General features: G+C 38.4%; 10 protein-coding genes and 1 non-coding gene across 14 annotated transcripts; 3 read left to right on the top strand and 8 right to left on the bottom strand.

The window, feature by feature from the left end:
• On the bottom strand, nt 690-2,589 carry LOC18767506 (scopoletin glucosyltransferase). The gene has a single exon (XM_007200927.2). It carries the CDS (start codon nt 2,356-2,358, stop codon nt 907-909), a length of 1,452 nt encoding a protein of 483 aa, XP_007200989.1. The 5' UTR covers nt 2,359-2,589; the 3' UTR covers nt 690-906.
• Nucleotides 2,631-4,737, bottom strand: LOC18766834 (abscisate beta-glucosyltransferase). Its single transcript, XM_020553752.1, has one exon. It carries the CDS (start codon nt 4,085-4,087, stop codon nt 2,642-2,644), a length of 1,446 nt encoding a protein of 481 aa, XP_020409341.1. The 5' UTR covers nt 4,088-4,737; the 3' UTR covers nt 2,631-2,641.
• LOC18767270 (abscisate beta-glucosyltransferase) lies at nt 7,007-8,767 on the bottom strand. Its single transcript, XM_007201711.2, has one exon. The coding sequence runs from the start codon at nt 8,655-8,657 to the stop codon at nt 7,161-7,163; it is 1,497 nt and encodes a 498-aa protein (XP_007201773.1). The 5' UTR covers nt 8,658-8,767; the 3' UTR covers nt 7,007-7,160.
• Nucleotides 13,574-17,534, bottom strand: LOC18767709 (CBS domain-containing protein CBSX1, chloroplastic). Its single transcript, XM_007201206.2, has 7 exons — nt 16,867-17,534; nt 16,713-16,777; nt 16,376-16,436; nt 15,302-15,351; nt 14,492-14,607; nt 14,090-14,147; nt 13,574-13,977 (listed from the first exon to the last, which is right to left on the bottom strand). The coding sequence occupies exons 1-7, from the start codon at nt 17,150-17,152 to the stop codon at nt 13,909-13,911; spliced, it is 705 nt and encodes a 234-aa protein (XP_007201268.1). The 5' UTR covers nt 17,153-17,534; the 3' UTR covers nt 13,574-13,908.
• LOC18768344 (polyadenylate-binding protein 8) lies at nt 19,620-24,935 on the top strand. The gene is made up of 9 exons (XM_007201135.2): nt 19,620-20,322; nt 21,778-21,896; nt 21,993-22,649; nt 22,751-22,828; nt 23,156-23,245; nt 23,475-23,612; nt 23,854-24,027; nt 24,107-24,310; nt 24,505-24,935. The coding sequence occupies exons 1-9, from the start codon at nt 20,067-20,069 to the stop codon at nt 24,748-24,750; spliced, it is 1,962 nt and encodes a 653-aa protein (XP_007201197.1). The 5' UTR covers nt 19,620-20,066; the 3' UTR covers nt 24,751-24,935.
• Nucleotides 25,441-31,849, bottom strand: LOC18768023 (probable E3 ubiquitin ligase SUD1). The gene is made up of 9 exons (XM_007200263.2): nt 31,314-31,849; nt 29,115-29,807; nt 27,958-28,725; nt 27,654-27,865; nt 27,181-27,543; nt 26,852-27,012; nt 26,605-26,768; nt 26,370-26,516; nt 25,441-26,252 (listed from the first exon to the last, which is right to left on the bottom strand). The coding sequence occupies exons 1-9, from the start codon at nt 31,626-31,628 to the stop codon at nt 25,746-25,748; spliced, it is 3,330 nt and encodes a 1,109-aa protein (XP_007200325.1). The 5' UTR covers nt 31,629-31,849; the 3' UTR covers nt 25,441-25,745.
• TRNAM-CAU lies at nt 32,090-32,174 on the top strand. Its single transcript is given in 2 exon segments — nt 32,090-32,127; nt 32,139-32,174. It is a non-coding gene; the product is annotated as a tRNA-Met (tRNA).
• On the top strand, nt 33,424-38,510 carry LOC18767201 (filament-like plant protein 7). 3 transcript variants are annotated; one of them, XM_020569999.1, is made up of 6 exons: nt 33,424-33,535; nt 34,402-34,504; nt 34,592-34,736; nt 34,886-37,220; nt 37,312-37,372; nt 37,671-38,510. In XM_020569999.1, exons 2-6 carry the CDS (start codon nt 34,412-34,414, stop codon nt 38,169-38,171), a joined length of 3,135 nt encoding a protein of 1,044 aa, XP_020425588.1. In that variant the 5' UTR covers nt 33,424-33,535; nt 34,402-34,411; the 3' UTR covers nt 38,172-38,510. The 3 variants fall into 3 exon arrangements, with proteins under 3 accessions (XP_020425588.1, XP_020425587.1, XP_020425589.1); XM_020569998.1 differs by having other exon boundaries at nt 33,424-33,702; XM_020570000.1 differs by lacking the exon at nt 33,424-33,535 and adding an exon at nt 33,771-34,216.
• On the bottom strand, nt 38,364-40,807 carry LOC18767482 (O-acyltransferase WSD1). The gene is made up of 6 exons (XM_020570001.1): nt 39,832-40,807; nt 39,597-39,669; nt 39,431-39,498; nt 39,074-39,289; nt 38,833-38,970; nt 38,364-38,722 (listed from the first exon to the last, which is right to left on the bottom strand). Exons 1-6 carry the CDS (start codon nt 40,582-40,584, stop codon nt 38,567-38,569), a joined length of 1,404 nt encoding a protein of 467 aa, XP_020425590.1. The 5' UTR covers nt 40,585-40,807; the 3' UTR covers nt 38,364-38,566.
• LOC18766531 (O-acyltransferase WSD1) lies at nt 52,224-55,021 on the bottom strand. Of its 2 annotated transcripts, none has more exons than XM_020569572.1 (6): nt 53,998-55,021; nt 53,258-53,330; nt 53,080-53,147; nt 52,764-52,979; nt 52,589-52,687; nt 52,224-52,470 (listed from the first exon to the last, which is right to left on the bottom strand). In XM_020569572.1, exons 1-6 carry the CDS (start codon nt 54,883-54,885, stop codon nt 52,330-52,332), a joined length of 1,485 nt encoding a protein of 494 aa, XP_020425161.1. In that variant the 5' UTR covers nt 54,886-55,021; the 3' UTR covers nt 52,224-52,329. The 2 variants fall into 2 exon arrangements, with proteins under 2 accessions (XP_020425161.1, XP_020425160.1); XM_020569571.1 differs by having other exon boundaries at nt 52,225-52,470; nt 52,550-52,687; nt 53,998-55,020.
• Nucleotides 55,135-58,786, bottom strand: LOC18767087 (O-acyltransferase WSD1). Its single transcript, XM_020569573.1, has 6 exons — nt 57,930-58,786; nt 57,728-57,800; nt 56,102-56,169; nt 55,756-55,977; nt 55,525-55,662; nt 55,135-55,447 (listed from the first exon to the last, which is right to left on the bottom strand). The coding sequence occupies exons 1-6, from the start codon at nt 58,698-58,700 to the stop codon at nt 55,286-55,288; spliced, it is 1,434 nt and encodes a 477-aa protein (XP_020425162.1). The 5' UTR covers nt 58,701-58,786; the 3' UTR covers nt 55,135-55,285.

Here is a 60,948-nt window from a genome sequence, read left to right as displayed (position 1 = left end):
TTTGATATCTGAAACTTTTGAAATCTGAAAATTCTAAAAATAAAAAAAAATAGTTGGAATGGAATCTCAAGATTCCAAAATTTTCAAATTCTGAAATATATTGGGGTTTCAAGCTTAGACTATATACAATTACTAATTTCATGTTGAACTAAATATAATTTAATGACCAAATAGACATAGAATAATTATTCCATACAGAATAACAACATGAAAGTACTGGAATATAATAATTTTTCATTCAAATGGTTGGATATGTTTAAAACTTTTGTACTAGGTTCTGAAATTTTCCAAAAAAAATCCAAATTTTTTTGAAAATTATGAATGTTTCGAGTTTTTCGAATTAGAATGGATATTGAAAATTCAAATTTTTTTTGGAAAGGAAATGGAATAGAACTTTTATGTAGGGAAAAATATGGGCAAATTCTTACTATACAAAATCGAAAGCCTCTGATCATATTAAAATATTATATATCAATATACCAATATATTATTAGACTAATATATATGTATCAGAAAAGTAGATAAAAGTCCTTCCGAAGGATATCACGATGCCCCTATACATGCTGTAATTGCTTAGCATGATGAATAGTATAATAATATGATAAATGAACAAGATAAAAGAAAGGCAGAGGGTTTATCCCTTGCAACGATGGTGGTGATATCAGAACAAGAGATAATCTCGAGCACACTTGGTTGGCTAGTTGCTTCATCCAGCATCACTGACTCATCACATCTCTGATGATAGCTATAATGATAGGAATTACAATGTAGTTACGGTGGACATTCATAACCTTTTGAGTTTACAATAAAAATATAAAATAATATAAGATAAATAACCCAACACCCCATCTTCCCTGCAACCCCTTCCCACCAAGTGAAATCTCATTTTGTATGTGACTTCCAACTTTACCTATGGGAACTCAACTCTTCAATTAAAGCATTCAAATCAAAATGGGATGATCCTCCTTTCTCAATAACCCCTCTTGCCTGCTCTGCTAGTCCCTTGGATCTGCTTCTCATTTCCTCTGCTTCCTCACCCACCATAATCTGAGTCACAGCTTTCTCAATAGCTTCCCTCTTGACGCTGTCACCCTCAACTCTTACCCACTTCTGATCACCAACACCAACCCCAATTTTCAACACTTGGGTCACCAACTTGTCATTGTAAAATTGCTCTGCAGACAATGGCCATGTCACCATAGGTAACCCAGCAGCAATTCCTTCCAATGTGGAATTCCACCCACAATGAGTCACAAATCCCCCAACAGCCCCGTGATCAAGAATCAGGACTTGTGGAGCCCACCCTCTTATGATTAGCCCTTTTCCTTCCATCCTCTCTTCAAACCCTTCAGGCAACCAATCCTCTTTGCCCACATCATCATCATTTTTGCCTCTCCTCACAACCCAAATGAACTCCAGCCTAGTAGCCTCAAGCCCAGCTGCAATCTCCTTCAGCTGAGAATTACTGAATCTGGCCATACTCCCAAAGCACACATAAACCACTGAATTGGGTTTCTTTGAATTAAGCCACTTCAAACATTCATGCTCATCAATAGAGACTTCCTTTCCTCTATATGATTTTTCCTCATTGTCCCTGTTGCACAGAGAAAGAGGACCAATATGCCATGCCTTCCTCCCCAAGAGCTTTCTGTAATAATCTGCATAAACGGGTTCAAGTTCATAGAAACTATTGACAACAGTACCATAGCTCCCCACCTCAGAGTCATGAGCTTGTTTCATTAACTGGGTAAAGTCATTTTCAATATTCTCCTTCAGAAAATCAGGCACTTGGGCTCTTGTCATCTTGATCTCCCCTGGAAGATTGGGAATCACAAAGGGTTCTGAATCAGATGACATGTTCTTGAAAGGCTGATATCGCCTCACACAATCTGATGCAGCCAAAGTGAAGAAACTAGTCCCATGAAAAAGGAGCCTTGGAATGCCAAATTTTGCAGCAGCGTCAGTTGCCCAAGGAAAAAACATGTCAGCTACAAGGCAAGACGGTTGGTCTTCAAGTAGCAGCCGTTCGAGTGGTTCTTGGAGCAAGCCCAATGCTTTAGAGAAATTATTGGCGAATTCTGGTGTGGGGAGTGAGTCCAGATTCTCACACCCTTCTGGCAGCCCAGCCTCTTGAGAAGGGAACTTGATGGTTTTGATTTGGACTTCGATGCGGCCGGAGTTGGTTTTGCTTGATCGGGTGGCTTTAGAGAATGTTGGGGCGTTGAGAGGGGTTGTGATTATGGTTGTCTTCACTCCTTGTGCTGCAAATAGCTTTGCCATGTCTGAGACTGGTATCATGTGCCCATAAGCCATGAAAGGCAACAAGAATATGTGGAACTCTCGGTTTTCACTACTCATGCTTGGGACTAGAAATGAAGATGAAGAAGTGTAGGGTTTTAGAAAAATTCGGGTGGTGGTGCTTTTTGGGTTTGTGTTTGTGTTTGTGATACTGGTATGGACATGAAGGTCACATATAGAGGATGTACATCACTTACATACTGTTCTGGCTACCTATCCTAACTCAAGCCAGTCCACCCGTCCGCTGATATAAAGTGCATTATTGCTACAACGTTTCTACAAATGCGACATGTGATTATACAGCATGTTGGCCCCATTTATGGAAAATCAATAACTTTGCTGACTAATTCTTTCTCAATGATTTGAGCTCTGAAATCAAAGCATCCACCCCTTCATACGAGGAACCACCTTCTTCGACGGCTCTCCTAGCCTTCTCCGCAAGCGCTCTCGCTTGCTTCCTCATCTCCTCCGCCTCCTCACCGCCACCCATCACCCTACTCACCACCGCCTCCACCTTTTCTCTCCCCACCAACTCCTCCCTCTCCGCATTCCACGACAGCCACTCTTTGCTCCCAACCTGGACTCCAATCCCCAACACATCAGTTATCAGCTTCTCATTGTAGAATTGCTCCGCCGACAGCGGCCACGTCATCATGGGGACCCCAGCAGTCACACTCTCCAACGTCGAGTTCCAGCCACAGTGACTCATAAACCCCCCAACAGCGCCATGCTCCAGCATCAATATCTGCGGGGCCCATCCCCTTATCAAAATCCCTCTCTTCATCTCCATCATTCTCTCTTCAAATCCCTGAGGAACCCAATTCTCATCGTCCCCAACACGACCTTCTTGTGCGCGTCTGAAAATCTTCCCAACAACCCAAATGAAATTGTGGGCCGAGGCCTCGAGCCCATGAGCGATCTCAACGAGCTGGGCGGGCGGCAACCGAGCCAAGCTGCCGAAACTTATGTAAACGACCGAGTTGGGTTCTTTAGAATCCAACCAGCTCAAACAATTTCGGAGGCTCTGTCCATCAACAGAGGCTGCTTGGCCTCTCTCAGTCTTATCGGCATTGTTTCTGTTGCACAGAGAAACTGGGCCAACAGGCCATGCCTTTTTCCCCAACACAGTCTTGAAATACTCCACATATTTTGGCTCCAATTCATAGAAACTATTCACCACAACCCCAAAAGCCTTCTCCTCTGCTTTTCCAACTTTATCAGGAAGCCCTGGTTTGTTTCTTGCAAAAGGGGGCAGCTGAGACCGCGTCAATTCGATCCTATCAGGAATTTGAGGCACCAGAAATGGCTCAGAATCAGAACCCAGTTGCTCATGCGGCGCGTATCGGCCAATACACTCGCTGACGCAGCGAGAGAAGAATCCGTTTCCATTGAACACCACCCGTTTGATGTTAAGCCCGTCGATGACATCAGCCGCCCAGCGGTGGAAGACGTCGATGACGATGCAGTCGGGTGGGTTTTGGGTGAGGAATAGCTTGAGGGGTTCTCGGAGGACGGAGGTGTCTGTGGAGGGGGTTGCGGACATGGGGGAGTCGGGCGAGACGGCGTCGTTTGGGAGGTTGAGGACACGGATGGTGATCGGTAGGTTGAGGCTTTGGTCTCGGCGGATGGAGCTTCGGAAGCGCAGGGCGTTGGCGGGTGTGGTGGTTAGGATTGTGGCTTTGGCTCCTTGGGAGGAGAAGACTCTTGCTATATCTATCATTGGGATTTGGTGGCCTCCTCCTATAAATGGGAAGAAGTACATGACAACTGGAGTTTCTGATGAATCCATGGATGCAGAGAGAGAGAGAGTGAGATTGAGAAATGGTTTTGGAGGTTAGGGTTTTAGGATGGAGACAAAATAGGAGGGAGAGGTTGACTGTTTGATGGGTTGTCAACGTGAGCTTCTTTGCTAGGGCCACTGTATTTAGTTGCATTCGTGTATTTTCTTTTTCAAATTTACATTTTTAATCCTTGTTATTTTCATTTTCACAATTCAGTCTGTACATTTTGTTTGTTGCAATTACGTCCAAATCTTAAACTCCTTTAAATTAATAGATGGAATTAGTTGTGGTGTTATACAACCATCGCATGTGACGTTATTTTTTGTCATTTCAAAACGTTTGCAATCAGTCCAAATTGTAAGATTTTTTTTTGTTTTTCTTAACAACATTTTGATATAATCGATATTAGGGGAGGAGAAAATCGAACTTAAGACCTTAAGTTCATGAATAAATACTCTTAATTACTTAAATTACAAGTTACGAGTGCTTGTAACAAGTCTTTTTTCTTAACAATATTAAATTTGTATGACATGATTGCTTACTAGATAAAATTGTTGGTCTAAAATTGTCAAAATTGAAATACATTTCTCAATAAAAGAAAAACTTTTAGGTTGTTTCTAGTATGATTACAATTTTGCACAAATGCTTATATATTAGAAAATATAGCACCGATATAATATTATAAGGTAAGCACCACATTAGTGTTGTGCAACGAATCATTATGAGCCCACTACAATTTTATCATATTGGTCTTGCTAGGCTAAAGGGCCGTCTATTTAAGCCCGCAGGCTTGGTGGATTTGTTTGTTTTGGGGCTTCATGCCCCCTTTGTTACCAAACAAAAATATTAAGAATATCATCCGTATTTGCAAAAATAAATTTAGTTTACCAACCATAACTCTTAACTTGTGGATGAACCAACTGGTATCATGATCAATATCGAGCTCGTATTTATCTTTGGACGAAGCTTGCCCAAAATCCCACACATACCAACGAGAAGGATTGTTAGCATTCGTCGCACATGTTAGGGCGTGTGAGAATATGAATGTAAAAAGTCTTATATTAAAAAATTAAATAATTTTTAAAATTTTTATAACTAGTTGGGCAACTCCCCATGTAACTTTAACTTTCTTCAGAAAGCCGAATGCCACTATTGCCATTTGTCAACCCACCAAAAGTAAAAGTTGTCCCTATACGTGCATGTTCAAAGTTCAACTTCCTTTTCTATTGTTTTTCTTTTTCTTTTCTTTTTGCATAAAATATATCAATGATCACATGAAACTTGATTGCTTTTGTCATGACATGACATATCATAATCTAAGGGGGAGAGAGAACCAATGGTTTGTGCGTGTGGTAATGCCTTTGACAACATTACTCCCTTCACTTTCATGCTACTTATAGTTAGCCAATCATACTTCTTTTTACAGCAAGGAAAAGTGATCGTTTAGGTATACTCTATTCAAGCGCCACTTCGGCCTCTTTTACTTAACATGCATCAATCTTAAGTCCAAAATTGCAATGGGGCCTCATTGGAATAGATAAAAGGTTTGTCCTCGAGGGTTCATTAGAAATTTTGCCACTTTTTGGGTTACATGTAAAGGAGGTCAAATGTAGAGAAGCGATTTGAACTCTAAACTTGCGCGTGGTAGAAATACTCACTATCATTGGAGCTACAAGTTTCTTTTTATAAGTTTTTCATACAAATAATAATAGTGCCTAATAACACTCAAATAACATAGTTAAAAGGAATAAAACTACCTTAATAATATTGACACACATAAAAACTCAATGTTAGCGTATAAATCCAAAGTAGGATATATATATATATATATTCATTTATCTCCCAAATTAATATCAGTGTGCGAAAATAATTTATTGTATGTATTTGATACACCACGTAGCCTGCCGATATAGTATATTCAATTCACGCAATAATTTTTAGAGGGGATTAAGAGCATCACCATTCTAAAGAAAAACATGTGGGGAATGAGTGTTGCTAATCATTCATGTGAGCCAATATTATAACTACGCGTGCACAAATGTTGTGCACCACGTGTGGAATATACTTATCTCTTTCGTTGAAGTAAAAGGTTGAGGGTTTGACTCTTATTAAATAATATTGAAGAATTTATTTTAAAAATGAATATTTTGCTACATATTCATATTTATATGAATGACTTACATCGTTTGTTGTAAAATATATAAACAAATATAGGATCTTGTACGCACAAAGATTGGCCATCTCACCTATAGCTGTTGGTGAATTGTGAATTACATGTTTATAGAATATGCGATCAACTATGTGATTAGAAAATATATGTGAGATGTAATACAACAAAATAAGCACCACATCAATGTTGTGCAACGAATCATTATGAGCCCATTATTAAACTTGATTCAACTCATTAGATTAAACATGAATTGAATCAGGTTAACTGAACTCATTTAGGTATGGGGTTTTATCTCGAAAGACATTAATGTTATATTAGTAGTGAATCATCTATTTTTATATTGTACATTGTTGTGATACGTTTTTTTTTTTAATGTGAGGTTATGTTTGTCCACGTCTATAGCTTGTAATATGACAAAATCCAAGCCAAGATAATTGTCCATTACAACCCCTACACTTTCAAGTAAGTGTGACATGGTCCATCTATTGTGTTTCCCCATGTTTGTGTCGTGCATGTTCATGTCATGAGAAATTATCCTAAACCAGAGATTCAATTCAATTTGTTATGCATCACAATATGAGAGAAAAAGAAGATAAAAAGATATTCGCATGACTTCAAACTTGTATGATATAATCACAAGGTGAGCTTTATTTCTACTTTTGAGAAAGTGTACCACACCATATAAATGTAGGATGCTTAATTGCCCCAACGTCAATCACAAGAACACATAGATGTCTAGATGTGCTTCATGTAAGCATTTCACTCTAATAATAGCCCTACATTTCTTTATTTGAATAATGGAGGAAGTACAATAAAATAAAGGAGTTGGTGAAGTTAATGAAAACTTACAAATTTACAATCCAGTCCAAATTAATCATTTATTGATGACAATGAAACAACGTCGTACCAAATTACACATGACCATTTTGATTTTTCCGGCGAGACTTGAGCTCAGCTATGAAAGCATCAACATTTGCATAGGAAGAGCCGCCTTCTTCAAAAGCTCTCATGGCTTTGTTTCTATACTCAGCTGCTCTCTTTCTCATGCCCAGAACTTCAGCTTCTTCACTGCCCATTAGTCTGTTCACAACTTTGGCTACTTTCTCACTCTTGATGGTCACTCTAGGCAGCTCCGTCAATGGAACCCAGTGCTCATTTCCCATTGAAATCCCAACCCTTATTACATTGAGAATGAATCTCTCATTGTAAAATTGCTCAGAGGAGAAAGGCCATGTGATCATAGGCACACCAGCTGTGACACCTTCAATGATTGAGTTCCATCCACAATGGTTCATATAAGCCCCAACTGCTGGATGTTCTAGAATCAGAAGCTGAGGAGCCCAGCCTCTGATTATGAGCCCTCCTTTTGATTTTGTAACTCTTTCTTCAAACCCAACAGGAAGCAGAACACTTTCTACTTGTTGCTTCTCTCTGGATGAATAATCTAAAATTCTCCCAATCACCCAAATGAAAGGGTGGTTGGAGGCTTCAAGCCCATGAGCAATCTCCAAGAGCTGAGCTGAAGTGATCCTTGGCATGCTTCCAAAGCTGATGTAAAGAACAGAGTTGGGTTCTCTAGAATCAAGCCAATTCAAACAACTGTGCTCATCAATGGAGGTTTTAATACCTCTTTCAACTTTGTCAATGTTGCTTCTGTTGTGCAATGAGACTGGCCCTATGTGCCATGTTTTTCTCTTCATCTCCTTTTGAAAATAATCAGCATAAGCTTGTTCCAACTCATAGAAGCTGTTGACCACAATCCCATAGCTTTTAATCTCACCCTCCAGAGCCTCATTGAGGAACAGAGTGAAGCCATTTTCAGCTTTGACATAATCTGGCAGCATTGACCTCTTCAGCTCAATCTTGTTGGGCAGGCCAGGCACAACAAAAGCCTCTGTTTCAGATAAAACTCTCTCATGCGGTGCGTAGCGTCTGAGGCTCTCTTCCACGCAATGAGAGAAGCAACCACTCCCATCGAACACAATCCGCGGAATGCCAAGGCCATCAGTGACATCTGCTGTCCAAGGATAAAGCCTGTCGGAGACGAGACAGTCTGGTCTGATCTCACAAAGGAGCTTCCCAAGAGGGTCTTGAAGTTTCATAGCAGCCATGAAGAGCTTGATGAACATGTCACCATTAGTGGTTGTGAGCTCATTTTCACAACCATTTGGTAGGCCAAACTCTTCTGATCGGAAATTCAGAGTGTGGAAGCCAATATCATAGCCTAATTTTTGGTCTCTGAGGATGGGGCTTTGAAAGAGGAGGACATTGTGAGGGGTTGTGACAATGGTGGCCTTCACTCCATGAGATGCAAAGAGTCTGGCTAAATCTATCATGGGGATCAAGTGACCACCAAGAATGTATGGGAAAAAGAAAATTTCAAGTTTGGGTTCAGCTTGTGAATCCATTTTTTAGTGTATAACAATTGCACCTAGCTAGCTCTAGTCTCCTCGGCTGAATTAATTTATAGTTCTTGCTACCTCCTGGCTTGGCTTGTAATGCATGATGAAATTATTTATACCGCACTTACTGATAAGGTTATTGATCTATTTAGGACCTATCTATACAAATGAATTCCAAGTTGTTACAATTATTTTATGCAGCATTATCGTATATGATAAAATCATTCGTACCATATTCATCGATTACATTGCTAATTTTATTTTTTCATAGAACTGATAATTACGTAAAATCAATCTTACATCAATGAGTAATGTTGTTAGGTGATCAGACACACTTATGTACAATGAGTTATCATATATGTGAGAGTAAGACTCATCAATATATAAACAATGCATATCGTTTATGTAACGTTTGTTATTAATAATGTAATTCGTGAATGTCGAAAATGATTTTGTACATAATTGGAAAATAAAAATTAAAAAGAAATTAATATACAATGACAAAGATTTATGCATGTGTATATGTTTTTTTTCAACTTTTTGTTTATTTGCAGTCGGTTGTGCATGTGACATTGGTTGCAAAATGCAGTGGTATAATAAAGTCCTTGATTTTTTTTTTGGCCGAAAGGTGGGAAATAATAAAGTCCTTGATTCATTTGGTTCTGTTTCTCTGCTTCCTACTTTGGGAAAAGATCGTATCCACAAATTTCATCTGCATTATGAGACTTATTAGTTATAAAAATTGGACCCAAAATGGCCACCAATTTAAATTGCTGATTAAATACTGAATACTCGTTTTCAATCACACCACACATAGAAAATGAAACATCACAACAAGACTTCTGGTTTGGGAAGTTCATATATTAATGGCTCTTAGAGCTGAAGTTATCTAGCATAAGACAAGATAAGGAGCTGGTTTTGCCTCGCTGTTAGCCCGAATAAAAATGAGCCCCACAGCCACAGTCAGTTTTTGAATAAAATAAATAAATAAAATAAAAAGGGACGCCGCATTTGCTGACTTTTCCAGCCTTTTTTGTTTTGTTTTGTTTTTTTCCAATTCCCAACTAGCTGACTTTTTTTTTTCTTTTATTCATCACCTTCTCACCTAAAAAATCTCTCAATTACTCTAAACATTTCTATGTTTTTCTTCTTCTTTTTTCATTTTGCCCAAAATTGTTATTCCAAAGTATGGCTCAATAATAAATTTTTATGTTGCTTTGATTTTTATCACAAATAAAATAATAATAAACTAAAATAAAAAGTTTCAGAGTTTCAACCCTAACTCCTCACCACCGTTTAGAACCACAAAAAATTTGAGAAGTTAGATTTTATGCACAGTACCATTTTAATGGGCTAAAACAGGACCTAGCCAGCCCCTTGCATTAGACATGCTCTCATCATCAACTCTCTCTACCATCTCATCTGTTGGATCACCAAAGAACATTCAAACCCCCTCCTCCTCTTCCTGTCCTCACTTATTGTACTTACTCTAATCATTTTGACTTAACATACACGTGAAATTGTAGGGAGTATAAAATTATTAAACAAAACTACGCGATCAATAAATAAATTTTTAACATAATTTTTTATTCAGAAAAACTATGGAGTTCCCTTAAGAGAAAGAAACAGATAATAAACTATTAGCCCCCTTTTTCCTTTTTCGTTTTGATAAGGTCTATAGCCCATTTTGCCAGGAGGACTTTGTTTATATTTTGGAGATTGGAATAAATATATTTTCTAATAGAAAAGAAAATGCAAGAATTGATATTTGAAGGGTTGTATTTAAGACGAAATTGTCATCAATATAGCTATATTTGAGACATCATAAAAAATAATTTAACACTTGCTAATTAGTGTTTTAACTGGACAAACTAATGGGATATTACAATTTGTAAGCCTCTGAATTTAGGCTAATTCATCAAATTAGATGAGTTAACTATCAAGAGTCCACACAGAACATATATAAAATTCATGGATTTAGGGTTTTGGTTCCATCTATGAACCAATAGACTGCAAGTTAGATCACATTTTATACTATCAAATAATTATATATATATATATATATGATATAAATTATTCACGCAATCAGCGCGGGTGATTGTCATTAGTATTTCTCTAATTTAGGAAGTTAAGTTTTAATTACGTGAGATGTCAAATCATATTAATTTATAGAGGTTGGAAATGGTATTGCCAGCTATATCAAAGCAACTAGAAGAGGCTCAAAATCAACAGGAAGATGCTTAAAGGGGTCTTCGATCTTGATCATAAAGATTTCAATCATTTGGATACCTTGAAAAAAGTGAGAGCTATATATGTTTTTGGTGCAATGCAGATACATGTGGAAGAATGAGAGGTACTCGTTGTGCTGAAAGTCCTATGTTGATGGAAGCTTATTTATGAGGTGCCTTAAACATGGGATATTCTAAAACGCTCCTTTAAAAGCTTTACCAGCTGTAAAGGCTATGGTTTATGGAGGCCTGTGTCTTGTCAAAAAATATGCGGAATCCGGAGGGATCATGTCAAATAATTTAACAGTATTCTCTGTGATAATAAACCCCATGTTCGAGAGTTTTGGAGGCCATGGCTTGGAAATTTTTTTTTTAAAAGGTGACTTTGCTCTCTACCAGGGAAAAAGCTTTACAGTCTGTCAGTCTGATTTCCATGGTCAAGCTCGTCTGGTAAGATATGATGATATGGAGAGAAAATCTATCTTTGGGAGGGCTGATACGTACAAGATACACAAAAGATCTGCTGATTTTTTATGTCAGGGGGTTGCTTCCTGAAGTAGAAGTATAGATGCATCCCCAAAACAGAAATGTCTTTGTATTTAGGTAGAAGGTTTTCTAGGGGTCTGTTTGTTCATTGGCTGGTTTTGAGCCCTAATTAACCTACGTTAGTTTTATCTGCTTGGTTAATTCTTAATTGTATGTAAGCATAACTTCTGTGTAAGACGTCATGTCTTTTTCAAAGACATGATGTCAAGCATAGAGCCGGAATGAATGAATTTTAAGTGTCACTCCTGTAAAAAAAACAAAATAATATAATATAATAGATCTCATACGTCGGTGATACATAATTGTATCACCAACTCGTTATTTTCACCAATGAATGGTCCTACTTTATTCATCATATCATCATCACTTTCATAAATTCAAACAAAATAAAATAATTTGATCTTATAATTCGGTGATACATAATTCATTGTATCACCAACTCATTACTTTCACCAATGAATTGGTGATACTTTATTCATTGTATCATCACTTTCATAAATTCATTGTATGAATTGGTAATACTTAATTCAACCATGAAAAGGAAGTTCTTTTGGTTGAAATTAAGTTATTTGAAAAGTGATGAATGGCCGATGATTCAATCCAACAGTTATGGCCTTAAACTGGATTTGTAGGCCAAAAACATTTTGCCAACGGGATGTCTAGTGGACAATGACATTGATCTGTAGACCAATAGTATTAAATTCGACACATTGGTAGTGTGTGTAAGAAACTTCAATTTCCCTCATAATTTAGATTATCGTTTATATTAAAATAAAATAATAACACTTTCAAACAACCAAAAGCATTTTATAGCATTTTACAAAAATAAAAAAGTGTTTCTAGATTATATAAACACTTTATGATACTTTTTACATGAAGCACTTGAATTTTAATAAAAACTTCAACGTCCTCCTAGTAAAAGTGCTTCCAACAATATAAACAGATAATTATTATTACTCTATTTTTTTTAATCCTTTTAATTCGAATCATTACATTATTATGAGGTGCATGCACAAATTCAAATATTTATCAAATGTCCAAAACCAGTGTAGTTGCATGTAATATAATCAACTAGTGAAGAAATGCGAGTGTTGAGTCAAATTGTTAATTCTCAGGTGCAAATTCCACTTCATAATAAAAGAGGCCACGGCACGGGTGATGAGACTCCACTCAATGCCAATAAACCTCAGATGGACCCGAAAGGCTTTTCTTTTTTCTTTTTTTCCCGGTTCGAAAGGTTGGTCAAGCTAAAACACACGGGAAAAGCTAAAGAAAAAGTTCAAACAATTAGCTTTAAAGATGAAAGACTGAAGTTGGTAGCTAGTTGTTGTGGCAATGGCGGGGTTGGTGCTAGTGTCGGACCTATTTAGGCTCAAGTGCACCTTTCTTGCCGGAAAAATTATTATAAGTGCTACATATTGCAACTCTGCTTAACCTGAGAGGTGCACTTTAGGTGTCCGACAAAAAGCCTAAACAAATTTAGTCTGTTGTGTGCTACACTGCGTTGCCAGCGCAATTGTTTTTTTGTTTTTGTTTTTTTTGTTTTTAATTTTATAAACCCTTGCCAAAATTGCACCTCTACTATAAAATTTATAAATCCACCAGTGATTGGTGCTAGGAGTAATGTGGTGACTCGATGGGGGTAATGATGGTAAGAGCAATGGTGACCATGATCGGCGGTGGTAGTGACGGTGATCATGGAGGCAGTGGTGACCATGGTTATATTTTTTCAAAACTCTTCCTTCAAATTTAAGAAATAACACATTTTAAGTGGAACTTAAACTTGTGATTTGTTCCTCCCACAATCCATATGTTAGTGTTCATATAATTTATAAATCCCGTTATTTTAGAAATTAGTACACGCCATTTTAGAAATTCTGAGGTTTGTCCAAACAATCCATACATAATTTTCCTCGAACTTTAAGAACTATATTGGACCAAGCTAGGCTTTGAACATCACTCTTCTCAACTAGAATTTGGTGATGCCAAAACAAAATCCTAGTCTGTAAATCATTCTGATAAGCAATGTACAGGGTCCACCGGCCCGCCCTACCAACCCCCCCCCCCCCAAAAAAAACCCCAAATGAAATTATTCAATTTTGTTTCAACCACCCATTTATATGGCTGGTTGATGGAAGCATGGAGAGATATGGGGCAAAGCTCCTCATAAACTATAAACGAAATAATCATTGGTTTTGAGGTTATAATGGTCTTTATAATACAAAAATTTGCCATAGGACAACTGCAAGTCACAGATCTGACCCTAGAAAATGTTGATAATTTTACAAGCCTAAATACAAGTGCAACCATATTATAAGGCAATCTATACCATTAAGGACAGCAATGATGAAGTTTAAGTGGCCTCTTAATACCTGCAATGACAAGCAGTGTAGCCTATGCCTTGCAGAAATAATTATGATATCAATGAGACTTAGCTCATTATGCATGCCTATGAGCTCCGCCAATGTTCCCCTGAACTAAACTCATTTTTCACCAGCACGTTTTATCTGTAGGGCAGCTTTAACAACGTTTCCCCTCGTAATGATCCCAACCTTTTGCAATGGAAGAAGAAACCAATCAGAAAAAACTTGCAACAATATAGCATCCAACAAATAAGATACCTTTTTTTCTAAGAAGGAAAAAGGAAAAGAAAAGAATCATTACCAGCTTCCCCTCACTATCTACAACTGGCAGTCGGCGATATTTTGTTGCAAGCAACAACCTAACAAAATACAAATGATGGTTTTAGCTGACTGTACTTTGAACTGCATCGAACTGTACATTTCAGATCATTCTTGTCTTACTGTGCATGCATAGCTAACTTGCTACCACATTTTAGCATGAAAAGACACAATCATCACTTCCACAAGTCAGAGAAATTCTATGAGAAATTTAAGTTCCATTCCAACTAAAGCTCCACAATAGTCATAAGAAAAATCGTAGCAGCCTGCCACCCATACTTTCATTCTCAAATAAAACAATGTAACACAAATGAAACATTTCTACTACAAGAAATTTTCACTGAGTAACAAAACAGATATTAGGGAAATTAGTTAAATCCATTACCTAGCAGCATCTTCTAGGTTGGTGGTTTCACGAACAACAAGTGGAGCAGGTGTCATCACGTCACCAACAACTTTGCCGTTGGTCTTGCTAAGCAGTTTCTGTATCTCGTGGAATGTCTGCCATACTCATCCAGATTTAGAAAGCAATCAATGAAGCAACTAACAGCACATCTGATCTAAGCATTATTTTAAATAATTTGTAACAGGACAGCTTCAATTCTAGGTGACAACATGTCTCTCACTTTAGTTTTAGTGGACATTCTTGCTGATATATAGACTTACACTACTCACTCAGTCACACAAGTGGATAGTACAAGTGAAAAAGAATTAACAAGAACATCACATAAATTCTAAAGCTCTATCCAAATAATGAATCCAAATAGTACAAAGATATCTAATTCCCTTCCCCAATGAAGACACCTCTTCTTCTCAATCATCAAAATTCTTCTATTTCTTTCTCGCCATACCACCCACAAAGAGGCCACCACAGCACGGTTCCACAGAGTAGCCCTTTTTTAACTATAGCAGCCATATCTCCGAAGAATTCCCAACTCCAACTGTCTTGCAAAGACAGCCAGAAAATGTGCCTAGTGTGGCTGTGGCTACACGATCAACATGTGGTGTGTACATATGCACAATTGGCATGTTATAATATTTATATGAAAATTATCAGGAGTAACAAATCAATCTTATGATCCAACGTAAACGAAAAAGATAAATCCATCATAGTGTAGTAACAAAACAGGCATTGCAATAGAGATTCCTTGTAAATACAAATACAAAAATGTGTGGCAAAGAAAACTTTACGTACTTTCCAAGAACTATCAACATCTGGAAACAAGTTTGTGTCACTTTGACCACCTGGTAGCATAAAAAAATTCAAATAAGTTTCCATTCATTTCACCCTAAAAAACAGAAAAACAAACAATAAGAACAAAATTATAGACAGCAAAGCACCGCCTAAGGCAGGCCTTGAGGACAGCCAGGTGAGGCATTCGCCTCAGGTCCCCAATCTTTTAGCTTACAAAAAGGCGCTCAACCCAAGTCCAACCCCTATGTTAACCTTTAGGCCCAAGAACTTGCATTAATTAGTCATTTTGCAGCTGAAAATGTGGAGAATTCAATGTTTTAAGTGATACTTTGCTGCAAATGGTTCATCGCTTTACGGTATTATAGCTTTGAATTTATTTGGTTTTTGTTTTCTCTTGTGAATTTTACCAAGCTCTGGAGCAAAAAGACCATATTTATCTTTCTATGGCTTGGTAAAAATTACGATTGAGTCATGACCTTACTCTAATTAAGAAACTTTTAGTAGTAAATTAGAGTAATTACACATACGCAAATTTTGTGCGAGTACTTGTATCTTTTATATTTGTCCCCACTTACCAATTTTAATTTCTTTCATGTGAATATATGTATGGAGGCTCATTTTAGGAGTTTACCACATGCCCCAAAAGGCAAAACCACACTTATAGCTTGAAATCCAGAATGCATAGACCCTGCTACACATGGATTAGTTATTTTAAAGAAAAGTCCAATCATTTAGTGAGTTAATACAACATACTGCAAAGCAAGACTTAACCAAAGATTCAAGTAATACAGATGATAAGCTGATTACTTGATCACTCTGTTCATTTTTCACTATGTGCACAACCTAATGTTTTAGATATAAATTCTTGAACATTTCCTTAGAATTCAATAACCAACTTTAAGATTCTTCCTAACAGCAGACCAAACTCAATAGATACATTAACCTGTTAAGATTGTCTATTATGATATGACAAACCAGAATTTCTTGTCGTAAAAAGAAACCCAAAACCAGGAAGCAAGAACAAATAAAATTTTTTTTTAAGTTTAAATCTTCGGATCATGAAACACAACATACCTTTTATGTTTCCAGATATGGAGTCTAACGCTAACAAGTCATAATCTGAAACAACACCAACCTGCAGCAGTAGTAAACAATCCCTCAAATCAAGGTGTATGGGAGCAACACAAACCCATAAACACAAAAAGCTAAAGCAATTAAAATAAAATACCAACACAAGATAAGCCTTGTTAACAGAAGGAGATAGCGATTTGCAGCAAAAACTCTTACTCTTTCCTTATAAACCTCTACTTTAATATCATTTATATGTATAGATATAGACTTCAATTACACGATTTATATATGAAAACACAAAAAAGGAAAGTAAAAAGAAAGAAAGATAAGATTTACTTACGAGTTTCCAGTCATCGTCAATCACAGGAAAGCCGGTAATTCTCTTCTCCACAAGAGCATCCAATGCTGTAAACAGAGAAAAAAGAAGCAATCATCAATCAGAAAGCATAGACTCGAGCTTGAGCTCGAAGGTTTGAGCTTGCGGCATACTATACCTTGGTCGACGGTCGTGGAGGGCTTGACGACGTGCAAATACTCCTTAGTGGTCATGAAATCGCCGACGGTGAAGGTCCCATTTCTGGGGAGGGAATTGGAGGCGACTCCGGCGGCTGAGGAGGCGAGAACCAGAGGCCGGAACTGGAGGCTACGGCGTCGTTTGGAGAGAGCGAGGAGAGGGAATCGACGAAGCGGAAGAAGGGAAGAGCTGGGAGTTGCAGAAGAAGAAAGAGGAGAGTAATTGGGGAAAGTTATGGGGACAAGGATTGAGATTGAGCCCATCATGGCAGAGCAGCGCAGCTTTTGATTTGATGGAGCTCAGCTCACCTAAGCAGACACCAAAGCAAAGAGCTAATTTTTTAAAATTTATTTACTCTTTTTAAATAAATAATTATGATTTTGTTGTATTTTTAATTCTGGAGAGAGAGAGAGAGGGGAGGCTCTGCTGCTGCTGCTGGTGGGATTTTCAGATTTCTTATTGAGAGAGAGAGCATGTAGTAGTTTATTATATTTCTTTTTCTTTTTTTGCTTTTTGGGTTTCCGTGTCAAGAGGAAATGTTGGAGAAATGGAGGGAGAGTAGGACCACGCCCGTTTGGTCGCTTATGACTGCTTTCCACTAATCACGCGCCGCGCCGTTTTCAAACTTTTCCTTCCTTCCTTCTCCAGAGTTGCGGCTCGGAATGTTTGAGTGTTGGACAAGTTGGCATGTTGCAAGGTAAATCCAAACCCAATCCGTCCCATCTAATTATAAACCCTAACACTTCAAAAAGAATGATATCATACTAACAAAAATTACGATTACGCTAATACGAAGATGATAAAATCGTTTACAATTAAATTTTAATTTTAGCCCCCAATCAAAAAAATTCTAATTCTGCTACTAAATTACGGATTGATATTTCCCACTTTATATTACATTGTAATTATATTGTAGTACTGAAATACGAAAAATTACATGATAATTAAATCGAAATACAATTCGGTTGTTCTTCGCCATTATTATTTCTTTCCAAATATCATAATAATATTAGAATCGTGGACATGCAATGTTAGATGATGTTGATTTTTCCTGCCAATTCGGTACATGCAACAATCTATATGTTGTCAAATGATGGGTATAGCTTAGATTTCGCAAATAAACACATTTTTTTTATATGTTTCACAAGCTAGATGGTTCTGTCACTTCCACATACACACCATTGAAAATGTCTGCATACATTTCGCATTTCAATCCATGTGTCACTCTCCATGTTCAAACCTCTTGACAATCCACATTCCATTTTTCCACTTATCTACTTTCTCATCGAATCTTGTTTTAATATCCTTTCTTTGTTGAAATTTCTTCGGCCTAACCCTTCTTCCCTAAGCTAAAAAAAGTGTGATGCTCGATTTATGGGCGAAACAACGCTTATATTAGGGTGGGCTCTAGTTCAATGTAAATATTTACAAACATAGAAATTTGGTATTAATCTTTAGGAAATTCACTTCAATTGGTGAAAATTATCTCATTTCATCTTAGCAAAAATTGGTCTACTCTATCACCACAACTCCTTATACAAAGTCAGTCAACCATCCACATATTATAAACAGAAAAAGAGAAGTCCACCGTTGACTCAAAGTAACCAACTTAGTGTCAATTTATAACCTCCTAATGCTCAATGCATGAATTTGATACAATTCTTGTGGGATACCTAAAAGGCTAGAATTTGCACGTGCAAAAGCTCTTTTTTCTTGCCCATTTTTATGGGTTCAGAGTCTACTGCTCCACCACTTGTGTATTTGATGTACGTATCGAATTGATTTTAGTTTAAGGCTGAAGTGAAGTCGTGAAGCATCACACAACCTTTGACCAGATACATAGAAATTGAATATGTAATCATTCCTTATAAAAAATTATAAAAATAAATAAATTCATTCTTCCAGTTATTGTGAGAACAAGAAAAGTCCCTTTACTCCTTAAATAAATTGAAGAAAATTGAATATTTTTTTTTACGCTTTTGTACAATCTGTCGGTGTTCTCCCGGAAACGTTCTTGGATCTTCTCCTTCACTCTCGGAACATTCTGGGTTTTTTCTCATTCACAAAATATTCTTGCGTATATATGTTGAGTATACGTGTATATGTACATTAACCAATGTCATATTTGGTGTTCAAAAATGAATGTGAATAAGATAAAAAAGTGAGATACATTTTTCTCATTCACAAAACATTCTTGAGAGCCGGGACACGAAACCAGAACTCTAGTGCTAATGAAGAATACTTATTATTTTCAATTCAATTAAGTGCAAGCCAATAATGCCTCCTAATTCAATCGTACATCATAATCTAATCCAATTATAGTTAAGTCACCATGCATGGACTAAATATGTAACAGTCATAAAGAATAATTTTGTAAGCCACGAATGCAAAGTAAAAATAGTTTTTTCCGATGTGTTGTGTGTGGACTCACCAGTAAATCAGCATATCACGCGCTTACATGACTCGTGGCATCTGCCCGAGAGCCCGACGGCCCCCACACCAAACCCCACAAGACAAGACCTATCTTAGCATGACTCTATCTAGAAAATCTAACGTTACCAGTAGTTGTACCTCACAACTCACATTCTACACATCTCAGCCGTTGATCTTACACATACGACCTCGTCATTATGGGCCCACTACATCCAAATCAACGGTCCAGATCGCCTCCTTCAGATCATCGTAGGGCTCACCCAAGCCCACCCAACTATATCAACACTCACAGCTGCAAGTCCCACCCTTTTAGTGCAGTTCTTCCAGCTGCCCGCAGCAGGAAAAAAACAATCTTCCCTATTTTCTTTCCTTCCCTTTCTCTCTCTACATTTCTCTCTCATCACCCACAGACTTATCTCACGCGCCGCCACCCACCGGCGGCCTCTGCCACCCTCCGTCGGATCTCCGACTATTTATCCCTCCACTCCCTTCCCTCTCCTCCCTACCAAATAAACGAAAAAAGCAACCAAAAAAAAAAAAAAAAGACTGAGTTTTTCCTTTTCCTCAGCGGTTTTTTATCGAGCAGTTGGAGAGCGTTTAGTAGTTAGTGTCTTTGTTGGCTTATTTTATCTTCCTCGGATTTTCTGGTGCTGAAATAACAAAGAGGAGAGGGAAGATTATCGGAAAACTAAAGAAAAAATTCAAAAATTTTGAAAAGAAAAAAAAATTTAGGCTTTTCTGTTGAAGATGGCGCAAGTTCAGGTCCAGGCTCAGAATGCGAACGCAGCGGCGGCGGCTGCGGCTGCGGCGAACGGTGGTGCGGCCAACCAGTTCGTGACGACGTCGCTTTATGTTGGGGATCTTGACCAGAACGTTACAGATTCGCAGCTCTACGACCTGTTTAACCAGCTGGGTCAGGTGGTTTCGGTTAGGGTTTGCAGGGACTTGTCCACCCGGAGGTCGCTTGGCTATGGCTATGTCAATTATAGCAACCCACAAGATGGTAAGTGGTTTTGATTCACTTTATTAGGGATTTTGAAGCTCATTTGTATGTTTTTTTTTTTTTTTGGGTTGCTTACTGTTTCATACATGATTTAGATCATGGATGTTTTCTTTCTATTGTAAGCTGAATAAGATGGTTGTGCATGCCATATAGGTGGCTAAGGAGGCTAAGTAAACGTAGCCCAATGTTTTAATTTTTGTATGCAAGTTACATCTTTTAGGTGTGGTGACTGGATCCATTTGTATTTAACAGTGTTTGTGCAATTTATTGTAGAAAGAAAAGGCAATTAAGTGATAGGTACGCGGTAGTGTTGATTGTATAAGATGTAGTTTTTGCAAACAGGGATTTCTGTGAGGTGGGGGAAGTGAATTCGAACATGTGTAGTTTATTGATGTAGTTGTGACTTCCTGCAAGCATATGCTTCAGATTTCGTCAAAAAGACTCGTGGGAGAATAATAGGAAATTTGTGGTTGTCAATATATTATGGGGGGCAGGCATTGAGCAGAATTACTATACGAGTAAATTAAGGGGTTAGGCTGAAAATTATAGGTGCATTTGGATTTAGCATTCATTGTTTTGTAATTACAAGATATATTTTCCTCAGATATGAAACATGGTGCTTTACTTTGTATGTGCTCAATTTTCTCGTTCAAGTTTTCCTTCCTGGTGATGCATTTTAACAATAATGAGTCTGTGCCTGTTGGTGGGGTTTGTAATGCTGAGATTCTGGCTATTATGTTGGACTCTTGTACGATTTTTCTTGTCTTCTTGTCACGCCTTAGGCCTTCTGTTGGGGTGTTCAGTAAAGGCTCCCATTTTGGCTAATACAAGAAGGAGCATAATACGCCCTGAAATTGAATTAGGCTACTGTCATATTATGGTTCCTTCCAGCAAAGGACCTTTCCTTCACCAACCAAGCTCACTATTAACCAGGAATAAGGTTGCTTAGGTTTATAATTTTAAGAGTGTATACATGTTTTCCATTTTCTTACTACTCAATGCACTAATTTGGTAGGTGTTATGTGGAAACATATTTGGAAGAAACATAGTGACCTTGGGTTAGAAACCCATTTAATCCTTTACCCATCCTTTCTGAGATATTAAATTTGCAATATTTTTGGTTTCACTGTTTATAGTCTTGTTCCCTACAATGATCAGTTTAGGACTTTTCAAGGCCTCTCTTAAAATCTTAAATTGAAAATTTTAGTCACCTAGAGCCCAGAGGCTGTCGTGACTGCACCTGTTAGTAACCAAAGAGGAGGATAACATAGGTTGGTTCCTGTAAACAGTGTCATGCAGAGAAACAATTAAGTTGAATATTGTGTTTTGTTATTGAAACAGAGATTAGAGATGTCTAATATTCTTTCCCTTCGTTTCTTTTGCATCTTGTGAGATTTGTCAATGCTCCTTTTCCTTTTGATTTTTACTTACATTTTTAGTTGGAATTGGTGGCAGCTGCTAGGGCATTGGATGTTTTGAACTTCAGTCCTGTGAATGGAAGGCCCATTAGGATTATGTATTCTCATCGTGATCCTAGTATCCGCAAAAGCGGGGCTGGAAACATATTTATTAAGGTATTCATGTTTTTAATGTTTTAGGAAGCACCATTATATGTTTATATGTCACAGTTATCTCCTTGCTGACACTTTCACTTGTATTACTTTTGTCAGAATTTGGACAAAGCTATTGATCACAAAGCCTTGCATGATACCTTTTCTGCATTTGGAAACATCCTTTCTTGCAAGGTGGCTACAGACCCCTCTGGCCAGTCAAAAGGCTATGGCTTTGTACAATTCGACAATGATGAAGCTGCCCAAAAAGCTATAGAGAAGTTAAATGGTATGCTTTTAAATGATAAGCAAGTTTATGTAGGGCCTTTCCTCCGCAAGCAGGAAAGGGACGGTGTTTCTGACAAGTCAAGATTCAACAATGTTTTTGTGAAGAATCTATCAGAATCAACTACTGAGGAAGACTTGGACAAAATTTTTGCTAAATTTGGAAAAATCACTAGCGTAGTGGTGATGCGGGATGCAGATGGAAAATCGAAGTGCTTTGGGTTTGTCAATTTTGAAAACACTGATGATGCTGCTAGAGCTGTTGAGGATCTAAATGGAAAGAAATTTGATGACAAGGAGTGGTATGTTGGGAAGGCCCAGAAGAAATCTGAAAGGGAAAATGAATTGAAACAACGATTTGAACAGAGCATGAAAGAGGCAGCAGACAAGTATCAAGGGGCAAACTTGTATGTTAAAAATTTAGATGATACCATAGGTGATGAGAAACTTAAGGAACTGTTCGCTCCATTTGGTACTATTACCTCATGCAAGGTGTGGTCCTTGTTTTAGATTGCAAAGCACCTGTGTCATAATCATCATTCATTTTGCATTGGTATGGCCTAACAAAACTCTTTTTATTCACATGTGAGCAGGTCATGCGAGACCCTAGTGGAATAAGTAGGGGATCAGGTTTTGTTGCATTCTCAACTCCTGAAGAGGCAAATAGAGCTGTAAGTTTATTTTTTATATGGATTAATGGAGTGCTTGTCCTATTCAGAAAAAGGGAAAATATTTAGTAAAACAATTTTGTTGTTTTTTGCTGCCATGACCAACTGTGGAAGTGACATTCATGGCTGCCCTCATCTATGCCCAGAAAAAGAAAGTTGGGGTTAGGAGTTATGGATATTTTTAGAATTGCGGGTGTTATGAGTAATGTGTGGGATGGGGATAGAAACACTCTTAATAAATTTCTTTTATTGTTTTTTTTTTTTTGGGTCAGACAAATTTCTTTATTGTTGGAGAAGTAAAGATATATGTTTTTTTTTCCTGTTCGATAGCTCTTGGAAATGAACGGCAAAATGATTGTAAGTAAACCTCTCTATGTTGCACTTGCACAACGAAAAGAAGATAGAAGAGCAAGGTTGCAGGTATGTCTTCTGCTGATCCTCGAACAAAACAAACTTTAAGTTTGGCCCAACATCAATTAATATATAGCTCCTCTTTATGCAATGAGTTACTTTCCTACAAGATCGTCAATGTGGGTTGTAGACAAAAAGCATCTAAGCGATACTTATCCGTACTCTGGTCACGTTCTCTTTTGTTTCGATATTGACACATTAGTATTGTCACGTGTTATTGCGTTTACTGCTTGCACAGGCCCAGTTTTCTCAAATGCGGCCAGTTGCAATGGCACCTTCAGTTGCTCCTCGTATGCCAATGTACCCTCCTGGTGGTCCAGGTCTTGGACAACAAATATTCTATGGTCAAGGTCCACCTGCTATCATTCCTTCCCAGGTGACCAGAAATTTCATATTTTTCCCATTTAACAGTCATTTTTATTTATGGGGTAGACATTAAACATTCTTAGTTAAACTATTAACATTTTTGGGTATTTCGTACATTTTTGCTGTTTTCAGCTGTAGATTAGTTTGGATTATGTACTTGCATGATTTGGTTGCAGATTAAGAATTCAGTAATGTTGCCTCATTACCTTTGAATTTTTTTTTTTAATGATATTATTTTGTTTCCTTTGTAGCCTGGATTTGGGTATCAGCAGCAGCTTGTTCCTGGTATGAGGCCTGGTGGGGCTCCCATGCCAAATTTCTTCGTGCCAATGGTTCAGCAGGGGCAGCAAGGGCAGCGCCCTGGTGGCAGACGTGGAGGCTCTGTTCAGCAAAACCAGCAACCAGTTCCGATAATGCAACAGCAGGTTAGATGCATGTTGTCTCTAATGTAGTCTTTAGTATTTTGGTTTGTTAACATAATTTCTGATGGATTTTTAATGACAGATGCTTCCAAGGGGGCGTGTCTACCGTTACCCATCTGGTCGCGGTTTACCTGATGTTCCCATGCCTGGTGTTGCTGGAGGCATGTTTTCTGTTCCATATGACATGGGTGGCATGCCAATGCGTGATGCAGCACTGTCTCAACCAATTCCAATAGGGGCTTTGGCTACTGCTCTTGCAAATGCTACACCGGAGCAGCAAAGAACGGTATGCTTTTGCGTTTCTTTGTCCTTTTATTAGTCTATGCTAGACATTTTGGACTTTGTAGTGCTTACCAGATTGTGTTCATTGTTTTGATTACGATACAAAATAAGTATGGTTGTTAGATTTTTTTTGGCAAGTAATTTTGTCCTGGTTATTATGCTATTAATGAGTTTTGTCCGTTTGGTGGAAATTTGTAGATGCTGGGTGAGAATCTTTACCCACTCGTGGAACAGCTGGAACCTGAGAATGCAGCCAAGGTTACAGGCATGCTTCTGGAGATGGATCAGACAGAGGTTCTGCATTTGCTGGAGTCACCTGAAGCTCTGAAAGCAAAGGTAGCTGAGGCTATGGAAGTTCTGAGGAATGTTGCTCAGCAGCAGCAAGCTGGCAATGCAGCTGATCAACTTGCCTCATTGTCACTCAATGAAAACCTGGTGTCTTGAGAGTTTTTTCTTTCGCATGATGGATTGAGACTCAAGTAGGTGTGTGGTTTTGATAGTGTTTGAGAGGAGTTTCTTGCGTAGGTACTAGAAACTGGTTTTTGTCTGTTCCATGAGCTTTTGGAGTTTATGTTGAGATTGTGACGTTTATGCATAAATATTTCTATGCACATCTGTTGCTTTCCTTATTTTTTCTGTGCCAAAGGTGGTGGATGGTGATTAGCAATGTCATTTCCATGGAAAAAATTGTTGACATGAGCAAATGAAAAGCTAGAAAAAATGCCAAGCTATTGAGAAATGTATAAGCAAACCAGCAGCAAGAACTTTCGCATCAGACTTAAACAAACCGCTGCCGCCCAACATCAATACCTAGTCTTCCCCTATGTCTAACCATCCAAAAAACTTGTCTGAAAAATGTTTCCACGAGCATAACGCATCTAAGAAAGCAGTAGAAAACTAGAAATTTGGCATCAGACGAGGGACTCGGATTTGAGTTTTCTACATTAGTTGCGTCGTTTAACTTCAAGTACTGTTTCCTTACATTAATACGGTCCACTTGGAAATCGGATTATACAAATTCATGTTCCTGCTATCAAAATGTATCCAATGAATTTATACATTGCTGATCCCCCCAATCGCCTTGAGTGGTTTACGGTAAGTGAAATAATCATCCGGCACTTAGAAATCCAATCATGAAATAAGCAGCGATGTTTATTAATGCAAACAAGAAAAGAACAAAAGGACCAAGGATGACTAAAGCAGAGGCAAAAATGTGAGTGTATAGACAATTTTGCATTCATGTAAATTCTAATTACTAATTTCACAAGCATTATATGCACAAACTGAAAGACAACTCTAATAAGAGGGATATTTTGAATACCCTTTCTTACATCCATGGAGATGACGTACAAAACCAGTCCTATAAAGGGATGTAAGTATCTAAAGCTTCATATTAGCCTTGGATAAGACGAGAACCTTCTCTAGATTTGTGTCATACATTAAGCTTCAAGTCGGTTTGCACGCCTTAGTCGGAGTCCTACATCAGCTTCTCGGTCGTGTCGAATTAAACCACTGGCCTCAAAATTAGAGTCCTGCATTTCAGACGATGTCCCAGATTCATTTTGCTTCTCCACGATGGCTTCTCCAAAGTTATGAAGCCTACGACCAATTAGATACCGGTCATCCCGTATAGAGTTGTGAAGGTTGGTGAACCAGACATGGAATCTCTTGGCACAAAAGCACAGCAGGCTAAAGCAAAGGCACCCCAGCCAAGCAAACCGATAAACTGCTGAGTTGACTACTAATGGGTAGCCGAGAACAGGAAATAACCCTCTGGCAAGTACATAAGGCACACACAGGGCAGTCAACAACTTCATTATGATTGGAAATACAATCTCGCGAAGCACCCATAGACCTTGCAGCCTAGAGAAACCATCTTCCCTCACTCTTTCAAACTTTACTCGCCAGCTTTCATCTACCAGTGGCATCATGTGATCCAACATAACCTGCATAAGTACATAACAAGTACAACCATAAAGACCTAACTCCCCCGTGGATAGAAAATCCTCAAAATAAAGAAGTCCAACAAAATATGCAACTCATTATTTTATAGCACCGCTCACCAGTCTAGTCCATATCTTGAGAAAAATAAGTCCTAATGCCCAGTCCTGATAAAGCAGGAATACTGGGCTTTCATCAACAGGCACGCGCATCGGCACGATCACCAAAAGCTCAAAGAGCAGCCCAATCAATACAGGAATGATAAAAATCTGGAACAATAACAATATGTCAGTAGTTTATATACAAACCTGATATAGAACACTGATTCCTAGGAATAAAAAACCATATGATTCTTACCCATATTGACAAAAGCACAGAACTCTTGATAACAATGGCACACCACTTCCAGATCTGGCCCAACAGAACTGCAACCCTTTTTGTTCTAATATGCTCGATGGAATATCTAACTCCAGCTACAGCAGTCCATATTATGTAGCTTCCAATGATGAAAGCGTACAAATCTATTAAAAGAAAAAAAAAAAGGTAAAATGTTCAACATTCTGATCTCAGATATAAGAAGAATAACAATCAGAAAAGAATTTACCATTGCACTTGATGCCATGAGTTATAGGGAGAAAAGGAATGACATTGAAAATTGCCCTTCCAAGTGAGGTTGGTACAACTATCAAGGCAGAGTTGAATACAAGTAAAGTCATCCAAGCCACCACCAACAAGAGTACAATGCGAAGCACAAAGCTGTATCGTCTGAAAAACAGAGGGAGAAAGAGGTAAAACCAGTTAAGATAATCAAATAAAACAACACACTATTTCAGATGCAATAGAAAAAAGACAGACGATGGCATGACTTAAATAAATCCTGAGATAATCAGATCTACTCTCATCTTTCAATTTGTAAGGATTCTCTCAACTTACTCAGAATCAGATTGTTCATCTGTGTCATACTCTTCCACGACATTTGAGTCCCCTGATGCAAGAATGCTTCCATTTGGATCACCACCGCCTGGAAGTGCCACCAAAGCCTGGTCCTGTACCCCCTGTTGAACCTGTAGTCTATCCTGTCTTCCTGGCTCTGCATTTCCATTTTCCTGAGCTGCATTGTCCTCAGGTCTGGGCAACAAGAAATCAGTTAAACCAAGTGCCCAGCCAACTGCCGTAAACCAATAACGGAGGAGGGATTTAATCGTTGTCCGTAATTTAAAATGCTCAATGGCAAATGGAATACATATTTGAAAAAGAAGCATGTCCGCAGGAATTTCAGTAAATGGATCAGATACCCTGCCAAAGGGGAAAAATAAGGTTCATGTTAGCGAACAATATAAAATATCAACAATAAAACTGCAGTTGTGGAACAATAAGTGCCACTGAAACATTGAGGGTCATCTTACGAGATGTCAAGAGGAAAAATGGAGGGTGCCATCCGCATAGCTAATTTAACTGGTAAAAACACCAGCATCACAATTAAACTCCCATAAACCGCAACAGATAACAGGACCCTGCGAGCGTGTTTGTGCACAGGATCATCAATAAGATCACGGAAGGGATTGTAGTTTGGATCTGCGGGATCTCTAAGGAAATAAAGAACTCCATTACGCAGAACCTGCAGACAGAAGCATAGGAAAACAAATACATGTAAAATTGGTGTTTGGAAAAGCATATTGACCAATATGATAAGATGGCAAAGAACAATACCCCTCGAAGAAGACTGACGAATATACTTATTTGTAACATGTATACAATTCCTACAACCCAATGGACCAGTGAGCTGGCTAAAGGAGATGCTGAGAAAAATTGAACTCTGTGTGACATCGACTTCCCAAACATCCTTATAGTACATACATCTAGCCACCATCCACACATCAATGGAAACACCCCCAGTTCAATAACTAGAAGGAAAGCAACCTTAATCATTGTCATCAAATGCCTCATTGCTGCCAAAAGCTGCCTGAAGAGAGATGGAATTGTCTCTGCCATCGAAGCAATACCATAAAACCTTCCCATAGTCAATGGCTCACCCCTAGTGTACCGAATCAAAGCAACAATGCCAAGGTAGAAGAAAACTAGGGAGAATATAAACATGTATCCAATAGCAAGAGTTGTAACATCAGAGAGCCTTGAAGTTCCAAGTGTTGCCCCTTTCAAGAAGTCTGCTGAAAGTGGTGAACTTACATTGTTTGAAACCTCATTTAGTCCACTCATGTTCACTTTCAAGATCTCTGCAACCTCGTCAATCATACCACTTTGTTGACTTTCAGATGATGCATTCGTTACAGCTGTTACTGCATTCTTCAATGTCACATTTGCCATGGAAAGGGCTGATTCTGTGAGTGGCACGACTGTTGACAAAACTGGACCACTAGCAGTGGAGAAAATCCAGGATAAATGATAGAGTATAATCCGACCTAATGAGAAAGGCACAAAGATTACTACACCAAGGAATATCATATTGCTGGCCAGAACCTGTGGCGAGAAATGGAGCCATTCAACATATTAATACAAATTGAATACAAACAAATACTTTAACTGGTAATACAACATAGACTCTTAAATCAAAAACTACCACTGAGAGTCAACCTCAACCAAATAGCACACACACATACAGATATGTGTAATAAGATGAGAATTAGTTCAACCATAGTTGTCAAAAGAATCAGAAACAACGACAAAAACCTGGAAAAAAGAAGAAGAGAGAAATGACGCAAACATAAAAATATATGAAAAGATTAAGACAAGGAGAGCAACTAAGACAAGACTGTAAAACTGGAGAAACAGTATTTAATTATGAGCTAGCGTAATTCAAAAAGGGTGGAGGGAGCACCAACAAAAGACAAAAAGAAAACAAAACTTACAGTGAATGCATTTTCAACTAAGTGAAATACAGGTCCCTGCATGCCAACGAGCTCATCAAACGGTACATCCTCTGCCCCATCAGCATCATCCAAACCATCAAACATCTGTTCAACATGAGCTTCAAGACGAGCTGCCTGCATCTCCCATCGAGCAGCAACGTTTTCTGCATTCCTTCTAATAATTAGACCTGCTCCAGCAATCCCTTGTGCCCCAGCAGCATCTTCCCCATTTGCATCACCAACAAAATTCCTGTTAGCTTGTCCAGGAGCTCTTCTTGCAGCACGAGCACCATTTCTTTCCCCTTCATCTTCTCTGTCAGCATCCTGTCCTCCAAGCTCACGTAAATGCCTGAAATAATCTCTCAGAGAAGTGGCTCCGAGAAAAATAAACACAATGCTAGCAGAAAGTAGGAACCCATGCAGACAATCAGTGAGGATGACTGTAGTGGATAGATGACTTAGGAATAGTCTCTGAGCTCCACCAAAACTCCTCACAAAAGCCAGCCGCCATATCCAAAATGTAATAAAAGGTATAATGAGGAGCCAAACAGAAAGCACAAAACTAAGGCGCAGAAAAAATTGCAGAACATGGCATGTTTTCATTGCCATCCCAACTACAAACTCTTGAAAAGGCAGTCTTGCAGGGGCATTCTCGGCATAAACAGGAGAGAAGGAAAAAGCATGCTTGCAAACCTGCAATGCATGTCAAGGAAATCATGCGTGCCCAAAGAGTATAAATAACAACATTAAACTTAAACACAAATTGCATGGGAATTCAAGAAACAGCAAAAAATTAAAAACCAACAATATTGGAGTTCTCAATGAAATCTAAACAAATATATATATATATATATATATATATAATGATGTGCATAAAAAAGAATTTAAGGTCCAAGATAAAAGGTCTCAAATGAGAATCTGCTAGCTCAAGCAAAGCTGATAAATGAACTAAATGAAATTCACATTCCTATGATAGGATATCAACATTTAGCAACGTTTGGCTTTAGAACATAGGCCTGACACTGGGGTTTAGCTACTAACATAATGATATATTTATTTATTATTTTAGAAAACCTTATTTTTCCTTATTTAAAAGTGAGAGGTTTCCAAACCATTGCCTCCCACCAAGATGATCATGAAAACCCAAGAAAACTTTCGAATATATCTTTGCTCTTTTGTTTTTTGTAAACAGGAGCACATTTCATTCAAAGAACCCAAAAGAGCAATCCCAAGTACACTAACATACAATCATTTTGCGGCTCTCATCTCTTACAGTAGAGTTAATGATGCAGCGGAACAAGAACAAAAGATAATTTTGAGCAAACTTAACTCCGTTGATTCTAAGAATACCCGGAATTTAAAATCTAATCTGTTAATTCTGAGAATACCCAGGAAAAAAGTAAAGAGACGAGAGAAAAATCTCAATCTTCATTCAATAAACAAACATAAACTGCCCCCTTTCTTACAATTTCATGCATTATTTATAGGTGCCTCTCAATCAAGATGAGATAACTCCTCATAACTCCCCTAGGATGATATAAGATAAGATTACACAATTATGATGGGATAACTCCTTATAACTCTCCTTAACCTTTCCTATCCCAACTTCCCTCCTAATGATAACTTCACATTAAACCTCCCCATAACTCACAAAGATGAAAAGACTCTCCATAACTTTATTCATGAACCTAGATAACTCCCACATACGAAGAGACACTTATTTGATATAAGTTATTAAGACTTTCCTCATGCATGAACGTGATCCCAATGGTCCATGTATGTATTTGCTAAACTCGCTGCATCAGTTAACATCCCCCTAAGACAATTATGAACTAACAGGGAAAGATTTCATAGCTAAATAAACTTTATCCGACTCTTCAGCACAAAGCAAGTATAAAGAAACTCAAATCTTGTTTGATTACCCAATATAATCATGAGAGAACAAAAACAAAAACAAAAAATTTGAACGAATTGCCACCGATCTTCAACGCTTCCCATTTCTCAACACGACATCGCTAGCCTCCCTTGCCAATAACATAAACTACGAGTACACAAATAAACCCTAGAACCCTATCCTAATCAATTCCAAACTCTCTTATCTAAGAAATTGAGGGCTTGCAAACACCAATTCATCACCAATCAAAACCGAAACACAAAAAATTCCACAAAATCCGATCACCGAGAGAGAAAGAGTTGAACCTCGCATTGGCGAGCATTGCTGTGATTGAGCCACTGAAGGAGACAATCCTGGTGCACAAACTTGATGCTCCCGCTACAAGCGCACGGGTACCGGAGCGGGTTATCGGCGTCGCCCGGGTTCCTACAGATCCGGCACACGTCCTCCTCCTCTTCCTCGTCGTCGTATTTCACCGCCACCGACGAAGACGACGTCATCGCCACCGCGTTCGGTTCTTTCTCCTTTGACGACGACGATGTCTTGACGGCGTCTGCCGACGCGGCGTCGTCTGGGACGTCCCGGTCTGTGGGCGGTGGCGGGGCCGGGGCGATCTCCATAGGTCGGGTCAGAGGGGTGGGGGGTGGGGGGTGTGTCGGAGTCCGCGTTTGGGTATGGATCGGTCCTCGGTGGGCGTTTCGAAGTGGGGATGACGAAGATGGGTTGGGGTTTGGGTCGTGGTGGGAAAGATGGGGATGCGTTGATTTTTTTGGGGGTTTAATTTTATGTTTCGATTTTGCCCCTGCTCCGTGTGCTTACGGGACTCTGCGGTGCTTTTATCGTTGTGGGGGGTATGTCGGTGATTTCGACGACGTAATTTTGGTCCAATGGTTGGTGACGTGGACGCGGGGAAAGAGAGGTCGTTTGCTGGGAAGTTTCGACGGTCCCAAATCTACCTTTCACATCACATTTTAAATCTTGGACACGCTAATAACTTTAAGATTAATTTATTATTCCAACGAAATTACTTTATGATAAAATTATAATTTAAATAAAAATATTCTGAGGACATTAACATCAAGGGGTGGTGGCGCAGTTGGCTAGCGCGTAGGTCTCATAGCTTCTGAGTTATCCTGAGGTCGAGAGTTCGAGCCTCTCTCACCCCAACAAATTTTTTTTTTTTTTTTCTCAAAATATATTTTTTCATTTACAGAATAATTTATGAGCATTTACGGACTAAAGTAGGCGTTGCACTGAGCATAGACAAACCTAGCTAGTGCTCAATGGGAACCACTTCCCACCAAGAAAACAAAAAGGAAAGATTTTATTCTTCGTGGATAATTTATACAAATATATATATATATATATATATATTTTCAATCTTCATGGTTTTTACTTTATTTATAACAACAATATTTTCTTCTGGAAAAACTGTGAAGAACTGAATGTGCAATTAAATGGCGAATGGGTCAAGCTAGCTCGGTGAAAAAGATCTTAATTTTCACGCACCTTGGTATTGTGTGTGAGAAAACTCTCATCTCTTTTCTAATTTTGACCAAAAAAAAAAAAAGAAAAAAAAGAAAAGTGTACTTAAATGGTAAATTCCTTGATAACAGCTTAATGGTAGGTAAGTTACCGTTAATAGAGCATAATTGTCTAAGGTCTTTAATGATCAAAAGCAAGTGTAAGTCATGAACACTTTAGCATCTGTTAGACAAAGTGTTCAATTATTTACTGTAGCAGTAGCTAACTATGTCCAATGTTTATTGGTCTACGGATTTTGCATTTTAATCCAATTAAATTAGATGATTATAAATGTGGATTAAATCAATTAATTAAAATAGTGTGTTCTTTTTATTGTACCGAGTTTTGAATTCTCTTCCACGCATTAGAATAGTTTAGAATGTAAGACTAAGAAAATCTCAGTGGCAATGTAAGACAAGCTCATACATAGCATAGTTTATTTTTGACCAAACAAGAAGTATAGGTGTAGCTTATCAACTTAGTAGGGCCTAAACAAGAAACCTACAAAAAGAGACATCATAAATTTTGAGATGTTAGAACCAACTTTTCTTGTCTCGTATATATGTATAATAATGTATCCCACTAAGTTCTTAGAGAGCACCCACCAACTCCATTCTCAGCTCAAACAGAAACACTTGGATCCACCAAAACTTGGTAATATGTTCACGTCTGTCTGATGCAGCTTTGTCTTCTACCACCCTTAGCCATGCGTCACACTTGCTCTAACACCTTCTTCTGCAACTAAAACTAAAACTAAACCCACATAACGCATATATTCAAAGCAACTCTCTCTCTCTCTCTCTCTCTCTCTCTCTCTGTGTTCTAACTCGGGCCATTTGTTCCTTGACTCCTTTTGTCTTTGGTTTTCCCCTTTTCCCTTTTCTTCTTTTTCCCCTTTACTCTCTCTCTCTCTCTCTCTCTCTCTCTCTCTCTCTCTCTCTCTCTTGAATTATTACACACACAGGTGACTGTCGGTGGGGGTACGAGCATCCTATGATTCTAGGTTCTCTTCCTTTATGAGATTTTATAAGATGTTTGGTTGTCTTTGACTTTCATTTCCCAAACGTTAAAAATAGCATAATCTTTCTATGCTTCCTCTGTCTTGCTTCACAGCAATGGTGGTGGATGAGATTAGTGTTTAGCATTTTGGTCTTTCACTTAATTACCCAGGTTTGGATAAAAATGTGGCTTGAATTTCCTCATGCATGATCTATCCCTTGGTTATTATCTTAAACAAAACTTAGATTTTCTTGTTGTTTCTGTCATAACATCAAGACATAAATTTTCTTGATGATCACCACCACCACCACCCTTCTTCCTTCTGAGAATTTTTACAGCCTCCATTTTACTTTTTACTTCTTCAGAACTGCATGCTTTGCAACTGATGAGGCCTGACTGGAACAGAAAATTTTAGATTGCTTGAAATTCTTTTTCTTTTTCCTAATTTAGTGACTTTTTTGATCTGTTTTTTGTTTTTATTTTTGTTTTTGAAACAATCCCTCTGCTTCATCATGCTCTAGCATCTGTATGTTATCTGCATGCAAAGATGCTTAGATCTTTGTCCAATGCTTTCTTTTTATGGTTCTGATCATTTTCCAAGTATGAACTTGGATGTGTTCTGGATTTCATCATAGAAGAATCTAAACTTACAGTATGACATAATCCAGTGACAATTGGTGCAACTGTAAATATCCTTTACTCTTTATCTATCAAATTTTTAGTCACCAGAGTGTCTTAGCTATAGGCAATCACTTTAGTCCACTTCAATTTACTGAGATTGTTACTGTAATGACTTGCCTTTACAGGGTTTTTATGAATTTTTTTTTTTTTTTTTACATGCTAATTTCTCCTTTTCTGTTCTTGAATTAGGACCGAAATCATGGACCAGAAGGCTTGGCTTTGGAGGAAAAGATCTTCAGAGAAGACAATTCTTGCAACAAACGCCATTCCTCTCGGAAGAATTGAAGAAGAGGTAACTGAGAAGCTTAGTATAGTTTTAGTTTTTTAAGCAAAGATGTCGAATCTGAATATTGTGTGTACCAATGTTTCATCATGTTAGATACAAACATATCCAACTGAGAAAGGAAATGAAACAGAGAGATCAGGGAAAAATCTAAATGAGAAGCTAGCTTCAGTCCTCCTAGACTGTCATGTTAAAGAAGATCTTGTTACAGAACATGCAAAAACAGCAGAAGCTATAGCAGGTAGTTCTCAATTATCCTTCTATTCTCAGAGCTTCCATAATGTTCCTATACAAGCTTAGTTGTTCTGTAGATTAGTATTAGGCAATATGTTCTCATTGGATGCTCACATTTTGGCTTTTGGCTGATCGAATATATAACTTTTGTTTCAGGTGGCAAGAAGGCAGGAGAGCCAGTACTAAAGCAAGAACTAGATCAAGCTTTGAGGCAGGGAATATCTGCAAATGAGAGATTAACTCATTCAGATGATGCATTGGCAGAGTACAAGCAGCAATTAAATTTCGTTCGAGAAGAACAGGAGCAAAGAATAAACGATGCTGTTATGATGACAGCAAGAGAGTATGAGAAGGCACAGAAGAAATTAGAAGAGAAGCTGAGAGAGACAAGTCAACAGCTTTCAAACTTGGCTTTGGAAAATACTAATCTGAACAAAGCCCTTCGAGCAAAAGAGAAACTCATTGAAGATTTGAATAGACACAAGTCTAGAGCAGATGCAGAGTTCAGTGCACTAATGGCCAGACTGGATTCGACAGAAAAAGAAAATGCTTTTCTAAGATATGAATTTCACATGCTTGAGAAGGAACTTGAGATTCGGAGTGAGGAGATGGAATACAACCGCCGGTCTGCTGAAGAATCACACAAACAACTTTTGGAGAGTGTGAGGAAAATCACAAAGTTAGAACAAGAATGTCAAAGACTTCATCTCCTTATGCGAAAAAGGCTGCCAGGCCCTACTGCTTTGCTGAATATGAAGAGTGAGGTTCAAATGCTTGGAAGGGATCAGACCGAGATGAGGAGAAGAAAGTTGAATCCTACCAGAGATATGATTGTAAGAGATGCCAACAAGGGAAATTCTCCTGAAATTCCAAATAAGAAGATGCGTCTCATGATTGAGCAATTACATGATCTGGAAGAGGAAAACAAAACCCTTAAAGAAATTTTAATCAGGAAAAACTCCGAACTCCTTTCTTCGAGGACCACGCATTCTCAAACAGCTTCCAGATTGTCACAGGCTGGTACTCAGCTTGGACAGCTTTCCAAAGGCCAGAAATCTATGGAGCTAGTTGCATGCAGTCCGATTCCAAATGACATTTCTCGGTCTTCAAGGTTTGACATTGGCAGTGATGATGGGATTAGTTCCTCTGAATCTTGGGCTAGTGCTCTAATTTCAGAGTTGGAACATTTTAAGAATGAGAGACTTAAGAGTCCAAAGGAATGCAGAGAAGTTGAGGTTTCAGACATTAGCTTAATGGACGATTTTGTTGAAATGGAGAAAATGGCAATAGTTTCTGCAGTTACACCTCCTAACAAGGGACATCATCGTTGCTTTACTGGTAGGGAACTAGTGCCAGTTGAAGTTGATTCCAGCTTCAGCGACAGAAGAAAGTACAGCCAGTCAAAAGATGCAAGGCCAGAGAATTCTTTTGACTGGCTTCAGGTTGTTTTAAAAGCAATGTTGGAGCAAAAAAATGTTTCGAACCGAAGTCTAGATGAGCTATTTGAGGACATCAAAATTGCCTTGGGTTACATAAATCAACCAAATAACCATGAAGCTCATAGAACTTCAGTCTCAGGGCATCGTGCAGAATGTGATCCTATAGATTCATTTAGTGGAGCTCTGAGTATTGACACCTCAGTGGAAGATAATGGCAGCCAACGCAGCCAGTCCAGTCTGAGTAAATCAATCTCTAAACTCATTAAGCTGTTTCAAGGAATCAACCAAACATCTTTGGTATATGATTGTACTACAGATGTTTTGTCATATAGGGACCAGAGTTCCCAGATATTTAACTCAGCAGCATCAACAGACTACTTAATCCGCATTTTCCAATGGAAACGTTCAGAACTAAATGCTGTTGTGGAAAAGTGTGTCCTTACTTGTCACAATCTGTTGGGAGGAAAGGCTAATTTTGAAAATTTTGTTGAGGAACTTACTTCTACTTTGGACTGGCTTTTGAACGAATATAGGACACCTACAGATGCTTCAACCATGAGGAATAAAATTAAGAAGCATTTTGGTTGGCAAGAAGACCAAGGAGATATTGCAGTTGAGGGTGCAATTGGGGAATCAATTATTGGACATTCATCTGAAGAGCAGTCATTGTGTTTGCCTTTAGTTGCTTCTTCAAATGACCAAGATGCTTCGTTTCAGTTGAATAAGGTTCAGGATAAACTGCAAGAAGAAAACGGTAGATTAAAGGATGAACTAAAGAGCATGGAAGCTCAACTAAAGGAATCACAGCAAATAGTTGAAAGCTTGCAAACAGAACTGGAGAGTCTGAAACAATCGGAAGGGATTATGGAAGACCAGATCGAAAATCAGAAGTCGGTTAATGAAGATCTTGATACCCAGCTAAATGTTACCAAAGCAAAGTTGAATGAAGTCTTCCAGAAGTTCTCGTCGTTAGAAGCTGAATTGGAGCATAAACATAGCTGTTGTGAAGATTTAGAAGCAACATGTCTTGAGCTCCAACTCCAGCTACAAAGGTAATCACCAGTCTCCTGACTTTTTCTGCTGTGGAAACTATATAAAGCTTATGTTGATTGATGAGAAAATTCTGATTTTTTTAATTCACAGTGCTGAAAAGAAGGAAACTCCAGAGTTTGGCATAAACCAAGAGGAAAAGCAGTCCCAATCTGTAAGTTAAAGTTTTTTTTTTTTTTTTGGGTTTAGCTAATAGAGTCCAATTACATGAAATCTATAATTAAGTGAAGGCAACTCAACTATGCTTGACAAAATTGAAAGAAGTGATAGCAGAAGAATATGATCACATCCAAACATATATTGTGAAACTGCATTGATCATCTCATTACATATACTGGTTGTGTTTAAAAAGGAGTTCAAACTTCCTAAGAAAATAGATTTAAAAAATCAACTGCAATTGTAAACAATATTTTAATTAGGCACTGCAGTGTGACTGTTCTTCAAACTTTCAGGGATGGGAAATCACAACAGCTTCGGTGAAGTTGGCAGAGTGCCAAGAAACCATCCTAAACCTAGGAAAACAGCTGAAGGCACTGGCTACGCCAAGGGAAGCAGAACTTTTTGACAAGGTGTTCTCAACAACCACCAGCACTGCAGCCAATGCCAGTGACAATAACTTGAACAGGCGCTCTTCGCTACGTGATCAAATGCTTGCTGAGGATAACACCAGAGTCGGGGATGTCAAGTCTCCAAAGGAGAAAGAAACACCGAGAGATGCAGATGCAGAAAAACCATCCCTTCTTCACTCTGATAGTCATAATGCCCTGTCCACGCCTACTGCTCTGATGCGGGAAGGGCATCTCGGTTCAAGGCATAAAGCTGGTAATAGTGCAGTTGGGAGTCTGGCTATTGTGCCAAGTAAGAAACAAGGAGGTTTTGGTTTGCTAAGGAGGCTACTGCTGCGAAGGAAGAAAGGAAGCAACAAGAAACCCCAATCCTTGGCCAAGGCATGATTGCCAAAAGCCGCAAAAAGCCGCATGCCTACTGGGGGAATAAGAACTAGCTGCATGCAACTTATTGATGCAACTTATTATTGGTTACTTACGGGGTTTGGTCGCATGACATTGATCGTTAGACCTTGAGAGTTTGGTTCTTTTCTTATATAGTGTTTAGTGTTAGAGAGAGAGAGAGTGACATCGGAGGTATGGCTGATGTATATATGTCTTTGTTTGAAAGAGTTTGAAAGCCTACAAGGATGATGATGATGGCAAATGAACAGACCATCTACATATTAGCCTTTTCAGATATTTGCCCTTTCTGCATGTCAATGAAATGTATCACTAATCTTCCTTTCACATTCAACCTCATACAATTTTCTGACATTCCATTAAAATGTATAGTGGTCCTCCTAGGTTCGATTGATGGCTGCAGCTGCTTCCTTCATATCAAGCAAGGCCTCCTCTAAGCACTTTGCAAGAAATGCCGGGTCAGGGATGATATCTTTGGCCACCAAAATTTGCATGTCTGCTCTTTCAGCATAGCTTATCATGTGCATTGTAAGTGCCTGCATTACCAACCAGCAAAATCATTCATGTTAACATATATATTTCTGATTTGCTCTAGTTGACAATTCAGTACGTCTAGACAAATTTTAAGTGATTCTGTGGGCTGTACATGGGGCAGGCTGGATGAATTCACTCTTAGGTAAGTTATAGGGTTGCCTCCAAGTATGATTTCTTCTTGCGGGCCAAGTATATTTGAGAGAGTAAAGCTAGTATTGCAAACAATCCTGTAATTCAGCCAGGCAGCAACCTGCAGTACAACAGAAAGAAGCGGTTTTTAATATCCAAATTGGAAAGTGAACTTTGGTTTCTTTTTTTATTGTTTTGGTTTCAAAACTGCATTCTGTGCTCACCTTTGCTCCCAAGTAAGTCATTACAAAATACCCAATTTTGTACGAGAAATGGGCCTCCAGAGATCGTTTCTTCCGGTCAATCATCACTTTAGCTATCTTCAGATATGCTAGAGGATCAGTTCCACTTCTTTTATGATAATATATAGGTAGGAGAAGCATGCCGAATTTGTTACCCCAACTTGACCCTGAATTGCTTTTCATCAAATCGGATAGTTCCTGTTCCGATATCATCAGATTGATTCAAGTAACCACCCGAAGTTTAAACTTCAATAATTTCATAAGAAAACAAAGACAACACCATTGAAATAAATGGATAGCCCAAATATAATATAAGGTTACAAGTTTCGGCAAACAAACCTGCAATCCAGGTTGCTCTCTTAAATTCACCATGGCTATCCCTGTAATTTGAAGTCCCTCAGGCAAAGCTGATGACATACACAATTGGGTTATTATCCTTGAATGCATCAGACATCTGATTCAAATGGGAAGTACAAGTAAACAACCTCAGATGTCATTTAATTACCATTTGTTGTTCTGTGATCAAGGTATCTTGATAGCCCTGATGAAATCACCCCAAAAAGAACATCATTGATGGTCTGCAGAGTGGCATGAAATTATAGTCAAAACCATTTTTAAAAAAGTTATTTTTTTACCAAAAAATAATCTTTAAAAAACTCTCAGATAGGGACCCAACCCAAATACCCAATATAGAAATCCTTTTTCCCAAGCAGTGGCCAACATTCTCATATATCACTTACTGCATTTGGAACAGACTTCTTGACGAGCTTCATGTCCTGAAGCCTAAACCGAGCAGTGGCCAACTTTCTAGGCCAGAGCTCAACCCCATCACCACCACTGATCTCTGTTTTTCTGTCACAAACCCACAAGCATCTCAACACAAACTCCACCACAAAAATCAAGCTAAACCACAACATACCCACAAACCCAATCAACAAAGCCCACCAACCCTTTTCACCATTCACTCTGTTTCTCTTCCCAGAAGCCAAAGTTGGCATCTTTTCCTCATCTTCAGCTCCCCTGCAACTCGCCAAGAACAGAGACATGAGCGAAACACCATCTCCCAAAGCGTGGTGGATTCGGAAGATGGCGCAGTTGTGAGCCATTAGAAGGTGAACTTCCCACATGGGTTTCTCGGCGCTTAGCCCAGAGCTGGTGGAGAGGTCGGCCAAGTAGTCGTTGACCGCGGTGTCATGGTCAAAATGGGATGCGGTGGTGATGGGGTTGGGGACGACGATGACGTGGCGGTCGAGGTCGAGGTGGGGGATTTTGCGCCAGTGCTCGAGGCCCTGTGAGTCGCGGACCATGAGGCTTGAGAATCTGGGGTGAGAGAGAAGGAGAGAGCTTTTGAGATGGGACTTGATTGAGTCTATGTTTATTGGGTTCTTGAAGCCGACGGCGCAATGAATTATTTGGTTCATTTGGGGTTGAACAAAGAGGCGGCCTGCTGGGGTTAGGGGCTCGTCGGAGTAGTCAGCCGCCGCTGAAGCCATGACAGAGAGAGATAAGGCTGCCCGGTTGGTCCGTGTCGGAAAAGAGGGGCGTGGTTGACTGTTGAAAAATTAGAACACGTAACGAATTTAGTGGCCAGAGAATGACTTGGGAGTATCAAACTATGTTTACTATATTTATACTCTTCCTTCTACTTGTGGTAGATTTATTTTATAGGATTCTTTTTGTGGTTTTGATTTCAAGGAGTCCTGCTGTGGTACACTTAGGGCAAAATACATTTATAATAGGCTCTATAAATTACGTTCTTGGACAAATTTTAAGGATAAATTGGAAAAATACAACTCCAATTCGTATCTGTATCTATATTCGTATCCGTATCCTAAAATAGAGAGACTTCTAAAAGCTTCTAAATCTGAAAAGAGAAAATTGACTTCTAGTGACTTTCTATAATTTAATGCTCCCATGTTGCGCCATCATGTTCACTTCATCTCTCTTTAATTTCTTTCATTTGTTTTTCAAAAAAACGATGGAAACATTACAAATCCAAGAGAAGATTGTAGTTCTACAGTCCAATTGACTATTTAGGTTGTTTTCTTTCTGATTGAGAGTTCTTTCTGAGAAATTTGGGAAAATAATTAATTAATTTTAGTTTAGTGTTTGATTTTCATTATGGTGAAATTGAAATGTTTAGTGTTTGATTCATCACTGCTTTCCTATTGCCAAACTGGGGATTTAAGGATTACAAACTATTATGCAGAGTTTTGTTTATTGGCTTATGCCATAAAATTGAGAATGTGATGAACTAGAGACAATTTTATGGCTTCAAGTTCTCCGATTCTTCCTCTTTGCAAATCCCCTCTTCTTCTGATATGTTAGTGTTTTGTGGGCTATGGGTATTTGCTACTTCTTTGTTGATTGATTATGGACCTTATGATTGTGTGTTTCTTTACAGGTGGACAAGGGTAAGGTTCCACTACCCTTTGTTGATTATTGCCTCAAACCAATAGTCAAAAGTGATGGCTATTGACAAGTTGCAATGTGAATGCATTAATTGGCTTTTACAATAGTCAAAAGTGATTGACAAGTTGCAATGGGAATGCATTAATTAGCTTTCACAAATGGTGGTAGGCTATTGTTGACTTGCCTAACCTTTGGCTTCTTTGAGAAGCCCCTTCCTTTGGCTATAAATTGGAAGCAAATGGTTTCATTTGTAGAATCCAACCAAGTGTTGAGTAGAAGAGAAAAATAGCAAGAAAGGCATTTTGCCAAAGAGAGAAACAAATTCTCTCTAGTTGTTCTTTGCTTTGTATCATTGTTTTCTCTTCCTTTGTGAGTGAAGGAGGTTGGGTGTATTTGGGTCTTTGGGAAATTGAGTGGTAAACACTATTGTATATCCCCATTGATTATAGTGGAATACTCCGTCGTCTCCAAACTGGATGTAGGCAATTGCCGAACCAGTATAAATCTTGGTGTTCTTCTTGTTGTAATTTTCTGTTCAATTTTTTTCCTGCCAGTAGTTGTTTATTTTTCACTCACAGTTGGTTGACGCTTCCGCACAACAAGTGGTATCAGAGCTCCAGTTTTCGACTGGGGTCTCGTAGGAGTGAAAAATTTGCTGGTGCTACAGTACTGTGAACAGTACCGTGAATAGTGCTCTGCTACAGTCCGTGAATAGTACCAGGCAGATTTGATGGCTGGAGAAAAAGACGAAGTTTTGAAGGAGAAGGAGTCGGCATCGTCGTCGTCGGCACCTACATCCAATTGCCACTACAAGGTTAGAGGTTGATAAATTCAATGGCTCTAATAATTTTGGTATGTTGCAATGTGAAGTTATGGATGTGTTGTATCAACAAGAGCTGGATATGGTTATGGAGGATAAACCCGAAGATATTGATGACAAGCAGTGGACGCGAATTAATCTCCATGCTTGTGCCACTATTCGATCATTCCTTGATAAAGAGTTGAAATACCCGTATATGAAGGAAACTTCTGCTAAGAAGTTATGGATGAAATTGGAGGAGAAGTATATGACCAAGAGCGCAGAAAATCGGCTCTTCTTGAAGAAACGACTCTTCCGATTTCAATATCGTTTAGGTATTTCTATGCATGAACACCTTAATGATTATAATAAAATACTGGCTGATTTAGCAAATCTTGATGTGATAATTCCTGACGAGGATAAGACACTATGTTTGTTAAATTCATTGCCTGATGATTATGATCATTTGACAACTACTTTGTTGTATGGAAAATCCGAGGTGAAACTGGATGAGGTGTCTGCGGCATTGGTGAATCATGAGTGTCGTAAAAAGGAACAGAAGACTCAAAATTCACAAACCGAGGCACTCGTTGCAAGGGGTCGAACAGAGGAAAGAAAATCTGGGAAGCGGGGAAAATCTCGTTCAAAGTCACAAGGGAAGTTTCCTGCTAAAGATGAATGTGCCTTTTGTCGCCAAAAGGGTCATTGGAAGAAAGACTGCCCCAAATTGAAGAACAAAGAGAAGGAGAAAGCCGGTTCTGAAGCAAATGTTGCAAAATCTGGAGATGTTGATTTCGAGTTTGCTTTGGCTAGTTCATCTGCTGATGGTCACTCAACTGAGTGGATTTTGGATTCAGGTTGCACCTATCATATGTGTCCCATTCGGGAATGGTTTTCTAGCTTCGAAGAGCTGGATGATGGAGTTGTTTTGATGGGCAATAATAATGCCTGCAAAACACAAGGGATAGGCAAAATCTGTTTGAAGATACATGATGGAACAGTCAGAGAATTGAGTGATGTCCGGTATGTACCGGATATGAAGAAGAATCTCATCTCATTGGGCGCTTTGGAATCCAAAGGTCTCAAGATCACCATGGAGGGTGGAGTTCTTAAAGCTGTGTACGGGGCACTGGTGGTGATGAAAGGTACAAGACGAAATAACTTGTATTTCTTACAGGGAAGTACAGTTATTGGTAGAGCAGCTGTCACCGAAGCTGCTGACGCAAATAGCACAGACACCACAAGGTTATGGCATATGCATCTTGGGCATGCTGGTGAAAAAGCGTTGCAAGGATTGGTGAAGCAAGGCTTATTGAAAGGTGCGAAGGCATGCAAATTGGAATTCTGTGAACATTGTGGGCTGGGTAAGCAAACTAGAGTGAAATTTGGCACTGCTATTCACCACACTAAGGGCATTCTAGATTATGTTCACACTGATGTTTGGGGACCTTCCAAGAATGCATCTTGGGGAGGTAGCCATTATTTTGTCTCCTTTGTCGATGACTTCTCTAGAAGAATATGGGTGTACACCATGAAGCGTAAAGATGAAGTCTTGAAGATATTCCTGAAGTGGAAAAAGATGATTGAAACGCAAAGCGGTTGAAAGATCAAGACTCTCAGATCAGACAATAGTGGTGAATATAAGTCTGATCCTTTCTTGAAAGTTTGTCAAGATGAGGGTATTGTGAGGCACTTCACGGTTAGGGAGACACCGCAACAGAATGGGGTGGCAGAGCGCATGAACCGTACTTTGCTTGAGAAAGTTCAGTGTATGTTGTCTAATGCTGGTTTAGGCAAGGCGTTTTGGGCTGAGGCGATTACTTATGCAAGCCATCTCATTAATCGGTTGCCTGCTGCTGCGAATGAAGGCAAAACGCCCATGGAGGTATGGTCTGGTAAACCTTGTACTGATTACAAGTATTTACTCATATTTGGTTGTCCTGCTTACTATCATGTCAGGGAAAGCAAGTTAGATCTAAGAGCAAAGAAAGCTCTATTTATGGGATTTAGCACTGGCGTGAAGGGATACCGACTTTGGTGTCCAGATGAGAAGAAATTTGTTGTAAGCAGAGATGTGACTTTTAATGAGGCTACTATGGTAAATCAGAACAAGCATGAAGGTGAAATTGAAGCAACTAAGACCATGAGTAGTTCAAAGCAGGTGGAGTTACTGAAAACTCCAGTTGTTCCAGTAAGGTCTGATACTACAGACACTAGTCTTACAGTTGATTATGATGATGAGGACAACGATGATGAAGAGGAGGCACCTACCCAAGAGCCTCCACAGCAACAAGATTCTATTGCAACCAGAAGATCGAGAAGGGAAATTCGAAAGCCTGCTCGGTTTACTGATATTGTGGCATATGCACTTCCCGTTATTGAAGATGATATTCCATCCGCCTACAAAGAAGCTGTCAGAAGTTCAGAGAGCTTGGAGTGGAAGAAATCTATGGATGAGGAGATGAAGTCTCTTCATAAAAATGAGACTTGGAAGCTGGTTCAGTTACCAAAGGGGAAGAAAGCAATTGGTTGCAAATGAGTTTATGCCAAAAAGATGGAATCTTTGGGAAAAGACAATGTAAGATTTAAAGCCAGATTGGTAGCTAAAGGCTATGCTCAGAAGGAAGGCATTGACTACAATGAGGTATTTTCTCCTGTAGTAAAACATTCCTCTATTCGTATTCTGTTGGCTTTGGTTGCACAGTTTGACCTTGAGTTGGCTCAACTTGATGTCAAGACTGCATTCTTACATGGTGATTTGGAGGAAGAAATTTATATGTCTCAGCCAGAAGGTTTTAAAGTTGCTGGAAAAGAAAATTGGGTTTGCAAATTGCAAAAATCATTGTACGGCTTGAAGCAGTCTCCAAGACAATGGTACAAGCGATTTGATAGGTTTATGATCGGGTATAAATACACAAGGAGTCATTATGACCATTGTGTATACTTTCGCAAACTACAAGATGGAACCTTCATCTATCTGCTTTTATATGTTGATGATATGCTTATAGCATGTAAAAGCAAAGTGGAGATTGAAAGGTTGAAGACTCAACTGAGTAATGAATTTGAGATGAAGGACCTGGGAGAAGCTCGGAAGATACTGGGTATGGAAATTGAAAGAGACAGAGCGAAGGGCAAGATTAGTCTGTGTCAAAAGCAGTATTTGAAGAAGGTACTACAACGTTTTGGGATGAATGAAAATTCAAAGCCGGTTAGTACACCTCTTGCCCCTCATTTCAAACTTAGTGCTTCTATGTCTCCTAAAACTGGTGAAGAGAGTCATTACATGGCTCAAATTCCATATGCAAGTGCTGTTGGTAGTTTGATGTATGCTATGGTGTGTATAAGGCCTGATATTTCACAAGCTGTTAGTATTGTCAGTAGATATATGCATAATCCAGGAAAAGGGCATTGGCAAGCTGAGAAATGGATTCTGCGGTATATTCTGGGTACTGTAGGTGTTGGTTTATTGTTTCAGCAAGATAAAGTTACTGGTCAATGTGTTGTTGGATATGTGGATTCTGATTACGCAGGAGATTTGGACAAGCGTAGGTCCACTACAGGTTTTGTATTCAATATGCTGGAGGTCCAGTGAGTTGGAGGACGATTCTGCAATCTACAGTTGCTTTGTCGACTACTGAGGCAGAATACATGGCGGTAACAGAAGCTATAAAGGAAGCCATCTGGCTTAAAGGGTTGCTTGATGACTTGGGGGTCCAACAAGACCATGTGGATGTTCATTGTGACAGTCAGAGTGCTATTTATTTAGCAAAGAATCAAGTTCATCATGCACGTACAAAACACATTGACGTAAGGTTCCATTTTGTTCGTGAGATTATTGAAGAAGGAGATATTCTTCTTCAGAAGATTGGGACTGCTGACAATCCTGCGGATATGTTGACAAAGCCAGTTTCGTTGCTCAAGTTTAAGCACTGCTTAGACTTAATTGGCATTTGTAAAATTTGTTGATTGCCCCATAGGGGATTGGGAGACGACTATTGGGAGTTCTACTTCGAGGGTTTGAGCCAAGGTGGAGATTGTTGATTATTGCCTCAAACCAATAGTCAAAAGTGATGGCTATTGACAAGTTGCAATGTGAATGCATTAATTGGCTTTTACAATAGTCAAAAGTGATTGACAAGTTGCAATGGGAATGCATTAATTAGCTTTCACAAATGGTGGTAGGCTATTGTTGACTTGCCTAACCTTTGGCTTCTTTGAGAAGCCACTTCCTTTGGCTTCTTTGAGAAGCCACTTCCTTTGGCTATAAATTGGAAGCAAATGGTTTCATTTGTAGAATCCAACCAAGTGTTGAGTAGAAGAGAAAAATAGCAAGAAAGGCATTTTGCCAAAGAGAGAAACAAATTCTCTCTAGTTGTTCTTTGCTTTGTATCATTGTTTTCTCTTCCTTTATGAGTGAAGGAGGTTGGGTGTATTTGGGTCTTTGAGAAATTGATTGGTAAACACTATTGTATATCCCCATTGATTATAGTGGAATACTCCGTCGTCTCCAAACTGGATGTAGGCAATTGCCGAACCAGTATAAATCTTGGTGTTCTTCTTGTTGTAATTTTTTGTTCAATTTTTTTCCTGCCAGTAGTTGTTTATTTTTCACTCACAGTTGGTTGACGCTTCCGCACAACACCCTTCACATTGAAAGATCAGAATGGAAAAACTGTGAGCTTCTCCAAGTTCAAAGGAAAGCCTGTGGTTCTCTATTTCTTCCCTGCCGTGCTGATGAGACCCCAGGGAGCAGCAAACAGGTTCAAAATCATGACATTGTTGCATGTTCTAATTCTCCCATTCGTTAAGTGGTAGGGGCAGCCTGAAATGTTCATTTCCTTACTTAAAGCATGATATCTTTTCAGTCAGCTTATCCTAGATTGGTTTTTGCCCAATAATTTTTGCTCTCCGGAAAAAAAAAAAAAAACACTATGATCTGATTATTGTTGTAAGTTTTCATTTGTTATGATATGCAAATTCAGATTGGAGCTGACAGAGATAAAGACTGTATCTTTAATTAGTGCAGACACTGACAAATTGATGCTCCCTTAGGCTTGTGATTTCATAGATTCTTATGAGAAGTCTAAATGGTCTGGCACTCAACTTGTGCTCAGTCCGTTGCCTATGTCGCACAGAAGAGCTGGCTTGTTCAATGTTTCTTTGTTCTGCCACTCAGCTTCTTAAAAGTCTGTTGTAATTTGATGGTAAATTCATGGTGGTTAATTCTCCATACAGAGGCCAAAACAGTGTTTTAGATGAAAAATTACTTCATGTTACAACTGAACAAGTTTGCATGTTGAATACGTAACAAAATTTTTTAAAAATAAATTTATTTTAGTTGAAGTAGTTTGTGATTTAACAATTTAGTCTATATCTTATGAACATAATGAAGGTGGGATTGGCAGAATAAGAAATGCTCTTCTTTTTCCATTGAAAACGAAGTTTCTAGTGCAGAGATTTTGCTAAAGGCATAGGTAAATAAAATCTACATCTTTGTTGGCTGAAAATTGTTCGAGTGCAGAGGTGTAAATTGCTGCAAATTTAGAATTCATGCTGGAGATGGAAATCTACATCTTTGTTTACATCCCCATAAGCGGACCAGGGCATGTACGTCAGGAGAAATTATACACTAGTTCGGTAGTACAGATGACGTGGTACTATAGACTAATAGTTTTCTGACACCTGGCCAAACATTGACATGTCGACATAAATGCACTTTTAACATTAAGGCAACCGTACTACAATACTAGTCTATACTATATAAAAATGAAGATGGCTCGTACTCTTGTTTCTCATTTCCTTAAGATAAGCTTGGTTTGGCACAATGGTGATGGTTCAGTCAACAATTGAGGGGTGGAGGTGGATCAAAACTAGGGGTGGGTACGGTCCGGATTGGTTTGGTTTTACTCTCAAATCACAGCTGAACCAATAAGAAAATATCGGTTCGGTTTGGTTCGGATTAGCCTAAAATCATAATGGAAACCGAACCAATCCAAATCACTTGTAATCGGTTTGGTTCGGATTGGTTCGGCCGGTTTTTGCCTAACACAAAACCATGCATTTTTCAACCTGCTCTTACATTATAATGCTAACATTTTGCCATTATATCATTCCATTCCATTTCATCAAAGGCTAATACAACATCATTCCATTTATTCAATGGTTGTCCAATGTCTAGCATGCATCTAAGTTCACAATTTCCATCAAAATAAACATATACAAAATTTGCATTAACCAATTGTAACATTAAATTTACTCATTGCATTCATCACAATACAAACAAATGAAAAGCTTTTATCACAGAGAGGTAAATACTTTTATCACAGAGGTGGAGTTTGAATGCGTATGAAATTATGAAATGGACCCATTAATTAAGAAAGATAGAGTAAGAAGAGCCACACAACACAAAGAGCAAACACACATAGTAGAGATAGAAAGAGAGGGAAATACAAGCACACACAAATAACTGGGATATGCAAATTAGAAGATCAAAACGTGCACCAACATTCAGATACGCGGACTCACAAAACGCACACAAACCTTGCCACATGTAAACTAAATTAAATAAATAATAAATTGATTTATAATCGGTCCGGTTCGGTTTAGGACAGTTTTTAAAACTCTCAAACCACAGCTGAACCAAACCAAACCGGTTCAGTTCGGTTTTTCAAAATGTTGACTTTTTCTTTGGTCAAAACCAAACCAAACCAAACTAATCCAATATAATCGGTTCGGCCGGATTGACCGGATCGGCCGGATTGATGCCCACCCCTAATCAAAACGAACCATGCACATCTCTAGGTTTTAATTTCAGTTTTGTTAGCTTCATATACCTTCATGACGCATGACGCATTACGTATGTCTCTCCATGTACATAATACATGTTGCATGTAGGAATAATGTTAGGGTAAATTACTCAAATAGTCCTCAAATTTGTACGCGATTTACATTTTGGTCCTTAAATTAAATTATTAGTTCAAATGATACATAAACTCTATTTTAATCGTCCATTTGATCCAACCGTTACATTTTCTGTTAAATGTAACCAAATTTTAAGGATAAATACGACTTTTCATAATTAACAAATAAAATAGGGTTAAAATAAATACAAAATTAGAAAATAATTGAAGAAAAATAGAAAAAAAAAATAAAGAGACCCAAACCACCCTCCCTTCGATTTCTTCTCCCCAATTCCATACAGACCTCTCCAATTACTGTGTTTGTAAAATAAAAAAAAATGGCTTGTCAATGGCCTTCAACCATTCAGCCCAACAATTAATGTCCAAATTTCCGATGTGATACGACAGACGACGCCGAAATTTCCGATGGTCCCCAACTTTTTGTTCGCGGTGATTCTCTATTGCCTCACAACGATGTTGACGACATTCCGGGTGGGCTTCTTGTTTCTGAGGGTGCATTCATGCCCCCTGAAACTCCACAGCCTTTGAATGATGTGATGGACAAGAAAGGTGAAGGTTCTGTGGTAATTGAAGTGGGTCTTGCTGGGATTCACCAGTGTGTGCCATCTGTTGCTCATATGGGTCTATTGTCTGATGCTCCACCAGATCAATGGGCGAAAGAAGTTGCTGAAATTCTAGTGCAAAGTCTTGTTTCTGTCTATGGAGATTCATTCAAGATTGAAGCACTTGGTGTTTTTGCTCCATTTGTGGCACATGAGTCCAGAGGACTACATGCTTTCCACCCGTTTGTTGAAATGCAACACTCAGGGGCGTTATGCCATGGTAATGCAATTCTTGGTTTTGATCTTAGCTACTATATGGGCATTCGCGACAAAGGTGGTGGATTTGAAGTTCGATTTAGGGTCCATGATTATGGTTGTGTTAATAATTTTGAGTTGTTCTACCATATGGGAATTCGTGACAAAGGGGGAGGCTTCATAGGTTGAATTGTATTGTGTTTTGAGTAATAAAAATAGTATATTCTCCCTGTATATTTGGGTTAAGGTCGAACAGGGTTCTAACACTTGGAGGGTGAGAAATTGACAGTGGCTGTGATTTTGGGAGGTGGGGTTGGCGGGTGATGAGGTGGGGAGGAGGGTGGTGGGTGGTTGTCTCTCAACAACAAAGGGAAATCAAGGGGGAGGGGGAGAGGGTCTGGGTGGTTGTTGAGTTGGGGTTCTAGGTAGTTGGGAGGGGGTTTGTGGAAGATTTTTTCTTTTCTTTTTCTGTAGTTGCTGGCGTGGGTGGAGGGTGGGAAGGAGCTTGGGTTTTAGGTTCATGGGGCCTGGGATGGAGGGTGGTTGTTGGATGGGTTTGGGTGGAGAGTGGTTGTGGGATGGGTTTGGGGGTTGGAGCTTGAGGGTGGTGGCTATGAGGGAATGGAGAGAGAGAAGAGAGAGAGAGAGAGAGAGAGAGAGAGAGTGTGTGTGTGTGTTTATTTATTTATTAGTAATTATTTATTTTTAACATACGAAATGACCAATTTGCCCTTATATTTAACAACAACATTGACAGAATGTAACGGTTTGGATCAAATGGGCGATTAAAATAGAGTTTATGTACCATTTGGACTAATAATTTAATTTATGGATCAAAATATAAATCACGTATAAGTTTGAGGATCATTTGAGTAATTTACCCATAATGTTCACTTGATATACATTATTGACTTATTTTCTAATAGCTTAAGCTTAGTTGTTGTCTAACAGCTATTCTCAGAAATTTTGAGTTTTCTACGTGGAGCATTGTGGGGTGTAATTATTGTCTAACATCTTTTTTTTGTGTAGATATGAGCTTAACCAAATTGGGAACAAAGGAAGTGCTCAACACTATGCACCCGAGTTCAAAAATTTTATCCAATCCAACGACTGTCCATTTTTTTGCTAAAAAAAATTGAAAATCTTTGTACAAAATATCAAGAAATTTTGGAAATTTTTTTCCTATAAATACCTACAAATATTATTCACTTTCCACACCAAATCTTCATACAAATTCATCTCCTTTCAATATTTTTCACTTTCCACACCAAATTTCTTACTACAAAATTTTATTTGTGTAAAAATACAAATGGCCTCTTCCATCGAAGCCGGAGAGTCATGGATAAACGTTCGAAGTGGTCAAAATCTTGGTGACGAGGTAAAAAAAAAAAAACCATTTTATTCAATTTAATGTCATTTAAAAAAAAAAATTCTTGCATTTTCAAATTTTTTTTTAAATAGATTATTCCAGTTAAAACAAAAAAAAGGAAAACCATTACACATGGCTTCTCAAGTGAACAATGCCCACAGTCGGTTCCAGTGGTGCGTTCCATGTTGGAAATAATGGTATTATTACGTCATCCGAAAGAAAATACTCCCCCACGTCGTAATCCGATGGAACTTGTTAGAAATATGCTCTTAAAGCCAATTAATTATGTAATAGTTAGAGTTAAGGACATCTATGATAAAAGGACATATTATGTTATCAATGGGTAAGAAAAGTTGTTTTATACATTAAATCATCTTATCTGAAATTTGATAGAGAATTTTATAAAAATTGTGACACGTGACAACCAAAAATCTTATCAAAATTAATGGTTTAAGTATGAAAAATAGAAAATAAAATAAAGTGAATAGTAATTGCCCTTGCCCTTGCCCTTGCTCTTTAAGGTAGAAACAAAAAAGGCAAGAGCTACCACTATTCACATGAATAGTGACAAACATTGCATTACCTTTGCCTTGCCCTTGCTATTTAGGTTAGAAGTGCTCTTATGGGCAAAAAGGCATCTATTCAAAAAAGATGTGACTGAAAAATATTAACAAATGTGTCTTTTGTTATTACAACAATAAATCAAGAAGTGCAATATTTCAATTATTATGAAACAATGCAACTTTTCACACAAAGTATTATTATTTTAAATAATATTTTATTTTTCTTCTATTAAGAACATGACTATTCTCAATTGATACATACTCATTTATAAAAGTCATGTACTTAAAAGTCACGAATCCCACAATTTAATTTCCATTCAATTATTAAAAAAATTAAAATAAATATTATAATTTTCTAACAAATCAATCATTTGTTTCTCAATGGGCTGCTTCCTTCATATCAATCAATGCCTCCTCAAAGCACTTCGCAAGAAAATCCGGGTCAGGAATGATATCTTTGGCAACCAAAATTTGCATGTCTGCTCTTTCCACGTAGCTCACCATATGCATTGTAAGTGCCTGCATGTACGAATCAGCAAAAACCTTCAAACCCTAAATTGACAATTTATAAACTTTAAAGTGAATATCTGGGGTATACATGGGGCAGGCTAGATGTATTCACTCTGAGGTAAGTTACCGGGTTTCCTCCAACTGCAATTTCTTCTTGTGGGCCAAGTATATTTGAGATAGCAAAGCTAGTGTTGCAGACAATCCTGTAAAGAAGCCATGTAGCAATCTGCAGTTCATTGGAAAAAAAAAATTTGTAAATGTATTCTTTTCTTGTTTGAAAACTGCATTTTGATGATCCTCACCTCTGCTCCCAAATAGGTCATTAAAAAACACCCAATTTTGTATGAGAAAAGAGCCTCCAGAGACTGTTTCTTGCGGTCCATAATCACCTTAGCTCTCCTCAAATACTCCAGGGGTTCAGTTCCAGAACTTTTTTTATAATAAATAGGTAGGAGAAACGTGCTGAATTTGTTACCCCAACTCGATCGAGAGTTGCTTTTCATCAAATCTGTTAGTTCCTGATCAGATTGTTGATTCCATAAGGAAAACAAAAACAACCCATTGAAATGCATATATCGCACAAACAAAAATTATGCAAGTTTAGAATTTACAGCAGACCTGCAATCTAGGTTGCTCTCTCAAATTTGCCATAGCTATCCCTGTAATTCGAAGCCCCTCGGGCAAAGCTGGTGAGAAGAACAACTGGGTTTAACAAACTTTTGGTTATGGTGATTGAATGCCATTGATATCTGTTTCAAATGGGAAGCAAAAGTGCATATCAGCAATTTCTAATTACCATTTGGTGTTCGGTGATCCAGGTATCTTGATAGCCCTGCTGAAACCACCCCCACAAGAACATCATTGATGGTCTGCAGCCTTGTGGCATAGAATTTTCAGTCAATGTTAAAATTTGGTATTTAGCTTGCTGGTTTTAGTGACAGATTTACAGAACAAAATAAAACCTTTTGTAAGCAACGTATGCAGAGGAGAGAAAAACTCAGAGAGAATGAGAATGTTTCAGTCTATTTTTTTTCATCTATTGCATCAGAGCCAAAAACACACTATATGCATGACACAAGCTGTCAAAAAAAACAGATCCTAAAAACTACGACACAAGGACTCATCTCCAGCCATTCAAGGTCATTGGAGGCTATGATTCTTACACCTAGGCTAGAAATCGTTACAGCAGAAAGGACTAAGACAGCTAAGAATGACTGCTGTAGAGTTTCTCAAAATAGTAAGAAAACTAGCCGTTGGACATATCCTATAACAGCTATTACTATAAGAGGAAAGTTCTTCAGCTCCTTCGATTCTTCATCCTCTTCACTGTCAATCTGCAGGATTGACATCTACAGCTTGATTCAAGACTAGTATGCAGCTTAACTCTCAACAGTCAAAACCCTTTTCTTTTTTCTAAAGAAAAATCATTTGAAAAAAATAAAATAAAATAGGATTTTTGTTATTTGAACAACTCCAGAAAAGGAACCAACCAAACCCAATATACAAGAAAAACAGAAGAATTAGCAAATCAATTACCGCATTTGGAACAGCTTTCTTGACGAGCTTCATGTCCTGAAGCTTAAACCGAGCGGTGGCCAGCTTCCTAGGCCAGAGCTCAACTCCATCGCCGCCACTTATCTCTGTTTTTCTGTCACAAACCCACAAGCTCCTCAACGCAAACTCCACCGCAAAAATCAAGCTGAACCAAACCATACCCACAAACCCAATCAACAAAACCCACCAGCCCTTTTCACCATTCACTCTGTTTCTCTTCTTCCCGGCAGAGCCCAAAACCGGAAGCTTTTCTTCTTCTTCAGCTCCCTTGAAACTCGCCGAGAACAGAGACATGAGCGAAGTCCCATCTCCCAGAGCGTGGTGGATGCGGAAGACCCCGCAGTTGTGGGCCATGAGGAGGTGGAATTCCCACAGGGGTTTGTCGGCGCTGAGGCCAGAGCTGGTGGAGAGGTCGGCCAAGTAGGCATTGACCGCGGCCTCGTGGTCAAAGTTTGATGCAGCCGTGACGGGGTTGTGGACGACGATGACGTGGTGGTCGAGGTCGACGTGGGAGCTCCTGTGCCATTGCTTGAGGCCTCGGGGGCCGCGGACCATGAGGCTGGAGAATCTGGGGTGGGAGAGAAGGAGGGAGGTTTTGAGGTGGGATTTAATGGCGGCGATGTCAATGGGGTTTTTGAAGCCCATGGCGCAGTGGATTATTTGGTCCATTTGGGGTTGGAAGAAGAACCCACCAATTGGGGTTATGGGCTCGGCGGAGGACTTGTCAGCTGCCGACGACCCCAAGAAACACAGACGGAGAGATGAAGAAGAAGAAGAAGAAGAAGGGTCGTTGGCTCTGGTTTCCTTGCTCTCTCCCATGTGGCTCTCCATGTTTCTGTGGTCTTTGCTGGCCTTGTGGTTTTGATACATGGTGGAGTTATTGGGTTGTTGTGCTTTCGTTATAGATTATATATGCAGAATTATTGTATCAAAAGGGAACTAAAATTTAGATTATCACCACCCCTTTCCTTACAGTCTATCTTTATCATTGTCTCATTAATGGCAATAAGAGAAGCAAATGATTAGGATGAAATTCTGGGCAATTTTCTTTTATTTAGTTAGCAAATTGACGGGTCTCTAGACCGAGTGATGGTAGAGAGACTACATTTATGTGCCAAATTGTGTACCACGTCTCTAATAGAGTGGAGATGACATTTATTAATTATTCATTTGAATGTCAATTAAGAAGTAAAAAGAGCATGAAGGTTTTAAAATAAAAATATATATTATTACATGATGTGACTCATTATCCATTACTTGTGGTTCTTGGTTAATTGCTTATGGTTGCATTGCGGCTGGCTGCTTCCTTCATATCAAGCAAGGCCTCCTCAAAGCAGTTTGCGAGAAATGCCGGGTCAGGGATGATATCTTTGGCCACCGAAATTTGCATGTCTACTTTTCCAGCATAGCTCACCAAGTGCATTGTGAGCGCCTGCATTTACCAATCAGCAAAAACGTTCAGACATAAATTATAAACTAGAAAAAATTGTCTTGTTTTGAGGGCAGTACATGTGGACCGGTAGTTGAATTCACTCTCAGATAAGTTACTGTGTTGCCTGCGGCTGTAATTTCCTCTTCTGGGCCAATAATATTTGAGATAGTAAAGCTTGTATTGCAAATGATATTGTTATTAAGCCAGGCAGTAACCTGCATGCAGTAACAAAGGTAAAAAATTTCAATATTCAAATTGGAAGGTGAACTTAACCTGCATGCATTTTTTTATATCCTGAATTTGATCACCTTTGCTCCCAAGTAGGGCATTGTAGAAAGTACAGTTTTGTATGAGAAATAAGCCTGTAGAGATTGTTTCCTCCTATCAATCATCACCTTAGCTCTCTTCAGATACGCCAGAGGATCATCAGGGCCGTTGCTTTTATGATAATAAATAGGTAGGAGAATCATGCCGAACTTGTTACCCCAACCTAGTCCTGGTGAATTGTTTTTCATCATATCGGATAGTTCCTGATCATCAGTTTCGTTTCAGTTCCATCCAACGACCACGAGTTGAAATTAATTTCGATCATTTCATGAGAAAAATAAAGAGAGAATTAATTAACAAGCCATAGGGTTGCAAGTTACAACAAACCTGCAATCCAAGTTGCTCTCTTAGATTTACCATTGCTAGCCCTGTAATTTGAAGCCCCTCGGGCAAAGCTGAATCATGACAAAAACAATTGGCTTTAGTTAATTTAGCTATCTCATCTTAGGAGTGATCATTTTTTCACTACTCCAACCCATTACAAATTTTGTTACCTCGCATAAAAACGAATATGACATGCTACGGTAATTAACTTACACAAAATGAGAAAGTATTTATGCATATATGTAGACTGTGACTAATTAGTATTGAACCCCTTCATAATATTGTGACTTATATTTGATAGGGGTGTATGTCGGTTAGAAATCAATACAATTTAGTTAATCCACATATGATCCAATATAAATTGAATTGTGATTTTTTCAATCCAATCCAATCATATTAGATGTTAAAATCCAATCTGATCCGATCCAATTCATATTGGATTGGATTGAATTGGATAATCGGTTTTGATAATAGAAAAAGACAATAGTGATACATATTAAATATTTATCCTTATATAATCAAACATATTAATAGACACAAATGTAAAATATAAATGAAATATTAGAGAGAATTGTTTTGATTATATAATATATTAAACATAACTCCATTAGAGAGATTTTTTTTTTTCCAAACTCTAGCCTCTCTCTCCCTCTGTGAGTCCTAAATGAAAATTCCATAGAGGGGGGAGGAGGAAGAAGCGTCACTGCCCTCCTCCCCCTCTTCTCTTCTCGTCTTTTCCTTTTAGGTTCGTGAATAAGTCCACTGGGGCAGTTTGAATAAAAAACCTCTTGTGGTGGTTTCTTCTAAGCTATGGTTAGATTGAAGTTCCCCATCACTCCTTTTAGTCTATGTTCTCAATCAAATCCTACTCCCAAAACCCGCTCCCTAACGCCGCTCATGTTCTTTAAATTTGATTTTACATCGTCTTTGACGGAGGTTGCTAAAAATCACCCAATTGTTCTTTGGCAAAGTTATTGTTTTCGTTTATTTGTTCGCTCTTATGCGCAGGTAGATTGCTGAAAATCATATTTTCTTCAGATCTGTTACGGATGCGGTGGTGGGTGTGGCCGCGACGGCGTTTTTTCAAGTGGTGGTGGTAGGGTTTGTTTAGACTCATAGGTTGATTTAGGGTTTTGGTTATGTTGGGTTTCTGGGCTTTGTTTGGGCTTATGGCTAATTGTGGTGATGTGGGCTATTAGTTTTAGTGCGGCTTTTGTCTGCGTTAGTTTTGCTTTTAGCAAGTTAGTTTGTTGCCCTTTTGGAATTGGTATTTTATATGTCTTGTTGATGTCTTTGATTTTTCGTAATGTTGAAGTTTATCTAATGAAGTTTCTATTTGATTTTTTTTATTTTTAAAAAAACGACAAATACCTACAGTAGCAAAATAAGCATAACACTAACTAGATTGGATCAGATTTGATTTGATTGGATTCTGATAAGTAAATCCATTATCCAATCCAATCATGTCAGTTTTGAAAATTACGGATCCAATCCAATCAGCCAAATCTTCAAAACTAATTAAAATTGAATCAGATTAAAATGAATTGATCGATTTGTACGAATTGGATTGAATCTTATACACTCCTAATATTTGATTTGCACGGGAAGTATCAAAACTCTTTTAATTACCATTTGGTGTTCGGTGTTCCAGATATCTTGAAAGTCCCGATGAAAGCACACCAAAAAGAACATCGTTGATTGTCTGCATGGTGGGAGAAAACTTATAATTAAAACCTCCTTTTTGAAAAATAAAATATAAAAAGATTTCTCATGCAAATTCAAAAACAAAATATTAATTAGAAGCAACGCATATATATAAAAATCAAATTACCGCATTTGGAACAGCTTTCTTGACGAGCTTCATGTCCTGAAGCCTAAACCGAGCAGTGGCCAACTTCCTAGGCCACAGCTGAACCCCATCGCCACCACTGATCTCTGTTTTGCTGTCACAAACCCACAAGCTCCTCATCACAAACTCCACCACAAACACCAAGTTGAACCACACCATACTCAAAAACCCTATCAACAAAACCCACCAACCCTTTCCAATACTACTATCCACTCTTTTCTTGCCCCTAGTCTTCCCATAAGCCAAAGTTGGGAGCTTTTCTTCGTTGTTGGCTCTCCTACAATCGGCCAAGAACAGATACATAAGAGAAACCCCGTCCCCCAAAGCATGGTGGAGTCGAAACACGCAGCAGTTGTGAGCCATGAGAAGGTGCACTTCCCACAAGGGTTTGTCAGTGCTTAGCCCAGGGCTGGTGGAGAGATCAGCCAAGTAGTCGTTGACAGCGGTTTCATGGTCAACAGGCTGTGATGCGGTAGAGACGGGGTTGTGGAGGATGATGATGTGGCGGTCGAGGTCAATGTGGGTTGCTTTTTGCCAGTGCTCGACGCCGTGGGAGTCGCGGACCACGAGGCTTGAGAATCTGGGGTGGGAGAGGAGGAGGGAGGTTTTGAGGCGGTACTTGATGGCATCTATATCTATAGGGTTCTTGAAGCCGATGGCGCAGTGTACTACTAGGTTCCATTTGGGATGGAGGAAGAGACGGCCTGTTGGAGACAAGGGCTGCTCTGCAGAGTCATCATCAAAGGAACCCATGAGAGACAGAGAGAGGGATATGGTGGAAGAGTTGTCTGTGTTGGTGCAAGTTGTGATTGCCTTCTTGGAGTATTCAATTTTATAGTAACATTATGTCACATTGTGATATAATGTTCTTTAGATTCGTAAAAGATATTATAAAAATATATATTTATATAATTTATAGATAAATTAATAATTTTTTAAATGACTTGAGATTAATATTTTAACCTTATCCTTATATTGTTATAAAGATTCATATATAATTGTTATATTATAGGAGGGTGTATCCAATTCATACTTATAAAGACTTTTTTTAAGTGAGTGACTTTCATAGAGATGACAAATTCTTAAATACTTTCATAGAGTTGATAAAAGTCACTAGTAAATTAGCAAGACTTTTGCTCTTAACAATTAGTCTTAAAAGTATAGAAAAGTCATTTATTTAATAAGCTTTTTAAAAGTCATTAACTTTTTGGATACCACCAAATTTTTAAATACTTTTTAAAAGTCATAACTGAATACCACCAAACTTTTAAATACATTTTAAAAGTCACAATTGAATACTACTAGACTTTTATATACTCTTTAAAAGTCTAAATTGAATACCTCCAAACTTTTAAACTCTATAGAAGTCATTAAAAGTTTGAATTGGATACACCCCCCTAAGTATACCTAAGTGAGTGTCCCGATCTCTTGGACCACAAGAGTCCAAGAGATTGTGGTCACCCACCGTTGGATATTAATCCAATGGTTCAAAAAAGTTTTTTAAAAGGAGTGCAAGAGTGAGTGAACCGTTGAATTTACATCCAACGGTGAGTGACCACAAATCTCTTGGACCCCTGTAGTCCAAGAGATCAGGACTGTATATACTTAATAGGGAGTATATAAGTATATGTTTTAATAAGTATATATTAATTAATAAAATCCAAATAAAATTTACAAATTTTAATTTTAATTTTATTTAAAAAAATATAAATTAATAACAAAATTAATATTTTTTTATATACAAAATAAAAATGTGGGATCCATGGAGCAATTACTTAGAAGTACATTTTGTGCAACAGCTCCTCCTATCGGTATATTTTCCACATTAATAGGAGTACGTCTGATTTTTCTGATAGTCGCCAATTAAAAGGAAATATTTTCTCAATGATCATGAGCAAGTGCATAAATATACTCCCGAAAGATAAGTGGGTATAGGAAGTCATGTTGCTGATATCTATATAGTTCTAAATATCCTTGAAATTCGAGCCATAGAATTTCTCATGACACAAGGTACTTATTAGATCTAATAAGTACATTAGATCTAATAGAATTATTTTGCTGTATCCAGCCTAATTAATAGTCAAAGGGCGGAATTAGGAATTTATCTGGGTGAGTTAGCTAAAATTATACATTAGTATAAACCACGCTAGTTATAAACAAAAGAAAAAAATGGAATTAGAGCCTTATTATTCGTGAAAGGAAGAATTTCTTTTAGAAAAATGGTTCTCTTTTGGAGACAAATTAATAAAAATAAAATAAAATTAGAGAGTTAGAACTAAGGACTTTACTATTATTGTGGGTTATTGATGTTGGGACAGTCTTTGACACCATATACAAATGTGAAAAACCTCTAACTATGCATGCGTATTAGTGTTGCCAATATATGAAATTGTGTATTTTTATTTATTTTTAGGTTAAGATAGTGCTTATATAGATTTGAATTTTTTTTTTCCACCAAAAACATCACTGAGCCACAGCCCACCAGAGTCCACATAGTGGTTCCGCCCATGGTAATAGTTTAGTTTGGCACGGGGGATATGATTGTACGCTTTCTTAAGGGCAATCAATTATGGTTCTTTTCTAAGCAATGCAATATTGCACCCAAAAAAAGGGAATAATTTTGGCACAACTACACAAAGTCAAGCTTAGACTATGCGGCTATGCCTATCTGTAGGAAGAAAAATGAGCTGACTCTAAATTAGGGATGGTGGAAGAGTTGTTTGTGTTGGTGCAAGTTGTGATTGCCTCACTGGTCTTTTAGGGAAGGAAAAGTCTTGGATTATTGAATTTTGGTGGCAGAGTTGTTTATAGTAACATCTTGACATTATGATATAATTTTCTCATTGTTGATATAGTTGCTCATTACATAACAAAGTTGACTTGGCAATAGTTTAGTTTAGCATGAGGGATATGATTGTGCTCTTTCTTAAAAGCCAGGTCTGAAATATCGATGGTATCGAAAATATTGATAGTTCAAAAACACGAAAATTTCAATGGAAAT

The sequence above is a fragment of the Prunus persica genome, chromosome G8 (assembly GCF_000346465.2).
Source record: "Prunus persica cultivar Lovell chromosome G8, Prunus_persica_NCBIv2, whole genome shotgun sequence".
NCBI classification, from domain to species: domain Eukaryota; kingdom Viridiplantae; phylum Streptophyta; class Magnoliopsida; order Rosales; family Rosaceae; genus Prunus; species Prunus persica.
The sequence above is the reverse complement of the archived record's forward strand: the minus strand, read 5'-3'. Positions and strand labels throughout refer to the sequence as shown.

Coding starts and splice junctions, on each gene's coding strand:
- LOC18768344 (XM_007201135.2), top strand. CDS start 20,067: ATGGCGCAAGTTCAGGTCCAGGCTCAGAATGCGAACGCAGCGGCGGCG. Junction 21,897..21,992: donor CTGGAAACATATTTATTAAG/GTATTCATGTTT, acceptor TACTTTTGTCAG/AATTTGGACAAAGCTATTGA. Junction 23,613..23,853: donor CTGCTATCATTCCTTCCCAG/GTGACCAGAAAT, acceptor TTTCCTTTGTAG/CCTGGATTTGGGTATCAGCA.
- LOC18767201 (XM_020569999.1), top strand. CDS start 34,412: ATGGACCAGAAGGCTTGGCTTTGGAGGAAAAGATCTTCAGAGAAGACA. Junction 37,221..37,311: donor CTCCAACTCCAGCTACAAAG/GTAATCACCAGT, acceptor TTTAATTCACAG/TGCTGAAAAGAAGGAAACTC. Junction 37,373..37,670: donor AGGAAAAGCAGTCCCAATCT/GTAAGTTAAAGT, acceptor TCAAACTTTCAG/GGATGGGAAATCACAACAGC.
- LOC18767087 (XM_020569573.1), bottom strand. CDS start 58,700: ATGGGTTCCTTTGATGATGACTCTGCAGAGCAGCCCTTGTCTCCAACA. Junction 56,170..57,727: donor GGAACACCGAACACCAAATG/GTAATTAAAAGA, acceptor GTCATGATTCAG/CTTTGCCCGAGGGGCTTCAA. Junction 55,663..55,755: donor TGCCCTACTTGGGAGCAAAG/GTGATCAAATTC, acceptor TACTGCATGCAG/GTTACTGCCTGGCTTAATAA.
- LOC18766834 (XM_020553752.1), bottom strand. CDS start 4,087: ATGGATTCATCAGAAACTCCAGTTGTCATGTACTTCTTCCCATTTATA.
- LOC18767270 (XM_007201711.2), bottom strand. CDS start 8,657: ATGGATTCACAAGCTGAACCCAAACTTGAAATTTTCTTTTTCCCATAC.
- LOC18767709 (XM_007201206.2), bottom strand. CDS start 17,152: ATGATGGGCTCAATCTCAATCCTTGTCCCCATAACTTTCCCCAATTAC. Junction 16,437..16,712: donor TTGACGATGACTGGAAACTC/GTAAGTAAATCT, acceptor CTACTGCTGCAG/GTTGGTGTTGTTTCAGATTA. Junction 14,608..15,301: donor ATGTTGATAGTTCTTGGAAA/GTACGTAAAGTT, acceptor TGAGTATGGCAG/ACATTCCACGAGATACAGAA.
- LOC18767482 (XM_020570001.1), bottom strand. CDS start 40,584: ATGGCTTCAGCGGCGGCTGACTACTCCGACGAGCCCCTAACCCCAGCA. Junction 39,670..39,831: donor AGAAGTCTGTTCCAAATGCA/GTAAGTGATATA, acceptor GCCACTCTGCAG/ACCATCAATGATGTTCTTTT. Junction 38,971..39,073: donor TGACTTACTTGGGAGCAAAG/GTGAGCACAGAA, acceptor GTTGTACTGCAG/GTTGCTGCCTGGCTGAATTA.
- LOC18768023 (XM_007200263.2), bottom strand. CDS start 31,628: ATGGAGATCGCCCCGGCCCCGCCACCGCCCACAGACCGGGACGTCCCA. Junction 29,808..31,313: donor GCAATGCTCGCCAATGCGAG/GTTCAACTCTTT, acceptor CATGCATTGCAG/GTTTGCAAGCATGCTTTTTC. Junction 26,517..26,604: donor CTGTGCTTTTGTCAATATGG/GTAAGAATCATA, acceptor TTATTGTTCCAG/ATTTTTATCATTCCTGTATT.
- LOC18767506 (XM_007200927.2), bottom strand. CDS start 2,358: ATGAGTAGTGAAAACCGAGAGTTCCACATATTCTTGTTGCCTTTCATG.
- LOC18766531 (XM_020569571.1), bottom strand. CDS start 54,885: ATGTATCAAAACCACAAGGCCAGCAAAGACCACAGAAACATGGAGAGC. Junction 53,148..53,257: donor GGATCACCGAACACCAAATG/GTAATTAGAAAT, acceptor TCTTCTCACCAG/CTTTGCCCGAGGGGCTTCGA. Junction 52,980..53,079: donor GAGAGCAACCTAGATTGCAG/GTCTGCTGTAAA, acceptor CAATCTGATCAG/GAACTAACAGATTTGATGAA.